A 71131-nucleotide genomic window follows, 5' to 3' on the forward strand; every position below is an offset into this window, starting at 1 on the left:
TTCTGCTGAGGGCAGTTCTTTGGCCTCGTCTTATTTTTCAGCAAACACTGGGAGTCAAAAAGCAAGAGAGGAGTAACCTTGCTTTTGATAACTGGGGTGAGAGTGATGGTAGGGACAGAGGAATAGTTGGTGATGGCGTTGGGTGAGGTTAGTTTCACGGAGCCACAGAGCGTTAGGAGTTGGAAGGGACCTCAAAAGATCATCTAGTCCAACCCCCCTGCCAGAGCAGGGTCACCTCCATTAGGTCACACAAGAACGTGTCCAGCCGGGTTGTTTGCAAGATTATTTTCCATAAATAGGTCACAGAGGAGCAGCGTGGGGAAGGATCAGTAGGAGCCAATGGAGGTGGGGAGCAGGAGGACGGCAGAACTGAGAGCCTGAGAAGGTGGGGTGACGTGGAAGAGCTGCGGGGAGCCCTGGCTGGGCTCGAAAAGCGGAAATGGAGAAGGAAGCTACTATGGAGCTCTCTTTGCATGCTGTGTGCCTTCAGCCAAGAGAAGAAGAAGTAGTTCCTCCTCCCCCCTCGATCTGTAATTTCTGTGCTCTGATTATTACCAAGTGTGGAAGCGTTTGCCTCTGCGCACGTGATGGATGCCAGCGGCACTGGAAAGCTGTCACTGGGGACGGGGAGGGGGGTGGAGGGGGGAGATGAAAAACCTTTTCGTATGCTTCCCAGAGTAGAGTTCAGCAGAGCATTTGAGCTGCTTGTGTTGGAATTACTGCTCTCCTGCTTCGCCTGTCCCTCCGAGTTGGGAGGGTGCCTGTTAACGAGCTGATGGGCGAGTAGTGGGTTTTTGCATGTGAAGTACAGTGATTGTTTCATCTCAGAGGGACTGTGCTCTTTCCAGGTTGGGCAGCTGAAAGAAATGCGTCTGTTGGTAATGAAATCAGACTTTATTTACAAATATTGGCTCCAGAGATTTTTCCAAGTTGGAAATTTCTGTCTCTTCCTATTCTGATCACCGTGAACTTTGCTGGATTCAGAGCAGATGATGTTGGCTCAGGAAAATGTCGATGAAGGGCCACAGTTTAAGTTGCTGAGGCTTTGGTTTTTGGTGGAGATGTGGGAGATAGTGGCAGCAAGAGGGAGGGAGTGAAGGAAGCCACATCTCCTCCAGCCTGTGTTACAGAGAAAGGGAATAGGAAATAATATTCCACAAATATTTCTCCCCTCCCCTGCTTGTGACTGCTGTCACCATGTAGGGTTATTTTTCCCACCCTGAGGTGGGAAATAGAGAAGAGTGGTCAGAGTCCTCCCACTGAAGTCAGCTACAGTTGAATTGGGACCCAAATGATGTTCCAGAAAGCCCAAGGCTGCACTGAGACAGCTCAGCTAAAATGGGGTTTGAAGATGACTCTGGGGAGGTGCTGGACACACGGCTCCACATCCCCAGCTCTGCTGTCATACACAGCAGTGAGAGAGAAGCATCTCTGCATGGACTTGGCGCTGATTTATTCATATCACATCTCGGCCGTGGGCGAGCAGAGCCTTCAGCTTTTAGCCTCCCAAGCACCAGTTACTTTCAAGGACATGCCACAAGTAAGAGACACGGTTAGGGGACACAAGATAATGTTGTTTCCATTTAAAATACTCAGCCTGGGCGTAATAAGGAGAAAAGATAGTCATGATAATAAAGTTGAGTATCATTAGAGTACTAAAAGGGAGTTCTGCTGGAAAAGGCATTACACAGCCCACCGTGCTTTGCATAATCATTTGAAAAGCTGCTCAGGATTTCTTCCTGCTGTTATCCTAAAGAAGTTGGGAATAATCTATAAAACCAGGGCTGTCAATGTGGCTGAGCTGGAGGCTGTGTGCTGCATAGGATTCCCATGCTGGGGTGGGTGCATGGGATGCAGGGGAAGGCCGGGTCAGTATGAACATGGAGTGCAGAGAGTGATGTACAGGGGTGTCTTGTAAAGGTGCTGTTGTCATTCATTTGTAACACATCCAATAATTTTGAGTTTCATGGTTGTAAACTCATCTCTCTAAAACCTCTGCATTGCCCCGTGAAGCACGCAGGGAGTCATCTCTCTTGGTCACCCAGAGCAGAGACAATTTTCAGATCAGCTGAAGCAAAAAGTACCAGGGAATTTATTGAATCAGGTGTCCAGAAAGGTGAGGAAAAGCCTAAGTTGATGTTGGGGAGGTTTTAACTTAAGTAACTTTTGAGTTTTAGGTTACTCCATATTTAAGAAGGAAAGGAAAACCATGAAAACGAGAGGAAGGGTTTGGTAGGGACAATGTATTTCATTTGACCAGAGACAAAAATTTTGTTCCAGTAAGAAAACACTCCCATTAGGATCTGAACTCCTCCTGCACATGCATTTCGTACCTCAGCCAGCACATCTGGCAGTCCCTGAGCTTCACTAAGCACCAGCTCTGCCCACCGCCACCCGGTGTAACTGCACGTGTCTCCTTAACGCGTTTGTGTGCAGTCACTTTTCCTGCTCATCCTTTCATTTCCCAGTTGTGCACCAGCAGCTTTGCTGGAGTCACACTTAATGAAGTAGGGAAGGAGGAAGGAAGGAATGAACGAACCTCCCTCGCCCTAGAAAAAGTGGTGAATGCAGGCAGGGTCAGCGTGCAGAGGTGTCTTTCTTTTAATGATTATTTTCTCATTGGGGGTGTTTTTTTGCTGCTGAGAATTCAAGCAGGACTGGTACCCATATGCAAATATGCAACACTTGTGTTTTCCTGGGATATAAAGAGGATTTAGGGTGTGATGAGCCACCAGCACTGTTCTGAGTGGAATGGCAGACACAGCCCATTAGTTACAGAGAGAGTGGTGAGGTGCTGGAACAGACTGACCAGAGAGGTGATGGATGCCCCGTCCCTGGGGGTGTTCAAGGCCAGGTTGGATGGGGCCCTGGGCAACCTTGTGTAGATCCAGGCCTGGAGGTTGGTGGCCCTGCCTGTGGCGGGGGGTTGGAACTCTCTCATCCCTGGGGTCCCTTCCAACCCAGACCGTTCTATGGTTCCCAAGAGAAGACCACCAAGTTTTTCACCTCTGCACAGGCTCAGCATCTCCCCTTTATTAGCAAATAAGATTTCTTAGAAAAGAAGACCTTGCTTTCTCTTTGGGGGTCCTTGTCAGGGTGACGTTTTCTCAACAAAACAGGGTCCTTTGGAGCCATTTGCAGAATCATTTGCACCAGGGAGGGATGATGCCATGTTGTTCAAGCTGAAGCGTTTCTTCTGGGAAAGAAATGGCATTTTGACAGAATTATCTCAGGGTTTGGAAGCTGAACAAGCTCATGCATGCAGTCACCTGGCACCTTCTCTTGGTGTTTCCAGACCAAGGTTTCTAGGAGTCATCTTAGCTGGTCGCATAGGCACCTGGCAACCTCCACCCCTTGTGTTTTTGGGAAGCTGGAAGTGTCTTTTTGAACAATTTCAGATGAAAACCCTTCATCCTGGAGAAGGCAAAACATGGCTTTTCCAGAAATAGCACATGGATGGGACCCAGTAGCAATTCCCATGTGAGCATCCTTCCTCCCACAGAGGGAATCAGGGCTGCTTTCTGTTGCAGCATCATCCCTGGGAGGTGGTGGTGGCCATCTGAGATGTGGTAACATCTCCAGTTGCTCAAAATCTACCTGCAGTCAAAACCCATTTCTGAGTCATTTCCAAGCTGGAAAGCAATAAAACCCTCACAGTGTAGCCTTCATCTTTCTGGATTTGCCCTGATTGCCCAGAGATAAAAGCATGTGGGTGTTTTCATCCAGTTTACATTGCATTACGGGGTTTGGTTGCTTTTCTGTGGTCAGTCTCAAAACTTGGAGGTTGGTTTCAGAGGTAGAGCTCAGAAAAAAACAGCCTCGAGCAATTAGTTGCAATTATTGATCATTGAGGATGATCCAAAGGGGAGGAGAAGTGAGTGGGCATTGCTTTATAAACACTCTGTGTTCTGTATAAAGAGCTTAGGGTTAACTTTTGGGAGGAGGTAATAAATAGTAAGCTCTAGCAAACCCTGACAGGGATCATCTCTCATTTTTAATACGGAAATAGAGTATTGCATGGCAGTGACTCTGTAGATAATAGGATAAGAATTGACTTCCAAACGAGTTTCTCTGCACAATGCAGAGTGAGAAGATGATAAGAATGCATAAGAAATAAAAATTTAAGGATCTGAGCATTTGTGGTTTGTCATAGACTACAGAAATATATATTTTATCCCTTCAGTTATGCATTAAAGTGTTAATACAGAGCAAAACCCGATCCTGAGGTAGGAAACCCACAGTGGTAACCACAGGGGTGATTTTCATCTCCTGGGCGCTTGCTGTGGGTATGTAAATCTATAGGCATGCTTGTTTGCATTCTAAAGATATTTTGATATATCAAATAATCTGATTTTGTTCCTATTTCTTGGTAAGCGCTTCGCCGGTCGGAAGATGCGTTTCATCCTAAAGGATAATTCTCATCAGAGGCTTGCCATTAATAATGCATTAGGAAGTGTTTGTTTCTGTTGATCATCCATGGGAAAGCAATCTTTATTCCAAACAGAATGGTAAGAGAAGAGTTCCTGAGAGCCAGCCCAGCCTGTATTGTTTCGGAACTAAAATAGCAAATGCAATTAATGTTATTGTAGAAAAAAACCCAAACCACCCAATAGTTGTGTTGAATGTGAACATATGGTGGAGATCTATGGCAGGAGGTGGGCTTCTGAGCCTGCATCTTCTTACCATGCCTCAGTGGCACATAGTCCTGTCGCAGGTGTGTGTCCTGTTAGAGCTCCTTGCTGCCTGGGGTGCTTGCTGGGTGCTGCAAAACAGCCCAAGCTGGGGAGGCACATCCTGAAGCCACTCCTCCAGGCAGTTGTGGTACGTTCGTGGGTGCAGCCAGCACAAAATACACAGAATTGTCACAGAATTTTAGGGGTTGGAAGGCACCCCCAGAGATGATCGAGTCCAACCCCCAATACCTCGGTTTTGAGACCTTTTTTTTAAAGTAAAAGCCATTTATTACAAGTCATCATGATACCTCAGTACTACGTGCAGGGCAGTGGTGAGGAGCAGCGTGGGCTCGTGATGAGCTTTTCCCCAGAGCTGCAAACATGCCCCACCACAGTTTTTTCACACCAGCTTTGCTACTGCTGTCAGGTGCTGGGGAGGAAACTCGGTTTCAGAGGATTAAGACTAAAGCTTTGCCTGCAAACCCAAGCATGTTAATGCCCCCTTTGCTGTGATGTGGGGTAGTGCTGGTCTGTCTCTTCTGCTGTGGCTCTGCTGGTGGCGCCGCTGAGGATGACGTGGCCCAACAAGCAGAGATGGTGTAACCTGGTCCACAACCAGCACGGTTCTCCAAGGGCTTTCCAACCTGCTTTCTCTTGACAAGACGGATGATTTTATATCCCTGCAGTTCTTACCCTACCCCAGCCTATAGAAACATTGATGTTTGCTAATGCTGATAGCACTGAGTTTCACCACTCAGGTTGTGATGTTTCCTGCAGGCTTTCCTGATGTCTGTGCTCACCCTGCCTCCCCCCATCAGCGTATCATCACTTCCATTCTTGATAGTACATCTTTCTATTGCTTTATTTTTGTTATCCTAATTCAAAATGTGGAAACAAAGTCACTGTTACAGACATAGAACCTACATCCTTTAGTATACATAGCTATATTTGAAAATACTAACAGTAATCAGCTGGGAAAAAAATATTACAGCTTCTTTGAAGTTTCATAAGCCGTTTGAGGGGTTGGGTGGTCTCATTTAACAGGTGCTTTGTTAAATACCCACTCCCTGGGGATGTCCAGCATTGCCTACAAAGTTAATGCCGTTAATTATCTCAAACTGAGCACCCAAAGGACTATTTGCTTCTGCAAAAACTGGAATCTTTTCAGTTGCTAGAGATAGAAGCAATCTGAGGTCCCTCCAGGGTTTTTTTGTTGGGTTGTTGGGGTTTTTCCCCCCTCCTCTTTAATCTGCCCAGAGCCATTGCAGACTAATTCGCTGTGGGAACCGCTTGTCTGTACATCGCTCTACGTGTGTGCACGTGTACAAGATAATAGGGAGTGACTGGCTACAATATGTGCATTTAAGCTACTCAGCTGCAAATTACCCAGCATTAAAATCCACTGGGAATCACAAGACTTCCAAATGAGGAAAGCCTGTGTCAGTCGGGGTGCGGAAACGAGTCCTTGTGCAAGAGCGGCTTTCAATGAAGAAGAATGAGTATTGGTCCCTGGGGTACATCAAGACCAGCCTGGTCACTCTATTCCAGCTTTTCCCATCTCTGGAAGCATGTGTTTGCCTTTTGTTACCACGTTTTTATCCCTGACTTCATTATTCCATTGTGTATTTCTATTAGATACCTCTCACTGGCCGGCTACTGAGGGACTCCCCGCTGTGCTGTGACGAATGAAGGCATTTCCAACCATCCACAAGGTATTGTGGGGTGGGAAAGACACATGGACAATGACAAGTTCCATTGTTTTGATGTATTTGTATTCTATTGTGCAGTGACAGGGAACTCTGGCTGGTTTGACCTCAGGTTGAAACAAGTGGAACGCTGTGGGGGACAACAGGAGGGGTTTTGGGAGAGATGGTGGGTTTGTGCTTCTCAGGTGTGGTCTGGTCTGTCAGTATGTGTTTTTCCATGTGAAGTGTGGATTTTAGTAGTGTTGAAAGGACTTAGGAGTCCATCCCATCTCAAAAAATATAAGGCACCTGGAAAATCCACAGGAATAAGTTGAATTCTGCTGGCCATCAAGCTTTTTGCTTCCTAAAACTCAGTTGGGATTGCACTGAAAAATGGTGTTTCTGTACAGTCTTTGAATTTAAAAATGATAGAGTTAGTCTGGAAAAACTGTGGTAGTCTGGAAAAACAGGTGATTAACTTTTTGTCAGTGGCATTATTTACACGCAGGAGAGCTTAACAGGGTGGAGAGGGCTCTCAAAATTTGGGTTGTGTGGGCTGAGTTCCCTCAGAATGTGACTATTTTTGCTTCCAGAGAGTTGATGTTTAAAATGATCACCTTTATTCAGTAGTAGGGTACATCAAAGCATTTTCTAAAGGTTTATTTTATTGTTCCCACATTGAAATGCTCCAGTGATAATTGAGAAGGGCAGGGGGTTCAGCAGGGACTGGGGGAAACAGGGTCTCTGCTTATGCAGATGGACCTGCCTGATGTTCTCCTTCATTTGATGTTGGCCATCCACATGAGAAAACTTCATCCTTTCGTGAGTCCTGAAGCTACCTTGTATGTCAGAAGGAATGACACCTCCCTTGGATAGGAGCAGTTAATGAATGAATGAAGGCAAGACACAACTGCAGGGTCCAGCTACCTGTGGTTTGAGGGTGCTCAGCAGGCAGCTGCCCCCTGTTCCTGCTTGCCCCTTATTCATCTCCATCCTGAGCATCCAGAAAGCTCCTCTGGCAGTTAGGGAAGTATTAAGGAGTTAGTTACCTGGGAAGTCAAACAGGATTTCTCCTCTGTGGCAGAGTCAGAGCATGCTGTGCCAGGCCTGACCTGAAACTAGTGCCTTTCTTAAGAGCTTTTCCATCAGCTTTACTGCCTTCCCAGTCAGGCCACGCTGCTTCATCTCCTGAAGAAAAAAATAAGAGGGTAGTGTTCTCCCTATTTTAAGTTAAAAATAGAGAAATAGAGGTAAATTCTAATGAAATGCATGCTTGCAATCAAGGCACTTTGGGGTTTGTTTTTAATTATTATTTCCCAAAGGAAACTTGTGCTCTGATGGCAGCCAGCGGCAGACGGTCCCCACTGAGAAGCTTAGAACCATCCTTAAAGCGAGCAAAACCCAAATGCAAAACTATTGGTGTTGCTATTCCATATTTAAAAAAAAACCACAACAAAATAAACTAAATATTTTCCTTATTTTTATAGTTATCTGGATGGACAGATCAGTGTCATTCTCTTCAGCATCGGGAAGGCACACAGGTGTGAGCAGCGGGAGAACCACCCTCATTTTTCCCCTCTCACAGAGCATTTCATAGCGATTTATGCTGCCACCGGTCCATACCAGACCTTTGCTTTCTCCTTGAGATTGAGTATCCAGCCCCACTCACATTTATCTGGGATACTGGCTATGCAAGCTGGCTTGACACGTTAATTTAATTTGTGCTCCTCAATTCATACTCTTTCATTTACGATCAAATATCGGGAAAGGTTACAATTAATCAGAGTGCAGGAACAGAAGCCAGTGAAGCTAATGATGTATTACAGCAGTTTGTTTGCTCGGGAGGGGAATAATTGAGGTCCTTGTGCTACAGAAAACTATTATTAGTAAGTAAAAATTCTCAAAGGAAAGCGACCCGTGCCCATCTCCCATTTTGCAATCTGTGTTTATATTAGTTTTCTTAAAAGTTCTTGAAAATCAAGTGGTTTTAATGAGGTTTTTTTAGCTGTATGCCTGTGTTTAGTGGGGGAGTGTGGCTTTTCATCACGGCGTTTCATTGGGGGCTTTGAGTTGGCACTGCTGTCCTCCGCTCTGAGCCTGCAGATGATGCTTGGGGTGCACAGAGGCAATTTCCAGATGCTGATAGCGTGCCTGTCCCAGAGGGGAAAGGGCTCTGTGCTACTGCTTGCTCAGCAAAGCAGCCACAGGGAATCCCTGCAGGAATGGGGGTTGGATCTGATGATCTCTTGAGGTCCCTTCCAACTCCTGTTATTCTGCAAAAAACACCGACTCTGTGTGGTTCACACATCCTAATTGAAAAGGGACTGGTTGCTAGTTGCTTAAAAAGCAGAGGCATTGCTGGGATGAGGTGGGTGATGGACACTGATCCTGTCCTGAGGGAATGTTTACAGCCCTGCAGAAGGTGTGTGTAGGAAATGCCTGTGGGCTTCACAGGGTGGCTCAGACTTCCTTGGGTTAGTGGAGGGGACAAATCTGGCTGACCAAATACTGCAGCAAAACACACATGCGGCTACATAGTTGTGGTACGCCATCATTACAAGCTCTCTTGTTAACTAAAAATACCCATCTCTCTTTGCTGTTCCAGTGACTAGCTTAAGGTTTTCATGTGTTTTGATGTTTGGCAGAATTTCACAGAGTCACAGAGCATTAGGAGTCAGAAGGGACTTCAAAAGCTCATCTAGTCCAACCCCCCTGCCAGAGCAGGGTCACCCAGACTAAATCACACTGGAACGTGTCCAGGCAGGTTTGAATGTCTCCAGAGAAGGAGACTCCACAACCTCTCTGGGCAGACTGTCCCAGGGCTCCGTCACCCTCACAGTGAAAAAGTTCCTCCTTAAATTCATGTGGAACTTCCTCTGCTCCAGTTTGCACCCACTGCCCCTTGTCCCGCTGCCCCTTGTCCTGTCACTGGCCATCGCTGAGACGAACCTGGCTTTGGCCTCCTGACTCACAGCCCTTTGCTTGGCATCAGGCTGTGGGTTATCTAGGGTGGCAAGCGCAGGCACGCTTGGGACACCGTGGTAGGTTTCAAAATTACCTGACCAAATAAAGCCTCTCCATCTTCTCTGGTTTTAACCTCAAGGAATAGCTGCTGGGAAGGGAGATAAAAACTGGCCCTGCCTTTTTCACTGGGAAGAGGGACTGACACTCCGGAGATCAGGCAGAGTGGAGCAAGCTCCTCTTGCTTGGTGGATTGACTGGATCACTTTTATTTAAGGTATGCTAAAAGATATGGAATATGGTTAACTTCAGGGATTGCAGGCATCTTTTCTTCTTTTATTCCAACCTCCTCAAGTTTTACATGCCCTGAGTGCAAAACTTTGAGGCTATTTGTGTAAATCTGGACTTTGCAGTTCATCAGTCTCACTGAGTGTCCCCTAATTTCATGTACAGGGGAGGGAGAGCCCCCAAGACCCCAGGATGGGGCCAATTGGATGAGACTGAACAGAGCAACCAGTCACCTCTGGATGTGAGCTCAGGGGTAGGAGTTGTTGCTGGAAATCCTGCCCTGAGTGCAGATGCCCTCATGGGAGGGTCTGAATGGCCCCCTCCCTCCCCCTCAGTACCCAAAATAATACTGCCACCCTTTCACTCCAGGGTTGGGCTGTAGGGATACTTCTTGCTGGAAAAATACCTTCATTCATGACTGGGAGGCAGCACAGCGATGGTGTGGTAGCTGACAGAGCGGAATTGCTTTGCTGGTCTGTCTCTGACACCTTGCACGGGGAATATCTTGGACACCAGGAATTTCCTCCTCTTATGGGGACCTAATCTTTTGTTGGAGGTCATGTGTGAAACCTGGATGGGTCCAGGAGTCCGTGCCACTGTTACGCTCAGTGACTTCAGTTCTGTGCGTAGAAAGGAGCGAGGTGAAAAGGAGCTGAGCCTGGCATAGCTCTAGCAGGCAGGGTGTGCTGATTAGCATGTAATTCGATTTGTTAGGCGCTACAGTAAACAGCATTAAGTGCAAGATGCTGTAATTGGTGCTGATAGCACCCTCTCAGCGCTACATACTGGTTCCTGCGGCGGCTGGATGGAGCTCTGAGAGGTGACTGTTCAGCGGGCACTGTCAGGGCTGTGCTCCTGCCTGAGGCAGAACCTTGAATAACCATTGGAAAAGGCTTTGGGTGGCTGTATCTACAGAGCACAGGTCACACGTCTCTCCTGATGTCCCTGCTTCTTCCCAGCGGCCCCACTGGGACCAGCGCTCGGCCATCATCGGCAGGACAGGCAGTGCGATAGCCAGGTTTTCCCCACCAATACTGTGTTTTCCTCCAGTGATTGTCACATCCGTGGTTTGTCCATCATGGCCTTGGTTAAGGAAGTCCCTTGTCTTCATTCCCATGCCACAGTTGGACCATGGGATGGAGGAGCCCCTCTTTACTGCAGCCCTGAGCTTCACACACACCCCTCTCATGATGAAGAAGAGAGTAGCTTTTGGTCTTGTGCCTTCGCACTTAGTGACCACTTTGCTTCAGCATAAGGGTGAGTGAAGTCGTCCTACAGAAACACGCCCCTGAAGCCATGTAACGATGCATCCTGTTGGTTCCTTCCCCCAGAACTAGCACACCCTCACTGCTACCAGTAGTAGCTGCTATTAGAACAGGCTCCCCCACCCCCCATCATGGTGAGCATCCCTTTCCACCACGTGCATACATACGTGTGGTCGAAATTAGCCAGACCTTGCTGGCAGAAGCACATGCGAGTAGAGGACAGGCAACCTGCATGTGCTCATCCCCCCCCAAAATAGCAACAAATTAAGAGTACGACACCTCATTTCCTTTCGTTCTGTGGGGGTGAGCTCAGGAGGAGCTGGACAGAGAGGGTGGCATTTGCTGAGGGACCTGGCACAACGGGGAACGCCTCGGAGGCTGTCAGGAGGAATTAAGTTAAGCGTGAGCGCTCTGGCATGGGCAGGATGCTTCAGGCTGCCCCAGATCGCTGCCCTGTGGCCACGTACCTCCCTCTGACTCTGCTAAATGCATTTGCCCCACTGCTCACGGGATGTTTTAACTAATCCTATTAGGAAATTAGGTTTTCTTAATGAGGAACACAAGGGGCTTGGTGTTTGGTGTGACAGAGGGTGGATAGGTGCCCGGATTAACTAGTTCAATAACATGTAAAGGTCTGCCTGGGCCAGACTTCATGTCTGCTTCTAGCTGCAGCAGTGTTAAGGCTGGGCAGGGCAATGTACCAAAGGGCAGTTTCAAAGCAGAAGATGACTCGTCCTGTGGAACGGATCTGCTGTATGTTTCTAAAAAGGCAATGCTCTGTACCCCAGCTGAGGTCCTGTGACTTACCTGATGCGGTCTGGGACTCAAGAGGACTTCAGGCATCCAACAGCTGCATCACAGTAAAAGTCTGGCTGGAAACCCTGCAGATGCTGGCACGATCAGATGGAGAAGTATGGGTCTAGAGCTGATGGTTTAAAATATGACTCCAGAAGATCTCTGATTCGCATCCCAGAGGTGAATAAAACCATCCCAGTGCCATTGATCCGTGCCCGGCTGAGGTTTGTGGAGCCCTGTATAAAACTATGAACATGAGGTACTGCCTGAACTCCCTGAACTGCATCTGTTTGAGCCACAGAAATAAAGAAACACTGACCAGACACCAACCAGGACAGCTTTGGGTTAGGCTGGAAGCACCTCTGCAAGTGCCACAAGGTACCTGATGTGACACCAATGTTAAAAATAAAAAGATCACAGTGTTGGAAGTGGAAAAGGGGTTAGATAGCAAGGTGAGACCGTGAGAGGTTTCAGAATAGGGAGGTGAGGAGCATACCAAAGGTAACAGTGGTGGAGAAGGACTGTCAAAAGGGCAGGACACCTGAGGGAGTTCAGAGAAGAGGAGCGCAAAGCCTGAGGGAGATGTGGAAGATCAAACCTCTGAAGAAACGCCAGCAGGAGCAGATCTGCTCTGTCTAAAGGAGATGCACACAAGGCAGGCATCATCTCTTGCAAACACACGGGGGGACTTTCTTGCTTGGCTGCAGTTTCGGGCAGGTTCTGTGTACAGAGCCTGACTTGAAGTAGCCATGAGGTCAAGGTGGAGGAATGTTTTGAGACAGCAGAAAGCAGGCACAGGACTCTCTAGGACAGGACAGTATTTCATTGAGAAGCAGCAGCACGTCTGTCTCTGCCTGGGACCAGGAATTTCTCCTTGCCTTATGCATCAGGTTTCTGGAACCCTTCAGAGAGGCGATTCTGAATTCACCTAGATGTAACCGTTCAGCTCCGCTTTGTTGTACGGTGGGACCCACCCAGTCTCTTCAGTGATGCACAAGCTAGGAAGGTCATGTTTCCTCCAAAAGCTTCCAGTTCCTTGCTTGCACAGTACTTTCTCTTCTCCGTGCCACCTGCCCAAAGGTCCTTCCTGCTGGACCTTGAAAGGAGCAGGGCTGTTGCTGGAATGAATGCCATTTGAGTCTGGTGACCCAGAGTCAGTGACCTGTGCCCATCAGCCATGGACCCAGGTGCTTTGGGCATGTTGCTCTCACAGCAAGTTGTTTCTCTCCTGAAGGAGAAGTCATGCCACATAAATATGATGATTATAGCAGCTGATCCCTGATGCTGCTGTTAATCAGGACCCTTCCTGAATGCAGATGGTGGCCCTTACACCAGGTCAGAATTATATCTGAGCTCTCCATCCATTTACATTGCTGAAATGATAGGAATAAATCCCCTGTTGCTGTTAGACCTGGATGTGGTGAGGCCAGGCTCTCCTCTGGGGTGGACTCTCTTTTGTCCAAGATCTGGTATATAGATTTAAGATGCAGAGCCATGTGTGCATTTGCTCTCATGGAGTATCAGGCCACTTACACTGTATGCTGTCCTCCGAGCAAAGCCTCGTGCTGCTGCTGGTATTGCTCAGGGCTCTGAGCTTTCATGGGACAAGCAGATAACAGAGAGAGGAAGAGAAAGTAGGACCGGGGCTTCCTCTCCTGGGAATTAGGGATTCAATGTTCCCTCAGTAAGATCGCAGATGATGCTAAGCTGGGAGGAAGTGTCAATCTGACTGAGGGTAGGGAGGCTCTTCAGAGGGATCTGGACAGGCTGGATCCATGGGTTGAGTCCACGGGATGAAGTTTAACAGGACCAAGTGCAGAGTCCTGCACTTGGGGAGTAACATCCCTGTGCAGCGCTACAGGCCTGGGGCAGAGCAGCTGGAAAGCTGCTGGCAGAGAAGGACCTTGGGGTGTTGGGTGACTGTGAACTGAACATGAGCCAGCAGTGTGCCCAGGTGGCCAGGAAGGCTAATGGCACCCTGGCTTGTATCAGACACAGAGTGGCCAACAAGTCCAGGGAGGTGATTGTGCCCCTGTACTCGGCATTGATGAGGCCACATCTCGAGTGCTGTGTCCAGTTCTGGGCTCCTCACCAAAAGGAGGACATTGGGGTCCTCGAGCGAGACCAGAGAACAGCAACCAGGCTGGGGAAGGGGCTGGAGGGAAAATCATATGAGGAGCGGCTGAGGGAGCTGGGGGTGTTCAGCCTGGAGAAGAGGAGGCTGAGAGGAGACCTTATCACTGCTTACAATTACCTGAAAGGAGGTTGTAGAGAGGTGGGCAAAGGTCTCTTCAGACAGGTGACAGGAGACAAGGACAAGGGGAAATGGCACTAAACTGTGCCAGGGCAGGGTCAGATTGGATGTTAGGAAAAAAATTTTTACTGAAAGAGTTGTCAGGGCCTGGAACAGGCTGCCCAGGGAGGGGGGTGAGTCACCATCCCTGGGTGTGTTTAACAGATGGGTAGATGAGGTGCTCAGGGATATGGTTTAGTAGAGGACAGGTATGGCTGGACTTGATGATCTCAAATGTCTTTTCCAACCTAGTGATTCTGTGAATAGGGGCATTTCCTTGTTTCACAATGTATTATGACCATACATATACATATAAATAAATAATATATATATTATGACCATATGTAGATGAGAGACTGGCTTAATTTCTTAAAACCTCTGATCCTGTGAGAAGAGGTGACACAGGTGTGTTCCTTGTAAATGTGTGTGGAATGAAGTATGTGTGGACTAAAGTTCATACATGTATTTGGCTACTAACATCTACTCAAATGGCTGCAGGTCGTAACAAAGAATAAAGATTTTTTTTCTTTTTTTTTTTTTTTCCTTTCTTTCCCCTATTTCCCTATGACTTCTCCAGATTTTTCCACCATGTTTGGGAAGAAGAAGAAAAGACTTGAAATTTCTGGGCCCTCTAACTTTGAGCATCGGGTTCACACTGGCTTTGATCACCGGGAGCAGAAGTTCACGGGGCTACCTCAGCAGTGGCACAGCTTGCTGGCAGACACGGCAAACCGGCCGAAGCCCATGGTGGATCCCTCATGCATCACTCCCATCCAGCTCGCGCCTATGAAGGTAACATCCCAAGTCACCTCTGAATCTCCCAACCTACTTTTAACTGCTTGTTTGCTCAATGAAGTAGTAGGGATAGCGGCTGTCCCCGGAGCCAGGCATGGCTGGGGAGTATGCTGGGAGTGCTGCAAACCCAAATATTTAGTGCTAGGACTGCAAGGAGAGATGGTTGCGTGTAAAAAAGCTCCCAGAAGAGTGTGAGTCATCATGGGTCTTGCAGGGGCCGTGCCTTCACGCTCCTGGGCTGAGGAAGGAAAAGCCCCGAGTCCTGATGGAGGCCCAAAAGGATGCTCCTCTGTAGCGTAGAGCTCCTTGGTAATTAATTTGAGAGTGGTGCTGCAGGCAGAGGTGGTTTAGAACAAGGGAGAGAGGGAAAAGTACACTGAAGGAAAAACAAATTAAATGGCTTGTTCAGCCGGGCAGAGAGCTCAGGGAGGGATCTCAGTGCTGCTGCTGGGAGGGGTAAATGCAGGTGATGAAACCAAGCTCCTCACTGAGGGGGTAAAATGGGGGGAAAACAGCCCCAGGTTGTGGCTTGGGAGGTTCAGGCTGGACAACTAGAGAGGAGAAGGCTGTAGGGGGACCTCATTGCAGCCTTCCAGTCCCTGAAGGGAGCAGAGAAACAGGAAGGTAATCAGCTTTTTAAAAGGGCAGATAATGGCAGGACAAGGGGGAGTGGATTGAAGCGAAAGGAGGGAAGGTTTAGATTAGATATTAGGGGGAAGTTCTTTACAGAGAGTGGTGAGGTGCTGGAACAGGCTGCCCAGAGAGGTGGTGGATGCCCCATCCCTGGAGGTGTTCAAGGCCAGGTTGGATGGGGCCCTGGGCACCCTTGTGTAGATCCAGGCCTGGAGGTCAGTGGCCCTGCCTGTGGCAGGGGGGTTGGAACAGTATGATCCTTGGGGTCCTTTCCAACCCAGACCATTCTGATTCTGTGATTCTAACTGGGTCAAAAACGTGGACGGAGCACACCAGCACGACTCTGGGATACCCATCCTCAGTGGCTGAGGATTCTGGTAGACGAATTTACCCTGATTTAGCAGCATTTCTGGGACCGCAAATCCTAATAGCTCAGTAAATCACACCTATGTGCTGGTGGCAGCCTGTACCCCACCAGCCATGTACATCTTGCTGTCAGGCAGCTGCTATATAAAAGTAGGATTTCATTTTCACGTGGATTTTTTTTCTGCAGCAAGAGAAAATCAGATAATCCCAAGAGCACAGACCCTGTATTTATATTTGATAAGTGCTCTTCGCTAAATTTACATTTACTGCCTGCTCCTGGAGGACACTCATCGCTTGCTGATCAGGATTGCTGGGAGTTGCTATAGGATGAGGGAATAAAACCAAAGGCTTGACTCTTTTTCCTGCAATAAAATATCTTCCTGTGTAATAGAGGCTCAGAATAATAGAAGAAAAGCAGGTAAGCCTTTTCCTTCTGGGAGAGGTGAGCAGCTTTGTTTCACATTCTTCTATTACAGCCTTTGGTGGTGCTTAGTGGAGCCATGCATCCCACCCTGGGATGCACATCCTGGGGACAGGATGCCTGTGCTCTGGTCCCCATGTCAGTGGCTGTGGGGCTAAGCAGGAACAAGCCTGTCTGTAGAGGCACCTGCAGGGAGGGTTTTCCCTGTGAATTTGGAAGCAGATTACTCAAATTGCAGTTAATTGCATGCCATTGCTCTGAAGGGATAATTAGATGAGGAAATGGGGTTAAGACTGAAAGGTTCAAGAAATTGTGCGTTCATCTTCCAGCTCCTTTTCCTGAGACTCCATTGAAATGGGTGCCCCAAAACAGGGCTAGGAAAACCCAGTTTTAATCCTGAGTAAGAGGCAGTGACTGTCACCTGAGGATTTGCTTTTAACTCTATCTATGGCCAGATACTGCTCCACTGCATAGCTATTAATAACTAATGTGCCTTGTTTGGGTACAACTTGTGGAGAAAAACTGAGTTGTGGCTGCTTTAAAACTAAGAATATTTAATGTTGTTCAACTGTTTCGGCACAAACATTTAATGTAGATGAATTTTTATGTGCACTTAACACACCAGCACCTTCAGTTCTGTCAAAAGGTTGTTTAGGCACTGAGGATTTCATAACTTCAGTGGGAACTGAAGATGTACAGATTCACAGAATTGTAGGGGTTGGAAGGGACCTCCAGAGATCATCAGGTCCAACCCCCCTGTCAAAGCAGGTTCACTAGGACAGGTTGTACAGGGAGGCATCCAGATGGGTCTTGAGTATCTCCAGAGAAGGAGATTCCACCCCCCCTTGGGCAGCCTGTCCCAGGGCTCTGTCACCCTCACTGGGAAAAAGTTCTTCCCCATATTGGTGTGGAACTTCCTGTGCTCCAACTTGAGGCTGTTGCCTCTTGTCCTGTCCCCACAGACCACTGAGAAGAGGCTGGCCATTTCCCCCTGTGTCTCACACTTCAGATATTTATAAACATTGATCAGATCCCCTCTTAGGCTTCTTTTCTCAAGGCTGAACAGCCCCAGTTCTTTCAGCCTTTCCTTGTAGGGTAGATGCTCCAGGCCCTCAATCATCTTCACAGCCCTTCTCTGGCCTCTCTCCAGGAGATCCCTGTCCTTTTTATGCCAGGGAGCCCAGAACTGAACACAATACTCTAGATGGACCCTGACCAGGGCAGAGTAGAGGGGACCTACTGGCCACACTCCTCCTGATGCACCCCAGGATCCCATTGGCCTTTTCATCCCCTGGGGCACCCTGCTGGCTCCTGGCCAACCTGTTACGCACCAGCGTATGTAAAATATACCCACTGCTCATGAAGATGGGAACTGACGGTTCTCAGGTGCCAATATTGTTTACAACTTTTTTCTTTCCCACCCAGCAGTTGATAGTTTAATTAATGCACTTGCAAATGCACTGAGGTGTAGCAGAAGACTCATAATTGTGTCCTGAGTCACAGAATTAAGTCAGGCTGAGGCGTTTGGCCAGGGTTAGTCTGTGCCGTAGTTTCTAGCCATATAGCAGCTCCATAACTCCACTATTCTACACTACTAAAGTTACTCTCTCTTTGAGCCTGGATGTATTTAAAATATGGGTAGATGAGGTGCTCAGGGATATGGTTTAGCAGAGAACAGGTATGGTTAGACTTGATGATCTCAAAGGTCTTTTCAAACCTTGTGATTCTGTGATTATTTTGGTGTTGACTGCCTGTATGGCGTGAAGCAGACGTGTCCCTGCTAATAGGTGCTCCTTTGTGACTGGAGAGTAGCACAAGTCATAGAGGTAGATTTTGGGAGCATGATTTCTTTGGGTTTTTTTAGTGGTGTTCGCTGGTTTCTCAGCCTGCAAAGCAGATAGGACCTGACGGTATATAGTACATCCCTTGTGTAAACCAGTAAGTGGTAAATATTCTTGTTGCTCCATCAATATTCAAGGCAGAAACAGCGATGACTAAGAGGCAGCACCCCGGGCTCCCAGATATCCCAGGGGATATCACTGTCCTGCCTCTGTTAGCTGGGATGAAAGGCTTGTCGTGTCTCATGTGCAGGCAGCGGCAGCTTGTCACGGTAATATCAGCATTTGAATCCAAACCTGAGCTGACTGTACAAATCCATTTGAGTACGAGGAGAGACAATAATGGGATTCCCCTTCTCGGTGTGGGTGACCCAGATACCAGCAGAGCATCGTGGATTTCGGATGCTAACATGAATCAGTAAAGCACAGCAGAAAACATAATGAAAAATAGAAAGCAACAGTGATCTTGGTGGGTTTGTGGCATGGAGACACAGGGTGGGGGGTTGAAATAAGGCTGATTTTTCACTGAAAACATCTCTGCCTGAAGAGTGTGAACCGTCTGCATCTTCCTGTACTTAAAATAGCCTTCATGAAGTCTTATATCCTGATGCCAGGCCTCTCAGTCTTGCTTCAGTACTTTGTAGTTGTCCCATGTGTACCTGGAGCTCGTGGTTTGCGTGTTTGCTCTCAGCACACGGTATGCTTGGCCTGTCATCACTGTTATGCTACAAGGAGCTTCAATTCGTTGCCACCCTTTGATTGTTGGAAAGCATCAGAATCAATAACTAAGCAAATGCATTGTCCTTAGGCAGAAAAGCTTGTTTTTCATGGTTTCTTCATTCTGCTCAGAGTATTAGGAAAACAAACACCAGAATCCTTATTTTGGGGATTTTTGCCAAGAGGGCTTCATGTTAGCTTTGTAAAGATGCTCCATTAAGATGCTGGAATGTCTGCTGCTTTTGGTGGGAGCAGGATGGCTCTGAAGACTTGTTAAAATGCCTTCTCGTGTTTCCTGGTGCAGCAAACAGCTGGGCATCCTCACCTCTGTGAAGATAAAAACGCCATTTGTTTCTTAAAAACAAATATGGGGTTACCCTTCAGGTGTCTGTGCTGGTACATGCGTGAAGCTTCCATCACTTTGCTCTTTTTTTGGGGTAAGTCTCACCCACCCACACCGTCAACAAGACCAAGTACCTGACTTGAGGATGGGATGGTCATGGGCTTGTCCTTAAGTATGGCGAGAGGTGGCTGCATTTGATTGGCCAAACATACAGAGGCATCAAGAGGACTGAATTCTTCCTGCTGGGACCTCCGTGTGTCCTTCTCCCCTGAACATGTTGGAATAAATCCAGCCAAGCTTATGTGATGGAACTTCAGGTTTCTTGAATTTTCTTCCCCATTTTCTTCCCTCGAGCACACAGGTTGTAAGGACATAGGAGCTTTCGCTGCCCCGTGGTATCTGACCTGTGCTGAGCATTAGCACAGCTTGAAGGTAGAGAGTGACTGGTGGTCAGCCGGCAAAGGCAGAGCAAGGTCCTCAGCTTGACATCTGTGCTCTATTGTCAGCAATGTAGAAGGAGCATCTTATGTGCTGTGTGAGTTGAGATGCCTTAAAAGTAGAGAAAACATTGTCCTTCCCATCACTTCACCAAAACACCCCTGACCGCCCCACGGCTGCGCTGAGATACGCATTAATTGTGCCGTTAGCCTGCAGCAGCTCGTTTACCCGGGGTCCTGCTGTACCTGGGTGTTGCAGGGCAGAGAATTTTTGTAGGGGACAGACCACAGCACCGCTGGCTTTTCTCTCTTTCCTTCCTCCTGACATTTCAGTGATCTAAGATGTACATTCTGTCATATTAGTTACTAGCTTAGTAACTTCTACGGCTGTATTTCAGCCTCTCTACTACGCAGGGTACCGGTTGTGGCCCTTTCAATAGCTCTGACGTGAAAATCAAAACTCCTGTTTGCTGTGCGTGTTGACAGAAGGAAAAGCAGGTACTTCTCTTCCCCATCCTATTTCTCAAAGTATTTTCAGCTTCTCAAAGTCTTTCCAGCAGTGAAATTCAAGCCTCCTTTAAGGTGTCCTTTTTTCCCCTACGTTGACATGCTGTCTTTGCATAGATGGAGGACACCAAGTGTTTGCAGAAGGCCGTGCACAGAGGTGCTGAGTGGCCAAAGATCAGGAAGAGAGGAGGTGAGCGGGGGCCCTTGTCTGGGTTTGAGTGGTCAGGAATGCCCAGCTCTCTGTAGATAATCCCCAAACTTCCTCTCCTGCATAGAATTGCATCAGGGAGATGGGGGTTTAGAAATGAAGAGCTGGTCAAAGGCTTTGCCTGCAACTTGGGCACAACAAAGGGCTGGTTGCCCTGACCTTTCTTCACAAATGTTTGCCTCTCCTTCTAGGTAGCTCCTCCTTTTTACTCATGCCTCCCATGGGACCTCTTTAGATGGGACGGCTTGAAAGAGGTTGGCTCCCATCCTACCACGATGCTGTGGACCCAGAGCACTGCACTTGCCCAGACAGGACCTGGAAGGCTGCTGACATCTTGTGGGTCTTCCTTGTAACCACATCGTGAAAATTCATGCTTAATAACTCGCGTTTCTTAATTGCATGCTTTGCAGTCGCACGTTGGGCCTGGCGTGTGCTCAGCTGAGAGGAGAGAAGGTAGTCAGGGGGGATGTCCTCAAAAAGGGCAAGAGCCAGGACCTTGCAGGACAGGAACTTCTGTGTGGAAGGAAAATGTGGCTGAGCAGCAGGACAGCAGCCTGGAGGGGCTGTGGGACCTCAGCCTTTGTAAGGGGCAAAATCTGATGGACAGTGCCCTAAGCAGCCTTAGCAGGCTTTATGTCAGCCCTGCTCTGAGACGAGGTTAGGCTGGGTGACCTATGGAGCTCCCTCCCAGCCTTAGTTCTCCTGTGACTGCCTTCATCAATAAGTGATCTCGGTCAGATCTGCGATGGTCGTGTAAGGCAGCCCCACTTTCAGCCTGTTTCGATTGCGAAACAGGAATGCGCTTGGTGCTGCGCAGTGCTGAGGGAACCACAGCGACATGTTTGAGTAGAAGCTTTTTCTTTCCAAGGGATAACACCTCAGTTTTGGGGCTGTTTGGTTTAGCAGGCTTTTAGTGACAGCTCCAGTTAATCTCTGTCCCTCATGTACAGATATAATACAAATATGCCACCTAGTGTCCATGGATGCGTCCGACTGCGACGTTCCCTTGATGTCAGAAGAACCAAGTTGCCCATTCTGTGTAATCTTGCAGGAAATCTCTCACTGTGTGAATAAAAGTCAGCCACAGATTCAAGGAGTGTGCAGCTCAGAATCCTTTTGTAATTTGTATCATGAGGTGGATGCAGTCTCATACGTACAACGTTGCGTGTGGGGGACCTTCTGTTTTATTGTCTGATTTCAGAAAATTACAGGGTTTTACTCAAGTCACAGAATGACTAGGTCAGAAAAGGCCTTTGAGATCATTGAGTCCAACCATTCCTGTCCTCTACTAAACCATATCCCTGAGCACCTCATCTACTTGTCTTTTAAATACATTCAGGGATGATGACTCAACCCCCTCCCTGGGCAGCCTGTTCCAGGTCCTGGCAACTCTTTCAGTAAGGAACTTTTCCTAACATCTAATCTGACCCTGTCCTGGCACAGCTTGAGTCCTTCAGAAGAATTTTGCTGCTGCCTGTGAAGTTGAGTTTGCCAAGAGAGAAAATGCCTAAATAAAGGAACAGGAAGAAACATTTTGGATGAGTAAGTAATTTTATGGAAAATGCAGTTTGACTGTAAAGAGTGTCATCTGGAAGAGGATATGTTCTGAAGATCAGGAATGGTTTGTGACTGCGTTCATCAATAAGTGATTTCAGTCAGGTCTGTGATAATCATGTAAGGCAGCCCCACTTTCAGCCTATTTTGAAAGCGAAACAGGAATGTGCTTAATGCTGCACAGTGCTGAAGGAACCATGGCAACATATTTGAGTAGAAGCTTTTTCTTTCCAAGGGGGTAACACCTCAGTCTTGGGGGCAATGAAAAGATTGAAATACCTTGGTTTCAAACCCCAAGCTGCCTCTGATGTGAAGCATTGTGGGAATCAGCCCAGAGAGGTGAAAAGCTGCCCGAGGACAAAAGGTGTAGGGGGGAGGAGTGATGTTGCTCCAGCAATACTCGTTCCTCTTTCCTCGCACCCTTCTCCGCAGGTCTTCTCCGTGCCACACACATTCAGTGACACTAATACACCTTCATCTCACGTCAGAGGTACGTGAATACGTGCACACATTCCTTTCTTGGGGCATCATGCTGGCAACCTGGAGTCACCATGCAACAAAGCCAAACTTGCCCATGTTTCCAAGGCATTTGGACAATGCCCTTAAAGTGCTTTAACCTGCCCAGCCTTGAATGGGTCAGGCAGTTGGACTAAGGGGTTGTTGTAGGTCCCTTCCAACTGAAATAGTCCTGCCCTGTCCTAAGGAAGCCCCTCTTGGTGTGTTGCTTTTAACTGATGCATTATTAGTTCTTTATGGATTTGAGTTTCTGGCTTTCCGAACAGTAACATTCCAGGCTGACTTGAAACTGTTTTTCTGGAGCCTCATTTGGAGAAGAAAAAGTAGCAGCAGCATCCTTTCAGACTGACTCAAAACACAAAATGTTCCTTAGTTTTTCAGGTCAACTAATGAAACAGAAAATCAGTTCTTGATGTAACTTGTCACTCAGGTGCAGCCAGGAAGGTCTCTTTGCAGCTGAACTGTAGACACCAACATTGGGGTTTACAGGCAGGATGAGATGTAAGTATCACAGAATCACAGAACTGTAGGGGTTGGAAGGGACCTCAAGAGATCATCAGGTCCAACCCCCCTGTCAAAGCAGGTTCCCAGGGACAGGTCACACAGGGAGGCGTTCAGACAGGTCTTGAATATCTCCAGAGAAGGAGACTCCACAGCCCCCTGGGCAGCCTGTCCCAGGGCTCTGTCACCCTCACTGGGAAAAAGTTCTTCAGCATATTGGTGCGGAACTTCCTGTGCTCCAACTTGGTGCCATTGCCCCTTGTCCTGTCCCCACAGACCACTGAGAAGGGTCTGGCCATTTTCCCCCGTGTCCCACACTTCAGATATTTATAAATATTGATCAAATCCCCTCTCAGGCTTCTTTTCTCAAGGCTGAACAGCCACAGTTCACTCAGCCTTTCCTTGTAGAGGAGATGCTCCAGGCCTTTAATCATCTTCGTAGCCTCCTCTGGACTGTCTCCAGGACATCCCTGTCTTTTTCATACCAGGGAGCCCAGAACTGGACACAATACTCCAGATGAGGCCTGACCAGGGCAGAGTAGAGAGGGAGGATCCCCTCCTTTGACCTGCTAGCCACGGTCCTTTTAATGCCCCCAAGGATCCCATTGGCCCTCTTAGCCGCCAGGACTTTCCCTGTTGTTCAGGAATCCTCCCTCATCTGAATACACTTTCTTTGCACAGCAGTTCGCATTGAGGTGACTCGGACTGCTCCCGTGGGAAAGGGTTTATTTTACCTGGGCCTGCAGCAGTAGCAGACAGTAATACAGGTGGCAGATTTCTGTGGTTAACACTAGTTTTCTCAAACAGCATTAGTAAAAGAAAGGGGTCTTTTTTTGAAGCTGTTTGCATTGACATTGAGATTTTAGGCAATAATTCTACTGGAGTAGTATCAGTGTTGGAGGTGAGCCTTAGTTTTGTTAATGGAAACTCACAGGGGCAAGCAGAGCTTTGTGGATATGCCAAGCAAAGGCTGAAGGTAAATGTGGAGCTCTCAGTCTACACCTGCTGAGGAGGCCTTGCCTGCTCTCGAGCTGGGGAAACAGGGATCTGCAAGGAAGAGGGGCCAACTCTCAGTGTCACCAGTTCCGAAATTGAGCCTGGCCTCCCCTGGGAACAGCGGGCTGGGAATACTCTCCAGGTAGCATGGTTATAACCCGAAATGAGTCAGGAATTAGATCCTGAACAAGGACACTCGTAATCGGGTTCTTTTTTTAACAGGGAAGTAAGTCCCTGAAGACAAATTTATAGGAAGCTGTTCCAGTAACTCCTCTCACTTGCTTGCCCTGATAAGCGAGCCATGCTTCCAGGCTCCAGCTCCATCACACGGGTGTTCTTCCTTTCCCATTTGTTTAGCCAAGGTTTTTGCATCCCAAACTTCCCCTGCACTGACCCACAAGTTTTCTGAGGGCAACAGCAGGATTTTGGGCAGGTGGAGGTAGAATCCTTCCGGTTGCTGTACTGTGGCTGTGATCCCCCAGAGCAAAGCATGGAAAATAAATGGTACAGCGTAAGCTCTCCCCAGGAAACATCTGGAAAGGTTGGATGTGTTTCACCAAACTTCAGGCAGTCCAGGCAGTTCTCACTTGGCTCAGCTGAGAAAGCTGATGGAGTAAAACACCCCAGGAGGTTTCTTACTTCCATGGACCAGCCAAACCCCTGATAGTGCTGGCTGAAATCCTTTGGCTATAAAGTTGGCGTTGATACCAGCAAACTTCATCGGTGCCGGCAGCAGGAGACACTAGATGGCAGCAAGAAATCTCTGGAAATTCATCTTCCTGCATGTCAAAAGCAGGCATGAGGAATCTGCCTGGGCATCCCCATGGCATTTGGTCGAGGAAGATGTTTTAGCCCCCTTGGTAGCATGCCTGTGGAGGGGATTTCTGGGGGAGGTTGATCGCACAGCGTTCAGCGCTCCACGGCGGCACCGCAGCAGCGTGTGCTACTCCTGTTCCACTGCGCCAGCCCTGCAGTGACAGTGGTCGCTGGGTGAGTACATGGCCAGTGCATCCCCACAAGGTAGCTGTTCTTAGGGCTGCTGCCCAATTTGCTTTGGTCCATTCTAGTATGGGAGAAACATACTGGTTGTATTCTGATCAAAGGATATTCTATATTCTAACCAAACAGCCAAGCTTATTGAATCCCAGCAGAGGTTAGCTCAAAAAGAGCAGGATTGGGGGAAAATAACATTGCTGAGTAGCTCACTTACCTGTGGAGCCAAAGCTCCAAATGTAAATGTGTTTTTTCTCCTATCTCCTGCTCTGACATGATTAGATCTGGGCTTTGGTGGCTCTGTAGGAATTGGAAAGCGTTTTCCTGCTCTTCCTTTCTTGTCTTTCCCTTCACGCAGGATCCAATTACACTAGACAAGTGCTGTGTGTTACGGGGGAGCAACGCTGGCTTGCCCGCAGAGACTCTAATGCCTTTTCCTCTGTGGGATGCACTGTGCAGGCTGGAAAAACAAAAGGGCATTTCAAATACAGGTCTTTGGAGAGAAAAGAGCGAACAGAAGTGTTCAAGATGAGCATTTCTGCTTTGTAACTGCCATGGTCAGATCCCATAGGCTTTAGTTAGCTACTGTCATCACACAAGATGATTGTGATGACAATCACAAGAGATTGGACTTTACTAAACATTGTGGGTTTGTAGTGTGAACCAGACAGTGATTGCTGTTTATATCCTCGTTTGCATTTAATAATGTGCCAAGATTTACGCTTCCCAGTGAAGTAGCTCCTTGCAGGAGCATTGGGATATGCAGGTATAGAAAAGTGGTGTAAACACACTGACTTTCCTGAGCCACCTCGGGAAGATACTCTGGGGGAGGAGATGGGATCTGACTCCCATCCCACAACCTGAACCCGAGGTGGGAGATCAGCTCCATTTCCCTCTTACCAGCACATCCCTTCTCCTTCCCAACTTCCCATGCTGCGTGAGGTGGGGGGAGGGGAGGGGGTTGGAGGAAGGGAAAGGAGGAGAGCAGCACTTTTATCGAGCAGATTAATTTATTAAGCATGTCAGGACCAATCTGCCACCAGGGACAGAGCGCACTCGGTGGCAGCACAGGCCGGCAAATCGAATCAAATCAAGATTACCCTAGAAATGTTTCAGCAGTTTCTTTATAAATGAGATGCCGTGGTCCTGTGCCAGGCATCAGCCCTGCAAGTCACTCTGCCTTGCTTTGTTCCTGGCAAGAAGGTGTTTGATTTCACAGAATCATAGGGGTTGGAAGGGACCTCCAGAGATCACTGTGTCCAACCCCCCTGCCAAAGCAGGTTCCATAGGACAGGTTGCACAGGGAGGCTTCCAGGTGGGTCTTGATTTGCGCTTGTCATTTCCATTGGCTCAGGAAGCCCCTCGTGTCTTTTCCTCTCATCCGCCTGGCTGACCTAACGATTAGGTTTCTGGGGGGGGGCACTCTTTGCCCCCTGTCCATGTTTGAAGTTGCAGGCTGCCCTGCAGGATTCAGTACCACTTCCATAGGGCATCCCTAGTGCCGTGCTTCCCATTTAACAGCTGCCAATGAAGAGGGAAGCCATTTTCCCTGGGAGAAAGCACGCTGCAGTTCCCAAACGCAGTTCCCAAATCATTGTGTGATTTTGCACTGCTAATACAGATTTGCTGGTTCTCTGACATTGGAGTGAGGATTCAGAAGGTGCGGGAGCCCATAATCCGGAGGGACATCGACCAGATTAAGGAGCACCCCTCACATACGTGTGTCCAGGAGCACAGTGTTTTAGTGAAGTCCTTTAAAATGTTCTCACTGGTTTTAAGGCTGTGGGACTGTGGCATTTTTTGGCGCTGCACCAGCTTCAGTGTGATTTCTCCTGCTGTGCCTTGATGGTCCCTCCCCTGGCAGCATGGCCAGCACACTGCACACATCATCCCATCCTTCAACAACGCATTAATCCCAAAACCCCAGGGCTGTGATTGCAGTGGCCGTCTCGACCCCCAGCAGCACTTCGCTGGGCTCTTGGGAGACAAGCTCCATTGATCTGCGAAACGCTGTCTGCGCAGCGCTTGGGACCAAGGCAACTCATCAGGGTCTTCTTCCAGTCCCTGCCTCTGCCTGATGATTTATGAAGTGGGAAGGTAACTCACAACCCTGCGCCGCGGCTTGCAGAGCACAAGGAGCTTCTTGAGCTGTCCTCCGTATGCTCTGAAGCAGAAACGTGGACTTTGTCTTCAAGCATCTGCCGTACGTAAAGCCTCCTTCACTGCAGTAAATCACAGCAAAGCAGTAGCATGGTTGAAATTGTTTCTTCTAAATTATCAGGCTGTCAAAATCCTCATTTTAATTAAAAGCAGGGCGATGGCTGCAACCGCAGCGGGGTGTCCCAAGAGCCTCTGCCCTCCAAAGCAAGTGCCCCACTGCCAGAGCTGTCAGAGGAAGGCAGTTAGTTCCCTAGCATAAAACTTGATGGTTCTGGAATTTACTTCAGTATTTCAGAAAGCTCGATCAAACCCACAGCCAGAAATGTTTTTGGTGCCGGGATCATTAATTGGGTTAATGCTCCATCGACCTTGTGTTTGTTAATGGGCATGTTCAGGGCATGAGGGGAACCTCAGCCGGGGAAGTGGCATCTGAGCTACGGATGCTGGTGATGCTGTGAAGCAATTCGTGCCTCAAAGGGCATTCTCCATGGCGGCGGTTGGTACCCCGGTACCAGAGTGGTCGTTACATTAAACATATGGAGATCGAAGCTGAAATGATGGGGCGCTGGCTTTTATACCACCTGCCGTACTCCCGGGGCTCCTCTCCCTGTGGAAACCCCACACCAGCACCTTTCTATCCCTACAGTAACATCTGCAGTGGTGTCACACACCTTGGATGTAGAAAGGATTTAGTATTTTATTTCCAAGTGGATCAACCCTGGGAAGACTCACATGATGCCATGCCCTGCCTGCTCCCCATGCCAATCCCACATGGATGTAAATACCCACTCAGTGCCACAGAAGCAGGATCAGTGGACATCTCTGCACAGGCACCACATGGAGACCCACAGTTCCTTTTACACTGAGGTATCTGGGAACATGCTGGCCGAATGCCTGTTTAATTCTTGTGATTTCTTGTGCCTTTGTTGAGAAAAGCAGGTTGTATTTTCCTTACAGCTCCCTAGATAAACACCCAGTCTAGGTTTTAAGTATTAGATGTAAAGACACGTGACAGATACAATGTTAGGGGTGGTGATGATTGTCTTGTGACTACAGAGAGGGCATCAGAATACTCTGCAGCCCTCTGGGGCAAACCCACGTTTCCGAGGTACCGGTTAAAAGATGTTTTATTGCTTAACTGCCCTTAGTTCTGCCGCTTTTATTGTGACACAAACCTATTCAAGTCACGCGCAGCCCTGCTGCAGCAAGCTTTGGTCCCAGAGCTGGGACACCACAAGTTTCCAGTCTCCCCCTGCCTTGGTGTTAGAAGACTGAAACACAGAGTCGTGTTTCTCAGAGGGAAGGGTTTGTGCTGTCTGGCCCCAACATCCCCAGCTTTGTGCTGTGGGTTTTTGCTGCCCCTGAAGCCAGCCCAGTTGGAAATCTCTTGGGTGCCACTGCTGCAGGGTTCCCCCGTAACCATCACAGGATGCTGTGTGGTAAGGAAACCACACCGGCAGTTGCTGCCCCACAGCAGTGCCTCACTGAATCCCAGTGGATTTCCTTTAAAACTTCTTGGGGGGTAAGAAAGGAAATCCCACCAGTGCAGAGGCACTGGCTGACGATGTAGCTTTGAGGGGCAATAAAGAAAGAAGGTACCTGGTCCCGCTGGTGTTCCTCAACGGGGCTGGCCGCAGGCTTTCCGAGCTAGTGATCTTCTTCTGCCAGGAAATGTTGATTTGATCAAATAGTAAAGTGTGACAGTAATGGACAGACTTTATACAAAATGTAGCCAAAAAACCTACAGCCTTCAGTGTGGCTTGATTCAGCTTTTTGGGTTATTTGGGTCCACTTTGTGCTGAAACGATTGCAGTCAGCCTTGGCAAGGAGGGCAGATGAAAACCCTGCAGTTAATATTTTAAGGAATTTCATCCTGTGGGACATTCTGCTTTTGCTTTCCATTTTGGGGTTATAGAAAATTTCCGCAGTTCTGTGAAATGGAAATCCCACAGGTCTGAGGTTTCTCTGTTCCTCTCCCTGTGAAGTGCTCAGTAACTCTCCAGTAACACACACACCGACTGTCTCACCCTGCAACTTCTGAGTTACGCTTTGCTCTTGTTTCTTGTGTTGCTGAGAGATCCATGTGGTCTTAGTGTGGAGTTTCTCATACCTGGTGTGTATTGAGTAGACCCAGAGTAATTATTTTTGGTGGGTTTCCTCATCTCTAATAGTGTTTCAAGCACCATGTGACCACTGAGTTTGTTCATTTGAAAAATTAAGAGAAAAAACCCTACCAGAACATCAATATTTCAGTGGAATTTTAAACCTAAAAGTTTTGATAAAGTTAACGTGCCTTAAAGTGTTGAAAGAATGGGATTATAAGGATATGTTGCTTTTGTTGTTACGGCAACCAACTTTTAAAGCTGCTCCTACGGGTGACAAATGACACAGTGCTGGTTTGGTTAGCCTTTTTTTTTGTTGTTTTTTTATAGTTTTCCATTGTTTTGCTTTTGAAGAATTTGGAGCAGCTGGCACTAAACTAAACTGGTATTGTTAAACATCTTATGCTTCTCTTAAACCTTTAGCTGGAACTTTATTTTGATCAACTGAGGGATGCATGTATTTTTCAGGCTGAGTAAATATAATTTCTACATCATCGATGTGGAGAAGGACCTCGGGGTCCTGGTGGATGACAAGGATGGCCATGAGCCAGCAGTGTGCCCAAGGGCCAAGAAGGCCAATGGGACCCTGGGGGGCATTAAAAAGAGTGTGGCCAGCAGGTCGAAGGAGGTGATCCTCCCCCTCTACTCTGCCCTGGTCAGGCCCCACCTGGAGTATTGTGTCCAATTCTGGGCTCCCTGGTATAAAAAAGACAGGGATCTCCTGGAGAGAGTCCAGAGAAGAGCTACAAAGATGATTAAGGGCCTGGAGCATCTCCCCTAGAAGGAAAGGCTGAAAGAACTGGGGCTGTTCAGCCTGGAGAAAAGAAGCCTGAGAGGGGATCTGATCAATGTTCATAAAGATCTGAAGTGTGAGACACGGGGAAATGGCCAACCTCTTCTCAGTGGTCTGTGGGGACAGGACAAGGGGCGATGGCCTCAAGTTGGAGCACAGGAAGTTCCGCACCAATATGCTGAAGAACTTTTTCCCAGTGAGGGTGACAGAGCCCTGGGACAGGCTGCCCAGGGGGGTGTGGAGTCTCCTTCTCTGGAGATATTCAAGATCCATCTGGTTGCCTCCCTGTGTGACCTGTCCCTGGGAACCTGCTTTGGCAGGGGGGTTGGACTTGATCCCTTCCAATCCCTGGTGATTCTGTGACGCAGATCACCATCCTCTACATTTCTCGATGAACAACGTGTGGCCGCGCTGGTGTCTTCCCAGCTCCTGCCCTGTGCTTTGCCCATTATCGGGTTAATTAACGCGGTGATACACACGATAGCTCCGCTCTCTCTGCACCGTCTCTCTGCTGTGTGGGTGAGGCCAGGGATACCGATGTGCGCTCAGAAGTGTGGCCATGGCATGGACCGGCGTTATTTCATGGAGCTCTGTGTAGCTGGTGTGCTGCAGCAGGAACCCCATTGCTGCAGCTCATCTGACCTCTTTGGTCCAGGTCCTAGGGACAAGTCCTACCAAAAGATGCTCAGCCCCGTGCATCCGCAGTGCTTTTGTCAGGTAGCAAGCAAGAGATGTTTTTGTACAGGTGGGTGCATGGGAAGGAGTCTCTGGGACCTGAACCTCCTCCAAAGGAGAAATCGTGAGAATTATTTGTGTGTTCCATTCTGTTTCGTTCTCTTGGATGGTGGTAGGGAGAGAAGGGCTCAGCCCTGGAGTAACGCAGCCATCAAACAGCCCAGCATGATGCTCCCCCGCAAGCTCAGCATCCCTTGTCCAATATTAAGGACACCAGAGTGATTTGGAGGGCTTCCCACAGAAGAGGTAAACCAGCCCCTCTGAGGGGTGATGTTTGTGAATTGGTGTTACCCACGGTGGCCCATGGAAAACACAGTGTTACCTGCATCGAGGCATCAGTTTGGGCATCAGTTGCCTCTTCTGTCATGACATAAAAAGAACCCCACATGGTATGCTGCTGTCAGCATCCATGGGGAGGTGAACAACGTGTCAAATGATAGTGCATAGATGGACTGAAACCTGATTTTTTATATGCAGTGATATTGAGTCAGCTCTGGTAATGAGCTTCTCACCCAGCTGAGGCATCCAGCACTAGTGCAGTTTGCAGAACTCCTTCCCCCAGGAGGGATCTGTGGGCTACCAGAAACAATTAGTATCTTTTTTTTATTGTTTTTATGGGGAGAATGAGACTATTCAGCGTTGGGAAGGAATTCATAACAGAAATTATATAAATTCTGAGGCTTCCAAGTGTAGACCGAGCTCTAAATTACAGGCTTCAGGAAGAAATGTTCTGACATACTTTCCTGTCTGTTGTGTATTCCTTGTGACTAACTCTGAGTAATAGCTGTTTTGTAGACAGGTTGTAGATCAAAACTGGAGCAGATCCCATAGGACGCTACTGGAGGGTGCAGAGTGATAAATGACATCTCTTCCCATCCAGCACCGTTTCTCACCACCTATCTGATGAGTTTCTTCAGCAAAAGGCATGTTTCCAGGGTAATGCTGTAATGGGGAAGCACAATAAACTTCCCTCTTGGCTTTTGTATTACAGGGGGAGATTGGTTGGTTTAGTTGGTGTGGATTGTGGGTGCCAGCCCATCCGTCTGTCTGTCTGTAGCTGCTCATTGCCTCCTGAGGTCAGGAGGCAGCTGCCCAAGTGCAGGCTTGGTTTTGATTCGCACAATTCGTAGTGTCTCTCCTTCTGACACAGGATGAAGTTGGGTGGTCCCACAGCTAGAAAGTGGGGTTTGGTGTGACCCAGGTCTCAGAGTAGCAAACACAGAATCACAGAGTTACAAGGTATTTTGTGCTCTTTGAGGACTACGGTCTGAAATTTCACAGCCTCTTCTCCTGGAAAGTGTAGATGAAGCACAGACCCCTCGCGCCCCTTTGCTGCAGCTGGAAAACTGCTGCTGCCTGACACAGCTGGAGTTTTCCATCTGATGCAATGGCAAGGACCAGTTTTTCTCCCCAAGGTAGTGCTGTTTGCCTTGGCCCATGCTGAGGAGTTGGGGTGCAGTGTCACGAGCACAGCTTTGAATACCTTGAATGTCTCACAACACGAGAAGATAAATGACTTTGGAGCACAGAAGTTCCACACCAATACGTGGAAGAACTTTTTCACAGTGAGGGTGACAGAGCCCTAGGACAGGTTGCCCAGGGGGCTGTGGAGTCTCCTTCTCTGGAAATATTCAATACCCATCTGGATGCCTTCCGGTGTGACCTGTCCCAGGGAACCTGCTTTGGCAGGGGGGTTGGATCTGATGATCTCTGGAAGTCCCTTCCAACCCCTACAGTTCTGTGATTACTAACACATCCATCACTTACATTCTGATTACTTTGACCAGCCGTGCTTTATGCCCTTTTTCCTTAGAAAAAATAGGATTTTCAGACATGCACAGGTTGTGCTTTGAGTTTATGCATAATGCAAATGAGGGGGTAAGGTAGCTAGAAGTGAAATGAGAGGTGAGATTGGCTGTTTACAAGGCAACCCTTCTTTACAAGACTTCTTTTTTTAATGCTGCACATCACAGAGATTTCAAATTTTAAATCCTTACGGACTTCTGCAAGCACGGCCCTGGGAGGACAAAGGATGATATATACTTAACGAGGCTGTAAGGTATAGTAGTTTTAAAGACAATAAGCACAAGGTCGTATTAGGGCAAAACAGTTAATTACCCACTTCATTATTGTCAAGGTTAATACGGTGTCTGAGCGTAGAAGCTGTTTTTCATCTCCTTTTGGAAACAAGACAAGACAGCATTTCTTACAGACAGATCCATTATAGCTTATCACCGGAGGACAGACCGCTACAGAAACACCATGAAGGATGTCTCCTGTCACCGGGCTCCAGAGCAAATGCCAAACTTGTCCGGAGAGGAACGGCAACGGAACGAGAGCTCCAGCTTCAGAGCCCCGCACTTTAATCCGCAGAGATTGCGCCCCATTGATTTTAATGTATGACGGTAACGGCAGCGTAAAATTCCCCAGCGCTCCTTCATCTCCTGGAATATTGATCCCTCCTAAATTGCACCATGGGCTGAAAAACGTCCTTTAATAAACATGGGGTATCGACCGCAGCAGATCCCCGTCTTTCCGCGGTGAAGCCGGTGAAAGCTGCACTGCGGTAGGGCTCCGTCGCTGGTTCTCGTGCGTGCCAGGGTGTCGCGTGGGCTCCCGTTATGTGACCTCAGCAGAAACAAAGGCTTCATAAATCTCAGCCCATCCACCTTTGCGGGTGATGCTTTGCTTTCAACCATCTACTTTACCTGCAGTGACTTCAAAAATTCTATAAGTAGGAGTTCTGAGACCAGTAAGTGATTAAAAAAATTTTTTTTTTAAAAAAAACTATGTAAATTCAGACAAGAAAAATGAAATTCCCTCTTTATGTGGAAACACAAGTTGTTTTTTCAGTTTCATGAGCTGTTTTTGGTTCATAAAGCCTTTAATACTGCAAAAACAAGCCCAGCGCCTATGAAACTAATTACCAGGAGAACTGTGCTTGTGTCACCGTTGATGTCGCCTTTCTCTATTACATCTTCTTACCATGTTTTTGTGTTGCCATTTAAGTTAAATCTAGGCTTTTCCTTCTCTTGTGATTCCTGCTGTTGTATTTCAGTCCCCGGAGGTTTCGCGCTGCTCGCTGATGCAGCGCAGAGCCCGGCGATGCAGTAACCGGAGCCTACGTTCTCTAACCAAGTCTCCCCACATCAGCAGTTTCTGGTCAAGTCATACCTCTGAACTTGGGTTCATTATGCTTTGGGATTTGGGAATCTTGGGCCATGATTACAGCAGTTTTTAGTCTCCAGCTTCTTTTTAGATATACTGTGTTTCACAGGGAACCTGGGGGTACTGGCGCTTGGCACATGCTTTTGTTGTAGGAAGAAACTTCAGGACAGGTGAACATGGCCCAACGTGTGCTTCATTCTTTATAAACCTATTCTTGGGGTTTACTTTTTTAATTTTTTATGCTCTCTGGGCATCCTTACAGAGTCACTGCACTTATTCCTGTTACAGAAAAATGCCTGCTTTGAGATTTTGATTTGGTTTTTAAGCCTGGTGAATGATGCTGACCTGTCTCTGCCCCCCAGGGAGGCATCTGCTGTATTCTGGATTTGTGTATAAACATCTTAAATTCTTCTGAAATAGGAAGATACTCAATAACATCGTGCATTTCTGAGGGTCCCAGTGAAGTACTCCCTAAATCATCTGATCCACGGACACTTCTGTTCCTCTGATGGGAATAACGTTGCATGTTTCCTGGGAAGAAAACCAAGCTCGCACAGGGTGATGTAGCCAGAGGGGCATCTCACCACCACACATGTCCTTATGCATAAAAAGCCAACGGGAGTTTTTTACTAATAATAAATAATTACAATAATTAGTTGTTATTAATAGTAACAAAGCACTGACTATTCTGTAGAAGATGTGCCCCTGGGGTGGGTAAGTTTTATCCTCTCTTTGCACTGGCCTTTTTAATTTACTTGTAGAGAGCCTGGAGCTAATTGAACTCAGAGCCATCACCCTTGCAAGTCATCGTGTGCCAGGGCTGGGAGGAGACAAAAGGGGTTTAGACCTTAATCCCCCTAAATTCACCCGTGGGGTGAACTCTGAGGTCCCAGAGATAACTGAGATTGCTTCATCAGAGTTGGGCTTTTGTGGCAAATGCTTCTTTTAATTTTTTTTTTAATGATTTTTTAGGGGAAACTGGAGTTTCCTGCAAGATGATTTTGTTATTAGTAGTTTTTATAAATCCTCATAATCAAAAATGTGGCTTCTAAGCACACCCTCGCCTGCAGAAGATCCCCAAACTGCAGGATTTTGTCACTTATGAATTTACCGACGCACAAGCCCTCAACTACATTCTTCTAAAGCATCCTTCTGACGTGGGCTTAGGTACTTGTATGCGCTCCTTCCACACACACACCCAAACACCACAGGCATCTGTATGATAAAATCTTGCTTCCAGAGAGCATCTGCTTGGAGGAGCAGTGGGAGAACCCCTCTTTCCCATATCTGAAGAGGCGCTGCCTCTAGCTCCAGGGTCCTTTTGTGTGAGCAAAAGGCCGGATGCTCCAGGAAGCCTCTGTTGTGAAAGCCAGTCCCACAGGGAGTTTAAATTGGCATTTTGCTCCTTGGCATGCGTTTGCACCCGGGAAACAAGGTGGCAGGGGGGTATTTCGGTTTCCTTTTCAATTATAAGCATTTCATTGTCCAATGTTGCTGGTTTACTATGTGATAATTAAATATGAATGATCACTCAGTCGTCCTGACAAAGAGGCTGTGGCCGAATAAAACCAATTCCTGTTGCCTTGCTGAGTGGCTCTGGAGGCAAAAGGAGTGGTCTGTTTGCTGTCCCTTGTTTTTGCTGTCCTATTGTCTCGGGATCGCTGGCTTCAAACTAGCAAAGTAGGTGAGTAACGATGAACATAAACCAGAGCAGGGATTAGTGTGAGGTCGGGACTGCTTTGCTTGAATCCCAGAGTTGCCTTGTACTCAGTAACAGGGATGTACATTGCACTTAATTTTGGAGGGAAGTGGTTCACCTTATTAGTGATGAAATGCATATTTTGACGAGTTTTGAGCCCCTGTGTGCTTTCAAGCACCACGCCTGGAGCGGAGACTCTGCTGTCAGCATTGAGGGCTGTTGGCCAGGCTGGAGACTGCGATCGGCATCCATCGTGCCATGGTTGGTGTCCAGTGTGCTGCTGCTGCCATGGGATACGCCACATCTGATGTCCAATACACCACAGTCAGTGTCTGGTATGGTACAGGTGGTGGCTGTGGTACAGTTGGTGTCCTTCTGGCACACAGGGTGGGCAAGCTGCAGCTCACAAAAGGACATCTTCTTGGGGCAACCACTGCGACTCTTTAAAAACTCATCAAGTTAAATAAGATACAGTGGCAGAGAGCCGAAGTGAATCAGCAAAGCAAATGTGTTTTCAGTAGAGCTGTGCTGATTTGTGGCTCTGGCTTTTAATCTGTCCATCTTGTTCTTGTTGGGGCGTTTATATCCTACCCCATGGGAGTCAACTGCTGAGAAATGGATGCAGCCATGTGTTATGTCTTCAGATGGTACTAGCTAAAACAAAAGTAAGTCTTTCTTAAAAGAGAGTTGTAACCAAGCACTGCTCGCCTCTCATCCCACCAGGAACACCAGTGTTTCGGGGAAAAAGGAGTAGGAATGGATAGGCAGTGGGTTGTGGGCAGTCAGAGGGAGCAAGCTGATGTCTGTGCCTGCTCCTACACACTCATCATCCAGGGCTGGGTGTACTTTGAAGTATTAGGACACAAGTAGGATCGCTACTGCTGCCCCACGTGGCATCTGTGATGTGGGTGGCCCAGAGCTGTGATTTTGCATGGTGGTTTGCTGGATGCTGTGTAGTTCAAGAAGGAGGTGTAGTTAAGTATTCTTTCCCACCCCCTCTTCCCCAAGTGTCTCTAACACTGAGTTAACCAAGAGGCAATCCTTGATGGCAATTCTGCTACCCAGGAACATACAATTTTGTAAAAGTAACCCAGACCCTTTGCCTAGTAAACTAGGTGCTCCTTTCCATTCCAATGCTTTGCTAAAGTGACGTGTCAGAGTGACTGCTGAAGGATTTCCGTTAGGCTTACCGCATAAATCGGGCAGCTTGGCCTGATGTAGGCAAGTGAAGAACAGCAAAGGAGAAATAAGCAGTGATTTTAAATGTGCCTGTGTTGGCTGCTGAGCACACGCCTCTTAAACCAGGCTTTTTAAGGGCATCTTGGGGTTGCATGCTAACTCTCAGCTTATGATGTACACTGAGTTTAACCCCTCCTTGTATATTATTTCTCCATGTCCTGTTGTAAGTGTTTATAGTGACTTTTTCTTTCCTAGCAGTGGGTATTTGGAGGTACGTGACTGAAGAACATAACCCATCCCCTACGGGGACCTCTGGGTGAATCATATACCTTTCTTCTCTTGGTCAGATCATAAATGAAAATCAGTATTTAATCAAAGCAATTTTTTATTCCCAGACTATTGTTAGAGGAAATAAGCCTCGAAAGGATACTTCAATCAACGGCCTGCTGGAAGAGTTTGACAGTATCTCGGTGACACGCTCCAATTCCCTGCGGAAGGAAAGTCCTCCCACCCACCACCAAGGAAACGCCAACCACGTGCCAAGGCACCAGGAGGAAAATGGTTACATCACATATTCCCAGTACTCCAGCGAGTCAGACACTGCGCCAGACTATGTCGTGGAGAAATATCGTGACAAGAGTCTGTATGGGGAGGAGTTAGACAGGTACTACAAGGGGAGCTATGCTGCCAAGCAGAATGGGCACATGATGCAGGTGGCTTCCCGAGACATGTATTATTCGGAAGTGACGCCCCTGCAGTCAGACCTCTCCAGGTTCCTCCCAGAATACCATGGGCACTTGGAGACAAAGCCCAAACCGCTGGAATACGGTGGCCTAAAGCTGGAGTATCAGCGAATCCCCAGCGGATCCTCCCTGGACTATAGAGATCCCTTTCCTTACGTCCCATCCCGATCATCGGTGCAGAGCGAGTGCCCCAAGGAGCGGCTAGAGTACAGCGACGGCGACTGGGGACATGGCCTGGGCAAGGAGGACTATGACAAGAGGCCAAAGTCATCCTATGTGGACCCGGCGAGCCCTCAGCCAGCGATGAGGCAGAGGTCCAGGTCGGGCTCTGGGCTGCAGGAGCCAGCCATGCCCTACGCAGCGAGCGCTTTTAAAGCACACCATCAAGGACACTCCTACAGCTCCTACACCTACCCCCGCTTGTCTGAAACTGCATCAGGCATCCCAAAGGTAACGTGACATCCTTGGTGGCAGTGCTGCCAGGACAGGGATCAGCCTTTCCAGAAGGGGAGTGCAAAATTTAAGCTCATAGTAACAGTAAAGGGCAAGGAGCCATGCTGGGGCACGTGATGCCAAATGTGGCCAGTAACAACCTGCGTGGCTGCTTCTTAGTGGGTGTGAAAACTCACCCACTTAGCTCAGGTATCTGAAAATGGATCACGATTCAGTGATGTAACTTCAGAGACAATTAACAGGCACCAGTGGGTTTAAAGTATTTATTAAAAGGGAGGCATGAAGACGCCCAGCTCCCAGGGGTTTTACTTGTAACCCTGAGTTCTTTGGCAGCTTTTGTGGCATTAGCTTGTGCACCCGTGCCACGCTCTGCAGGGGGTGAGAAGCTGCTCTGGTTTGTGTCTCAGATGCTTTTCATATTTGAATTGTTACCATGCAAGGCTGAAACCTCGGTGTCTTAACACACTTTGCTGATGATGACAGTAGGGGTTTACCCCTCTCCACTTTGTTTTTGAGCAGCGAAATGAAGTCAAAGCAGCTTCCCTCACCCAGACATTTTAGATGTGGTTTATAAAGAAGTATTCTGGTGCAAGAAAGCATTTTAACCAGGATATCTACAAGCTGCTCCTCCACACAGGTCTATGGCTCACTGTGCCTTTTCTAAGTCAAGTGAGGAGCATAACCCATACCAGCTGCCTGGGATAGTTACCTGTAAGTGTTTGTTCAGTTAAGAGAATAGTAATGCCTTTCTTTGCGCCCAGCTATGATGGTGACCTGCTTAAACATCTCATATTCGGCAAGAGGTGGGTTTTTTCTATGGTTTAGATTGCATTGAACAGTACCGAGTTCCCCTGGCAACCGGCACCGAGATGATAGCTCCTGTTTCCAGGGCTGGAACAGTCTTGGGTTGCAGTGACTTACCAGACACGCTGAGGTAGGCAGCTTGTCGGGTCGTGAGGTCCGCTCTGCTCTTTAATGATGATTTCAACCCTGTTTCTTAGTGTAGACTCAGAAGTCCCAGGTCTCTGCAAATCCACTGCAGCCCTATGCTGCAGGAATGCCTGTGTCTTCTGGCCCAGGTTGTGGCTGCTCTGCTGGTTCTGGGGTGCAGAGTTACAACCGGTACCCTGTGGTAAGGGGAGAGTGATGGAGCGATGTGCTGTTATTCCACATGGCATTAAAACACAGAGCTGTGCTTTGGAGTTGGAGGTTGCCTCCCTTTGTGACCTGTCCTAAGGAACCTGCTTTGGCAGAGGGGTTGGACTCGATGATCTCTGGAGGTCCCTTCCAACCCCTACGATTCTGTGAAATTCTGTGATAAATTGAGGGCGGGTTGGGGGGGATGTAGAGAAGATACCGTGTCCCTTTGATGCCTTTCCTGGGCTCGGGCTGTGTGTGAGGGGAGGATGTGGATAGTGGAATGGCACCAGGATATGTGAGGAGAGCCTGGGATGGGCTCTCTGCTGTTTTCTCCATTGAAAGCCATCATTTTGTCAGAGTTAAGAAAGGAGAAGGACAAATCCAGGAATTCATAGACTCTTGCACCTGTCTCTGCCAGTTTTACAGCGTTCAGTAGGGCAGAAGAGAGAGGTATATTTTATGGGACTCAAAGTACTCCAGACACGTTGAAAAATACCCCATTAAAATGCACTAACAACTTTTATTTAAAAAAAAAGAGGCCTTGGTGTACCAAAACTTGATGATTCACTGTTAAATGCAGCAGCTTCAATTCCCAAACCCGGCCACAGTGCCTGGAAGTGAATAGCAGAAGACTGAATTGCTGAAGAGTCTTCTATTCAAGGAGGCATTAGTAAGATAATGGTTCATCAAATGGGCTTGCTAAATGAGAATCGGGTCTTGAATCAGATATTTTACAAATGAGATTGGCTTTATAGTATAATTAAAAGGAGGGAAAAAGTAAGCAGTGAAGAAAAGTCTGCAGGCAGGACCATAGGGCTGCAAAAAGCCTTTAACAGAAGCAAATGTGTTTCAGGGTTACTCACAGGGGATAGATGTCAGATAAACCTCTCCCAGTTTCATCATCAGTGATTTCGGTGGTATTGCAGCAGAAGACTTATGCAGTGGGGCCATGGAGACAGAGTAAGAACTCAAGTTTGGGTCTCCATCCCATCCACTCCCATGTTACTCACCTGCTCTCCCATTCCCACAGAAGGGCTTCCCTGAGGCTCTGTGGGGTTGCAGCATGTGTTACCCTCCAAACACAGGGGTTGCATCCCGCTTGGTTCAGTGGAGCCGCCTTGATGCTGTCACACAATACCAACCCCATCTGCTCTGCTTATTCTGCACAGGTTTTGTCCAATATTTGGACATGCTGTACCGTGTGTTTTACTTTTAGCCTCCTCCTTTCTGCAGCAGATCCTATTATTCCAAAGCTCTTTTCCCTGTCATTTTTCAGTCACGGCTCCCTGTGACCCTCTCCTGCCCCTCCCTCACTGGGCTGTGATTTCCCCTCTTGCCTCCTCTTGCTCACACCACTGTAACACAGAGAACGTCTCTAGCCGCTGCTCAGTGCCGGTGTTTTCCTGCCGGGCATCTTGCAGGCACTTGGTGCAGGGAGGACATTTCCAGCCTGGTGAAGGCAGAGCTGAGCTGTTACTATCTGAAACCCTCTCCTCTCCCCCCATTTTCTCATTCATGTGCTGGCAGCTGAAATCCTGGAGATTTCCATCAGCAAAGCACTGGAGTAACCTTTCTCCTCGCAATGACTGTTCACCTCTTCCCTCTGCAAACTGATACCTAATCAACCCCAGATCTGTTTTACCTTTACTGAAAGGCAAAACACTCCCTCAGGAGGGTCCAGGCAGCGGCAGAACATATGGGGATGCCCGCCTGGATGGAAGCATCCGGGCGGGTACACACCCCTGACAAACAAACAAGCCTTCCCACCGTGTGTGATACCAACTGGGCATCCCAGTTGTCTGCAGTGGATATTGAAATGAGTTAAAACATGGCGGTTACATCCACCTTTTAACGGTGAGAAGAGCCGACTGCTGACGTGGCCTCGTGCGGATGCGGGTGATGCTGCGAGCCGGTGAAGCGAGAGAGCCGGCAGCGGTGGGGTATTGCCTCGCGCCGTGATGGATGTGGTGTCAGAGCTTCAGCTGCTCCTTTGACCTGGGCTTGAATGAGCACAGGACTGGTTTCCCCTCTCCTTTGTAGTATTTGAGGAATTTCCTTTCAGTAGGTAATTGCATTTGGTGGCAGAAGTAGAATTATTAGTGGAATAAAGCGTGTTCGCTTTGGCCGTGATGTGGAGCACTGCGACAGGACGCAGCCTTGGAGGAGAGGCTCAGCTGATTTACTCATCCTAGCTCCTGATTTGTTTGTGAGATTTTGTGGGATTCGGGATAGGAGCAATTTTAAAGTGTACTGCAACACTAACCTCCAAAAGCTTTCACAAATTCTTAGTGAGCACACCGAACCCCTGAATTTTCACTGTAAAATTTCACTGAGGAATTTACTTTTGCCCATGAGTTAAGCTTAGGATGTGCTCAGGACTATCAGGCATGGGTGAAGCCTCAAATAATTCATCAGCTTGGATTTATCTTGCTTGAATTTCTAGAGAAGCCTTTCCTCATCCTGGTAGTTAAAAGAAAATGGTGTGTTTACAGCCGAAGCAGTAATTTATGCGTCCCTACGTACACAGATATATAGGACAGGGCAAGATTGAGCTCCCCTCCCTCCACCAAACTGTCTGAGCGCCTCTCCGTGTTAATTAGTTTGGCAGATGTAACGTCCTTTGCGAAATTCCTGGTGTCCCTGGACCCCCTTCTATTTCATGGCTACCCCTGCCCGGCAGCGGGAGGGAAGTCGTGGCTGTAACCGTGTGGATGTTCTGCTCAGACAGACCCAGCATCCCAGGATGTGATCGCGCAAGGCTGCCGGGCGCTCGCCGGGTGCTCCGTGCGGCTGGTGCCTGTCAGCCCGCGAGTCGCAGGCGGTTCTCAGGGAGAACCTTTGCGCAGCCCCCCTCCCCCCAGAGGCATTCCCTCGCCCCTGCTAAGCCTCGCGTGAAAACGCAGCGCCGGGAACACCCGGCTCACGCGTGAGATGGGCAGGAGCTGATAATACCTCTCTCTGAGGCTTCTCTCCCCGCAGCTAGAAACTCCTCCTCGCCGTGCAGCCACCTACAGTGATAAATTGATGCTGCGGCAGAGGGGAGGGGAGGGGGGGGGGGTGGGGATCGTTCTCTGTCGTGGGTTTTTTTTTTTTGCAGTCTTAGCATAAAACGGTCAAATGATGTTCCACCGCAGAATTCAATTTCACAGTTCAGTTGGGTCCTTGATTACACTGCCAAATTCAGATTAATGTGCATTTAACTAACATGGATCAGGGACTCCTGGCCAGCAGCCAGCGGTAATAGTAGCAACCCTGAGCGGTGGTGGAGAGTTTGCTGCACTGTCCAACCCCCCCCGCCCGTGTGCCGCCGCTGCCGCTGAAATTGATTGATTAAATGAACTCGTTGCCATAATTATTTGTAATTGTGCTACATCGTGAGCCCGTGTCCAACCACCCCCCTGCCCCAGGGTGCTGCACGTGTCATCAGGAGTCACGCGTGTCGTGCTGTAAACGCGGAGGCACGTGGTTTGGTTTGGGGGATGGGGGGGGATTTTTGTCCTACAGCCTTTGTTGTCCTGGTTGGGTTGAGGTTTTTTTTAGTCTGGATAGAAGCAAACTATTTTGGTTATGATGATCAGAGGGCTGGAGCAGCTACGAGGAGAGGGAGCTGGGCTTGTTCAGCCTGGAGAAGAGAAGGCTGCGGGGGGGGACCTCATTGCAGCCTTCCAGTCCCTGAAGGGAGCAGAGAAACAGGAGGGGAATCAGCTTTTTAAAAGGGTACACAATGGCAGGACAAGGGGAAATGGATTGAAGCTGAAGGAATGAAGGTTTAAATTGGATATTAGGGCAAAGTTCTTTACAGAGAGAGTGGTGAGGTGCTGGAACAGGCTGCCCAGAGAGGTGGTGGATGCCCCATCCCTGGAGGTGTTCAAGGCCAGGTTGGATGGGGCCCTGGGCAACCTTGTGTAGATCCAGGCCTGGAGGTCAGTGGCCCTGCCTGTGGCAGGGGGGTTGGAACTCTGTGATACTTGGGGTCCCTTCCAACCCAGGCCATTCTGTGATTCTATGATTCTATGATTTTGTTTGTGAATGCAAAGTATTTAACCTGCTTGTGGTGCAAGAAGCTTAGAAAAAGCTTGGGAAACAGAAAGAAAGGAAGAAAGGATCCAGCAAATGAACACGGCCTCCCATTGGGATAATTTCCTCCACAATTGTCTCTGGTTTCAGATGAAAATTAGTGGTTTTGTGACACTGCAGTTAAGTAGCATGTCACTCTGGAAAACCATTTAAGAAACGGTAAATTGAATTAGGCTCCTGGCCGTGCTCACGCCTGCAGTCACTCGGGCAGCGGCCCGGAGCCGGGCGAGGCAGGAGGTAATGGGAATCTCACAGGGATCTTGCCACCTCTGCAAGAAGAGGTTGGGTCATTCTGTGAAAGGCTGGAGAAGGACATAGGGAAGGATGGGGGGCTAAGAATCAAACCCCAGAACCTGGCATTTGCAGAGAGTGAAACAAACTCTGCAGACAACACAGCCCCGGAGAGCTGCAGGTTACCAAAGGGACCAGCTCCTGGAGGGAATGGCCCAGAGAGCCTGCAAGGCTGGCCATGCTCACGTATCTGCAGATACAGGGCAGATGCTCTTCTCAGAGTGCTGTTTTCTTGAAACAAAGGCCATTGTGTCTACAAGCAGGTACCTGGGCAGAAAACTGGGCCTGAGATGCATGGGAGATCTCGTCATCTTCCCTGGCCTCATTTTATTGCTGTTGGGAGCACAGCAGCCCAACAGCCTAAAAAATCTCTTTTCAGTGACAGGGCAGCGGTGTTAGGTGGAGAAGAACAGGTACAGAGGGAGCACGTTGCGTTGTCGGCTGCTGAGGGCCTCAGGGGGTGCCAAAAATGAACTGAGTGGATGGACAGCAAGAAGGCTGTTCAGTCCCGTGTGCGCCCGCGTTCACCCCTCTGCTCTTGCATTGCAGGTGGATTATGATCGAGCGCAGCTGGTTGTTAGCCCACCGCTCTCTGGGTCCGACACCTACCCCCGGGGCCCCGTAAAGCTACCTCAAAGTCAGAGCAAAGTCAGCTATTCAAGCAGCAGCTACCAGTACCCTCTGGTCTACCACAAAGCGTCCCACTACCACCAGCCATCTCTCCAGCCCAGCTCTCCCTATATTTCCACCGCCTCCTACCCCAGCTCGCCAAGCATCACGTCAAGTGCTTATCCTCCCCCCAGCTGGGGATCCTCCTCAGACCAGCAGCCTTCCAGGGTGTCCCACGAACAGTTCAGAGCTGCCCTGCAGCTTGTGGTCAGCCCCGGAGACCCCCGGGAGTACTTGGACAACTTCATCAAGATCGGGGAAGGCTCCACGGGGATTGTCTGCATCGCCACTGAGAAGCACACAGGCAAGCAGGTTGCCGTGAAGAAGATGGATCTCAGGAAGCAGCAGCGAAGGGAGCTGCTCTTCAATGAGGTATGTTGCTTTTGCCTGGTGGGATGGGTTTTGCAGGCAGTAGGCCCGACAGGAGACGTGGGCCAAATGGCAGCCTCAGGAGCCAAATGACTCTCCTTCTAAAAGAGGTGGCTAGTCCCACACACATCTATGCCCGATAAGTAGCGTACAACCAGACCAGTTCCAAACGAGCTACATCTCCTCCTGCCTTTAAACCTGTGGTGTGGTGGGAAGTCACAGTAAGCAGCTGAGATACCTGTCAGCTGGTCTGTGCAGCCTGTCAGGTGCACAGGTGTAGCCTGGCTGCCTTCTCCTGTCAGTTTGCTGGTGTAATTGATTCTTCCGAGATGGAGGATCCAAACCCAGTCAGACTATGTGAGAAGCATGTGCACTGGATTCTGGCATACACCTCTTTTGTTTCCTCCCTCCTTCCTCTCCTGACCATTAGCTTTCTGAATGGTTACTGAGAAAATTGCTGACAGTCCCTTATTTCAGAGAACCATCCATGTTCGTGCTCACCTCTCCTTTCCTGAGTGGTTGCACAGAATCACAGAATCACAGAACTGTAGGGGTTGGAAGGGACCTCCGGAGATCATCGGGTCCAACCCCCCTGCCAAAGCAGCTCCCTAGGACAGGTCGCACTGGTTGGCGTCCAGACAGGTCTTAAATATCTCCAGAGAAGGAGATTCCACACCCCCCTGGGCAGCCTGTCCCAGGGCTCTGTCACCCTCACTGCGAAAAAGTTGTGCATGTATGTGTGGAATCATAGACTGGTCTGGGTTGGAAGGGACCCCAGGGATCAGAGAGTTCCATAGGCAGGGCCACCAACCTCCAGGCATGATCTAGACAAGGTTGCCCAGGGCCCCCTTGAACACTTCCAGGGACGAGGCATCCACCACCTCTCTGGGCAGCCCGTTCCATCCCCTCACTACTCTCTGTAAAGAACTTTCCCCTAATATCTAATCTAACCCTTCCCTCCTTCAGCTTCACTCCATCCCTCTTATCCTGCCATTATCTCCCCTGCCAGCTCAGAGCCCACAGCTGCTTATGGAAGATGGTTTAAGTTCAAATTTAAGAGCACTGGGTTTCATTTGCCTTTATTTTTTACCCCACTTTGATGCCCAGACTTCCGTCTGCAGTTCCGTTTCTCCTGTTTCTCTTCCCTGTTCTCTTAAAGAAGTTAGTGATGCATGTTGGCTGCTTCCTTTTCAAGCTCACTTGTGAATATGCTGATGAACAGCAAAAGCACCACGTGTCCCTGGGGAAGCCTCTTGTGTACATTAACCCCTCAATGCAATCCTTTGTTTCCTGTATTTTAACGCTCAGAGGGTCTTCCCTCAGCACATACCGGACTGGTTTCTTTAACACCTTTAAAAAACTGACTTTTTAGAGATTAAAATGCTCGTTTTTGAACAAGCTTCACAAGGTTCTCCTTTGGCTGTTTTGGCTTTGCTTTGCCTCTGCTGGAAGGCTGTGCTGAATTGTGTTGTGGCAGCTCTAACAGAGCGTCTCTTGAATGGGAACATCTTGAAGCGGGTCCCACACACTGCGCAGGACCAAGCTGCTTCCCTGACACGCTCCAGTCACTCGTGTCCTGTGAAAATTCCTTCTCAGCAGTGCTGGAATTCCTCTGGCTACACACAGACAATGAAGCCTTCCCTTGCTGTTGCTGGCCGTGCTGGTTTCCGTTCTCATGTTTCTTGTCTGATGTTCTTTCCTTTCTTCTCCCTCAATACCATGTGGACGTGGTCACTGCCTTGGCTGGACTACCCTTACTGCGGTCCCAATTCTCTATGGTCCCTTTTACATGTGGGATTTGAGTCACCTCACGAGCATCCCTTGTGAACCAACAGTGTGCCCAGGTGGCCAGGAAGGCCAACGTCATCCTGTCTTGTATCAGACAGTGTGGCCAGCAGGTCTGGGGAGGTGACTGTGCCCCTGTACTCAGCATTGGTGAGGCTGCACCTTGAGTGCTGGGTCCAGTTCTGGGCTCCTTACTACAAGAAGGACATTGAGGTCCTCAAGCATGTCCAGAGAAGGGCAACCAGTCTGGGGAAGGGGCTGGAGGGCAAATCGTATGAGGAACAGCTGAGGGAGCTGGGAGTGTTTGGCCTGGAGAAGAGGAGGCTGAGTGGAGACCTTATCACCACCTACAACTGCCTGACAGGAGGTTGTAGAGAGGTGGGCGATGGTCTCTTCAGCCAGGTGACAGGAGATAGGACAAGGGGAAATGGCACTAAGCTGCACCAGGACAGGGTCAGATTAGATGTTAGGAAAAAATTCTTCCCTGAAAGAGTTGTGGGGATGTAGAACAGGCTGCCCAGGGAGGGGGTTGAGTCACCATCCCTGGGTGTGTTTAACAGACGGGTTGATGAGGTACTCAGGGATATGGTTTAGTATAGGACAGGAACGGTTGGATTTGATGGTCTTTTCCAGCCTTGTGATTCTGTGATTCCATATTCCCAGCTTTCCTTTGACACTCTGTGCAAAGCTCTGTTTGCTGCATGGTGAGGAAGACTCTGATGGGTTGAACTATTGATCGGGTCAAAAGAAACCAACCTCTGTGGTACTGACAGCAACCAGCTGTCAAAAAGCAATGAACTAAAGGGCCCTGCTCCTGCAGTCTGAGCAAAACCCCAATTACCTACTGCTTATAAGTGAGCAACTAAAGATTCTCCCTTCTTCTTAATGCAATTACAGTGACTGTTATTTTTATGTAAATATATTGATTTTTGTTTATGCCTTGGCACAAGGATTGGGGAGGAGGTGATTCCCAGCAGAACCTCTGCTAAGCACGGGAAGGAAACTACACTGGAGAAGAAGGTCAGAGCACGTGTCAGCAGATGCTCGTAGCAATTCACAGAGTGCCTTTTCCTTCCTCACAGGTTGTAATCATGAGAGATTACCACCATGAGAACGTGGTTGACATGTACAACAGTTACCTTGTCGGCGATGAGCTGTGGGTTGTGATGGAGTTTCTGGAGGGCGGCGCTTTGACAGACATAGTGACTCACACGAGGTGGGTCGGGTGTGCGGCAGCGTAAATCCCACGGCAGGAGGGAGGGAGGGAGGGAGGGAGGGAGGGAGGGAGGGAGGGAGGGAGGGAGGGAGGGAGGGAGGGAGGGAGGGAGGGAGGGAGGGAGGGAGGGAGGGAGGGAGGGAAGGAAAGGAGGGAGTTGCTGCAGCTTTCCTTCATGGATGCCTCTGGAGCGAGCCCTCGGGATCTCACCTCGTGCTGAGGAAGCTGGGTACCTCCCAGTACATATATAACATACATGTATATTTTTATATAGGTATTTATTGCTGTATGTTTGTGTATCCATACAAAATACATACATACAGGCATAAGAATCCATACATACAGTGTGCGCCCGTGAAAAATAATGTATGCATAAGGTAGGTGCTCACTTTGCCAGCCCAAATAAGCCACTGCAGGTGAGTTCCTGCCAGTATGGATATTTTCTTTTAAATAGAAGGGAAAGGGCCTATCTGGCAGGTCTTGCTGGCAGACAGGGGTTCACCAGTGCTTTAGGGAATTCAGCAGTGACACGACTTCTACCCGGTAACATGGGTTGTAAGGGTGATGTCTCTGCGTGCTCATACCCCACGGAACCGTGCTGTCAGAAACCTTAACTGCAAAGCCAGCCAAAGATGTATGTGTGGGAAACATACTCTTATATCAGAATATTTGTGCTGAGGGTAGAGCTGGCTCCTGTGTTTCCTGTGCCCCTGAACAAGGCTGATCCCCAGCACATGAGCTGTCGTGTGCAGAACCGCTCTGCCTCTTCTGAGTGGACGCATGAGGCTTTTTTACAGCCCTCTTACACATCTGCTCTTTGTTCATCTTTTCCTGAGAAACAGGATAAAATGAGATGGGGAAGAGGAAATCTCTTGAATTAGGGAAAATAAAATAAAATAAATCCCACACCATTCCAGTGGGGGTGCACAAGAAGGAAAGCAAATTAGAAAAGTTATCATCTCTTGTAGTTTAATGATGCCTTTAGGTCCCACCAAAAGCAGAGTCATAACATGGGTATTTTGGTTTCTTAGTGTTGCCTTAGCTGATGTGCTGAGATAAATCACAATATCCAGAACCAGAAAAGCTCTATCTCAGACGTTTCTGACAGGACTTTACAGATGCTCCCAGGACTTCTTAAAACCTGTCATCTTTTTTTAAAAAAAAATAAACCTCAAAATAGTCTTTCCTTAATCTTCTAAGTGTTGGGATTTTTTTTGCATTGCATGACCTTCCCTCAAAGATTTTGCCAGAATACTGCAAACAGCACACAGAGTTACAGTGGGAATCTCCAGGGGTACTTTTCTGCTTGCCTAATAGAGATGCTGGGGTCATCCAGCAACGGGGCAGCAGGGTCAGGGTATGCCACCCATCCCAGCTTTGCTGTCGCAGGGTGGCTGAAGGCTTCTCCCAGGATGGGTGTTGGTGCATGCACACAAGTGAAGACTCCAGCTGTTTCTTTTTCTGCTGCAATCCCCTGAATGTCTTTTGGAGAAGGCCTAAAAGCACAGGAAGTGCTCTTGATGAGAATTGTCTTCACAATTAAGGGTGTTTTTTTCTCCTATTTATTCCTTGCCTGTTTCCATCCCAGGAGCGATTTTCCCTCCTTGCCAAGCAGTACATTTACTGTAGATGAGGGGTTCCCAGTATTTCCCTGGGGGAAACGGCTCACCATGACACACCACATCATGTAGTGCACTCTGCTGAAGGGAGACTTACCCAGACCTGGTTGCAGAGTTGGCCCTCACCCTTGCAGAGTTGGCTCTCAGCCCTCATCCCCCTTTTTTGACAGACAAATGACCAAAGAGTCACCTCACCGAGCCATTGCCGAAAAGATCTCCTGGCCACCTGTATCCTGCTGGGAAGGGGTACTCATGCCTCTCCACCCCAGCTCCCCTTTCCTGCTGCCCCCGTTAATCCTTAGCTCATTTTTTCCACTTTGCTGTTTCAGGATGAACGAGGAGCAGATCGCGACCGTCTGCCTGTCCGTCCTGAGAGCCCTGTCCTACCTGCACAACCAAGGCGTCATCCACCGCGACATCAAAAGCGACTCCATCCTTCTCACAAGCGATGGGAGGGTGAGCACCCAACATTTCCCCTCCCAGTTTGTGGGGTGGGCTTGAAAACAGCTATGCACGATCAGAGTGAAACCAAGGGGTAGGACCTGTGAGTAACTTGCTAGAGAGCTGAATCAAAAAACCACAGGCCAGACCTGGCCGGTGAGGGACATTTGCGCTGCATGCTGAGTCCCCAGGGGGAAATCAGAGCTATCAAAAGGGAGTGGAAGAAGAAACTATGGCACATGGTTGAGTGGGGACCTCCTTTTTGGCTGCACTACTCTTACTCTGATGCCTCTCAAAAATATTTTCCACTTACTACATTTAGTTATCCTTTAGTCTGTGGGCTTTTGCGCATTTGTTTTCTTTCCCCAAGCTAGTTGAGAGGCTAACATCAATCTGTATGAGTAGCAAATACTCCGTGGTACTGCTGAAACCCTCCCCTGAAGGTCAGAGCAGCTTTTACTGTTGGTACACTTACAGGATGTTTCCTGATACCTGTCCCATCCTTCCACTGATTAGGAGTCTGGCTAAACTTGGTGCACCTGAAGGATTAGGTGGAGGGAAACCAGTTGCTCCAAAGATTCTAAACCTTCTTGAGTTAGGTGCTAGTTTGGGTCTCACCTTGTGACCCCATTGGCACAGTCGGAGTAGAAGCACTCATGGCCCCACGAGCAGCTCCAAGGGCTGCTCTGCAGGTGCTACACACCCGTCTAAAGCAAGACTCAGGGGTTGGTTGGGCTGAGCTCAGGGTCACCTGGTCACTCTGAAGCCAAACCTAGGTCTTCTCCTTCAGGAGGTGAAACTCTCAGCTTCCCAGGCCTGGCATGATCCCCTCATCAAAGCCTCCTCTTTCTAACTCGATTCCCACCTCAGCAAGGGAGAGGAGGGACTTTGGCCCTGCAGCGGTCACAGGCTGCTCCTGTTGTTAATCCCGTCGGGGGAAGAAAATTCCACGTGTGTGGGAGTCTCTGAGTTGTGATTTCAATCCATGTTGCCGAAATAGCATCTGATCCACTCTCAGGATCTGCATACAGTGCCTCATTATACTCATTACTCCAGCACTTATTATCTGCATTGCAGATTTCTTCATGGCTGTGTTGTGCAATTATCTTTTTTTAGAAAATTGTCTTCTTTTTTGTACTCGAATGAGCAATAGATATGCAAAACCTCTTGTACTCCTACAAAAGAAGATTGGGCTCTGCTTCCAAAATATGCATTATTTCTTCCATTCTTCATCCTGTAAACTGGAAAATACATTTAGTGCAGAGAACTTGGCTATTACTGGCTTTGTTTTAGAAATACCAACAATCATTTCTTAATTCTGTTAAAAATAATACCCTCAGCTTCAAAAAACCAGGAATGTCTGTACTGAATCCAAAAGAAAACAAATCAGTGCTGATAATAAAGTACTGATCTGCACGCTTCCCACTCCAGTTGTCCTGGGGCTGTTTGGGCTCACCTCCTGTCCTCAGTAAGGGATCAGATATGCAGCTTGTGGACCTCGGCCATGGGTCAGTGTTGCAGTGGGTAGCTGGGCGTTAAGGGGGGGGGGTTAGGCCAGTGTCCAGGAAAACTCATAGGGTAGCTCCTGAGCCTCCAAATAAATACTTGGGGTGGGATGGAGAACAGCTTTAAGTAACTAGCTGTTTCTGGAAGGGGTGATACCACCGCCACTCAGACCAGCTTGTTTTGGTTGGGGGATGGAGGAGTTTTCACCTTGGCATTGTAAAGCAAGAAGGAGGGGGAGGCGCTAATTTTCCATAATTTTTCTTGTTAAAAAAAAACCCCAAACCTGGCATTAAAGTCTGAGCAGGCACATGATGCAGTGAGAGCTGCTCTCCGGAGTGCTTGTGTATCCCGTTAGTTCTATTTCAGGTCACTGCCACAGCTGCTCAAGGACAGCACCACAGTACTGCCTTTGATTCCTGAGTTCCCAAGCAAACGGAGCTTTTGCTCTACAGTCATTTCGGAAGAGTCTTGTACCCGTCCCTGCCTTCCCCAGATGAGCTCCCCTTCTGCACAGATTCTTCACTGATGGTCCACAGTGTGAGGTCTTTAAAAATGTTTGGCAGGGGTCTTGCTCTCTGTGAGTGCCAGGACACTCTGCGGTAAAACGGGGTGAATGCCACTTGTTCCACCTGTTTTCTGGCAAACTCCATCGTGTACGTGGTACAAATCATAGGAGTGGCATGTAGCACTTGAAACATGTACATTGCTGAGTGCCAGTTTACATACATGGACCACAGACACGGGGTTAAACATGTGCTACAGCAGATCCATGATAAACCACCATCACTTCAGGATATTTTTGCTTTCCTTGTCTCTTTTAACTGTTGCGTGGTGTGTATCACCTCTGCCGCTTCTGCTGGCGGAGGGGCAGTGAGCCATGGGGGCGATCTTGACACCTCACCTACATCTTTCCCTCACCGTCCTTTTACTGAGCTGCCGAATTGCCACCTCCAGCCCTGCTTCTGAAACTGTGTTGCTCTCATGTCCCCAGGTAACATTGCAGCTCCATCCCTGTGCCCCAGCTGCAACATCCCGGAGGCACCCGTGTCTTGGAAGGATTTGCCTTGTCATTCAAGAGGATATATATATATATATATTTAATCTTTTTCTTTGTTTTCCAGATCAAATTGTCTGACTTTGGGTTCTGCGCCCAAGTGTCAAAGGAGGTTCCCAGGAGGAAGTCACTGGTTGGGACGCCGTACTGGATGGCTCCGGAGGTGATATCCCGCCTGCCCTACGGCACCGAGGTGAGTGCGGCGGGGCACCTCACACCCACACGGACCCAGAGGGGCTCCTTCCCTCTGCGTGGTGCCTTGGTCACCCCACAGAGCCCCATGAGAAGTGTACAGCTCAAACCTATTTACACAGACACACTCAACAGCCGCAGTGATGTTTGTCCCAGAGCGCTACACCATGCCTTGATTTAAAGCTTTCCCCAAGAAGCATGGTTAAAGAACAACCAAGCACTGCAGTGCCTTTACATATCTTAGCCTAGGGTGCTGTACAAAAGGAAACAGGAATCGTTTCTGCATCGTGAAAGGCCCTTTGATGACCTTTACATCAAGCCTGAAGGCTGGAGCTGCAGTTACACCTGCATATGCCAGACCAGCAGCCAAGTCGCACGCCCGTACAGCACAGCCAGGTCCCATCAGTATTTTCACAGACCTGGAAGCAGAGATCCACTCTGCTTTCACCCAGCTAAAGCCTGAGCAAACCTTCCTCCAGAAGAGCCCAGCGAAGGCGCCGGCATGGCCATGTGAGTTCCCTGGCATAGGAGCCAGCTGGCTGGGCTGGGTTACCACCCTCTGTGTCTGCAGCCACTCCTTCCTTGCATTCGGGCTCTCATTAGTTGGGGGCTAAGTGGGGGGGGGGGGGGGGGGAGGGGGGAACACACAGACTATTTTAAGCACTGCCAAATGGTCCGAGAAAGGCAATTCACGTGGTTTTCCTGGAGCCCTTCAGAGGAGACCAGAGCGAGTCTGTAGGTGAAGGCCCAGCTGCAGTGCTGTTCCCAGTCCCTTGGGAGGCTCTGAGTCACGGCACTTCTGCGCTGCCAGCCTGGGAAGAGCAATCCCCGCTCCCGCGCTCAGCCGTGACAGTGACTCACGCCTCCGCAGAGATGCGGCTGCTGCTTTTCTCCTCTACGTGGTGCGGGGAGTCATCTTCTGCCTGATAGTGCCTATAGTAACAGCTGCAGGGAGCAAACCTGCAAGCCAGAGACGGACACAATTATATATATATATATATATATATATATGCATATATTTTTTTTTCACAAACATATGTCTGTATATATATATTTACACACATGTATGCATACATATCATACATATCATCCATCTCTCTGAATAACACAGAGGAGGGGAAATGAGCTGAGGCCAAAGCCAGGCTATGTTCTGTCGCCATACAGTGCAGCAGGGACTTGCCTGGTGCAGGGAGAGCGCCTGCCCAAGCGCGAACAGCGCAGGCACCAGCATTCACCCAGGACATGCAGCATTGTAGGAGACATCTCAGGGATAATAACAGTGGCTATTATTAGCCCGTTAATGACACTGAAGGGATTATAAAGTGGCTGGACTTAACGGCTACATTAGGTTTCCCCACCAGAAGGGAAAGGGAAACAAAATTAAAAAAAGAGGATTTAAGCTGAAGGATAGGGTTGGCAGAAGAGCAAAAGCAGCATTAACTGGCCCTGGCTGTGTTGGGAGTGGCACATGATGGGAACTACAGTTATCGGAGGATTTGGGCTCTGGAGCAGAATCACTTCCCAAAGACCTGTAGAGTGCAGTACTCCGGCTATGGGCCGAGGTGTCATGTGTGCTTGCATTTGTCTTGGAGGTCTCAAGTGGAGTTCCTGTAGTCTTTAGATTTCAGGGGCAAGAGAGTAACTGGGCTCACAGCTGCTGAAGTGTACACTGTGCCTCCGCAGCCGTGCAGAGGCAGCCTGGGGTGGTTATTCGGTGGGTGCAAAGCAGTGCAGCTGCAGTGCAGGAGGGCGCAGCCAGCCTCTCAAACGAGTGTGCCTCAGCACCAGACACCACCTAAACCTGGCCCAGACACAGGTTTATAATCATTTCCAGTTTTATTTCTTCAGTGCACTTACTGCTCAGAATTAAAAACTGTTGGCTGGCTAAAAGTGGCGGATGTGTGGTGATGGCTCACCAGACCGTTGGCACAGCCAGTGGGTACAGCAGCATGAGCCAGCCCCAGTGTTTGCATGAACCCATGTGTTGAGCTTGGTACCCCCCTCCATGCATTCCAGAGGTGTTTACAAAGGGATGGTGTGTTGCAGGTGGATATCTGGTCCCTGGGCATCATGGTGATAGAGATGATAGACGGTGAACCTCCCTACTTCAACGAGCCGCCGCTGCAGGCCATGCGCCGGATCCGGGATAACTTACCGCCTCGCGTGAAGGACATGCACAAGGTCAGACCTTCTGTAGGTGATGAGGGTGTTGTACACAGATGTTTAATAAACCCGTGGCCATACACTTCCATGCTCACAGGATAAATTGCATCTTTAAGGCCCCACCTTGAGCAGCACGTCCTGCACAGGACCCATGGGGAGGGCAGGAGGCCACAGCCATTGGGAAACCAGTCCTGGCTTTGGTTTTGCAGTGAGTGATGGAGAAGGGAACTGGGCAGAGCCTTGTGCTCCCTGCACTTCCTGGCCTGCTTGAGGACACAAGCAAGCGGCCATGCCTATGTTCCTGCTTTTCTCCCCTACCACATGCAGAGCTACACACAGTCTGTGCCCACTGAGAGCCAAATAGTTTCAGGATTAAGGGCACATAGAAGGCACTCAGCCCTTCAGCTCCATACCTCTGTAGCTGTAGGTATCAAGCGCATCCTTGATCTTCCCAGGAAAAGCAGTGTGTGCAGACCCAGCATAGGCTGGAAGCAGGTGTCTTGGTTTGTCCCTAACACCAGTGCGATGTTTCAGGTCTCCTCGGTCCTCAGGGGCTTCTTGGACTCGATGCTGGTGCGGGAGCCCTCGCAGAGAGCCACGGCACAGGAACTCTTGAGACACCCATTTCTCAAACTGGCTGGGCCCCCTTCCTGCATCGTGCCCCTCATGAGGCAGCACAGGCACCGCTGAAGCCGGCGACTTTTCGGGAGGAGGTTGGTGCAGAGACTGGATAACGGCCACACAGGAATCCCAGCGGTTGTGAGGGAACCGTGGGCAGAGACGAGCAAAACCTTGTGGAGGAAAACCAGCCCCTGCAGAGATCACGGGGTACACAAAAACCCAAGGAGCTGCTCTCTGGGGTTGAGAGGGACAGGGGAGCCATCCCGACCACCAGCCATGTGGCTGCGTTCCACTGTGGACCCATCGCTCCCCAGCGCTGTTGTCTTCTCGGCCATTCAGGCAGAAGGTTGGAGAGATAATGAGCAGAGGACAGCACAACCCAAGTGAACGCCGGACTACAGCACTTCTATTTCAGAAGAACACTTTTCTGACACAAAAATAAAAGAAAAAAGCACTTTTTATCTCAGCCAGAGCAGCGCAATGTATTTTGCAACGAGTTTGTAATTCCCTGTACATAGGTTTTGATAATTTGCAGTACTTCGTCACGTAACCGTTGTCTTAGTTGAAGTAAGAAGTGTAACTTAGCAAGAGTTTGAGCAGATGAAGTTTCCTACTTTTTTAACCCTTTTGAAAACAAACAAACAAACAAAACCCCAAACCCAACCTTTTAGGAAGTTAGGTTTTTCCAGATTTTTCCATTGGGGTGAGGAGAGCGCTCGTTCCGCCGTCGCGGTGGCCTGAAGAGCCAATGGTACCTGATGGCTGTGGGAGCATCGGCGGTCTGCCTTAGGGTGCTCATTCTCTCAGTGCTCCCAGCAGAGCTGCTGCTGAATGTTAGTGGGTGTCAGGGTCTCTCCCTCCCCGTTTCCCCAGAGGTGGGAAGCGAACGCATCAGGCGTACCTTTGCTCCAGGGGCATCTTCTCAAGGTGGTGGTGGTCCCTGTGCTTCCCACCACCACAGGGCAATCTCTGTTATTTCTCTCATGCTCTGGAAGCAGGAAGAGATGGTGGGGACTCTGTCCGCCTGCCCATTGGGGTCTCCTCCTCCAGAGCTCAAACAGACCGTTGTGATGCATTACGAGACGTTTGCCATATAGAAGAAGTCGTGCTGCTGTCTAGACCTTTTTGAATGTTGCAACAGTTGACTACTACGGTACAATTTTGTGTTACTTGTTGGATGACTTTGCATGTTAACTGTAGGCCTAAATAGATTTGCCTTTAAAATTTTTAGAAGTGCTTCATAATGATTTCAATGAGAAATTAATTTTATTTATTATTAGTTCTTTTTAATTATGTATAGTATGAAAGCCATGTTTTTCAAGGGGTTTTTTGGGTTATTGGTTTTTTTTTTTCCTTACTGACCTCATTTTACAGTCTCACTAAGAAACACAGAGCAAATTTTGTGAAAACAGTTTCTTTCTTACTATGGAATTTCCTAGTGACTAAATTAATTGTTATTTATTGTAATAAATTATAACCAAACATCTAAACCTGGCAGGAGGTGGTTCTTAAAGCTCTTCCTCCAGGACAAAAGAGTTGCCAATAGTTCCTTCAGTTAAATTTAAAGACTATTTGAAGGGAGAGAAAGAACTAAAAAAGAGCAAAAGAGGAGATAAGTTTGAACAAACGTTCTTACTTCTGTGTGTCTTACTCCCTGCTCCTTTCTCTTCTTAACCCTGTTTGCACATTTTTACAAAAGATGCTGAAGAAAGTGGCTCCCACCTCCCCGCTGCCAACACGCGCCCGGTACCCACCCGCAGGCACCTGGCAGAGCAGCGCCCATGGCGGTCTGCGGCAGGTCTGTTGGGTGGTCGTGACAACTCAGGAAACTAAAAAGGCTGCACTGGTTAAAAACACAAGGCAATGACACCCAGGGGAAACTGGAACAGTAGCCAGAACAACTAAACTTTTTTAACCACCTTTGAATAAAAAACAAGGGGTCGGTTTTTTGGGGGGTGGGGGGGTTGTTCATCACTATTCAGCACATTTTAGGCTGTGCAAGTGAAGAATTTTCTGCAACTTTTCTTATCATTAGATACTTTAACCAGTATTCATCGAGTTTACTGAACGTTTTGTTGATTTCAGAGGAGGGGTTTTTTGGTGACCGCCAGCTGCTGGCGAGGCAAATGCACATGCAAGTTAAATAAATTCATTAATGAATGCTTTCGTTCTCAGCGTGGTTTCATCCCCCACCCCATGCCTTGTTTCTGTTTTTCTTTATTTTACTTAGGCACCCTGTACAGGACTAAGCAGGGACCAAAAACCCCAAGTGTTCCTTGGGCTCCTAGTCTATCACATGAGCGATCGATTCAGCGAGATACTTGCACACACACACCTCTATACATAAATACATACGTGGTGATGTTTACAGTGTCAGTGGCTGTGACAGCGTTGGAAGGCAGCAGTTCAGCCCTGCTCCCCTGGGCCTCGTCACAGCCACAACCTGCCTCCTGGGTGGGGATGCACTCATGGGGTTTGAGCTCTCTATATAAACATTAATAAAGTCACCCCTCAGTCTCCTCCAAGCTAAAGAGGCCTAGGTCTTTCAGCCTGGCCTCATAAGGAAGGTGTTCCACTCCCTTAATTGTCTTGTTGGCCCTGTGCTGGACTCTTTCAAGGAATTCATCTGTCCTGTGCCAGCTTCCCCCTCTTGCACAGACTGAAACTCCCACAGCAGAATCATTGGTATGGCTTGTCAGGCTGAAGCAGATGATGGACCCATGTCAACCCACAGTACCGTGAGTTAGCCATTCTGAGAGTCCCCATTATCCCCCCGCCTGCCCCCCCCCCAAAAACCACACACACACACAAACTTAAGTTAGACAAACACATGTCTCTACACACAGGAAAACCCCTTCTGTGGCTACACACACGTCGGCAACATCTGGCATGAAAGAACCACCCAGACATCCCACTGCAGTCACAAGAGTACAGAAACCTTTGAGGAGCCATGAGCACACCCATGCAGCTCCACATATGAAGTACTCCAGAAAGCCTACATCTGTTCAAACACTTGCACCTTTCTTTCCCTGCGCCCCGCCCCACCACCCCCCCCCCCCCCCCCCCCCAAATAATCCCCTTCTCCCCATTGTCCTAAATTTTTGGCACAACCATTCAGCTCTCACACCTACTGAAACCATTCTGCCTAGAACCTGCAGTAACATCATCATTCAGCTAACGAGTCTACAAATTATTTGCTCTCCCAAGCAGCTTCAGACAGGGGAGGGAGGGCCAGGAGCATATGACTTTTGGTTGCTGACATCAAGTAGATGCTTCAAACCACATCAGCCACCACTCAGAAAAGAAAGCTTGGCTTTGGCTGGTTCAACCATAGAACTTCAAAGAAAGCCCGAGTCAGGCCAAAAAAAAAAAAAACCAAACAAACCCCAAACAAACCAAAAAAACTCAACAGAAAAGCCCCCCAGGCAAAAAATGTGGCCTTTACCTTGGGCTCCACAGTTGCCTGAGCCATGTTCACCACCCTCCCTGCAAATTTCTTCCTTGGGTAATTTCTGTAGGAGCTGCTCTGGTTTCATCTCCTGTCACCCAAAGGTTCTCAAGGCCTTATGCTGGTCCCTGTGGTGTCCACGTGGCAAAAGGTGGTGTCCCCATCACTATCACCTTGCAGGCTGTGCGGTCTTCCCCTTCTTGGGCATCTCAACAACCACAAAAATATACATTTATCTATACACACTTATTTGTTATTTTTAGATACCAGATGTTGGGAGCATCCGTTCACCCACAAGATGTCTTCATCTGCTGCACTGATTGAGGCTGAGCTCCACATGTAGCCAGTTACTCCAATGTGTCTATGCCCACCTGTCACTAAGGACTGCTGGCTTTCTCTGAGGTCACCAGTTCTAGAAGTATTCAGCAATACTCACACTTTTAGTAGCAGAGGACAGGGCAGTTGGTGGCTATGTAACTCCCTTCCTTAGCAATATGTCAATATTTTATAATTAAAGTTGTGATCATAAGTATTTTGCAAGTCATTAACAGCTGCTATAGTCAGGGCTTAATTATTACAGGTCCTTATAAAGGTAAGTCCTTACAGATTGGTATGCTTGGTATTTATCCACCTTCTGCTAGTGTGTTCATAAACACCTATAAAACGAAGGGCTGGAGTCTGCAGGTAGCTCATGATGCGCTGTCAACGAGCGAAACCTGAATATGCCCTGAAATGGCAATGAAAGGGCTTCCATCCTCGGATTCTGCTGCAGCTGGATGGGCAGGAGGGAAGGTGGATGGACTTTTTACCCTCTCCCATAAATAATTTTCAAAAATAGGCTTGGAAAGCTTAAATCAATGGAAAAAAAAACCACCCAGTAAATGGCACTAGTTATTAGATTCAAAGAGGGTTTTTTTCAGCCTTCTTAAATATTTTTTTAAATTTAAACAAGACACACCAGTCTGGAGCACAGCACAAACTGTCACTGAGCTGAAATTTTTGTTTCTTCCCAAAAAAGCAAGGAAAGCCATTTCAGTCCAAGAAGAAATTGTTTTCTATCTTAGTTCCCAAAACCCCCAAGACATTAATTGCTGTATTCATACAACCCTGTTCCTGACAGCTTACACACACTGTCAACCTGAAGGTGATGCTGAGCGCTCACCTGACACACAAAGCAGAAGGTATATAGGCACAGGGCTACCAAGAGCTGCATCAGCTTTTGGGGGTTGGCCTCTTGTCCGATGGCTGCTGACATCACTTCAACACACTGACTGATGCTCGAGCAGCGGGATCAGCCAAGGATGGTGTCCTAAGAGTGGTGAAGACAACGTTTTCCTTGGGCTGCTGTGTCCAAGGACAGTCCTGTGACTGTCCTTAGAGGATCACTGCAAGTTGCAAAGTCAACTATAACTCAACCGTAACTCAACCGTATTTTGCCATCTCAAATACCCATAGATGTTTGAGAGAATCTCCCTGATACAACTCTTGCTGACTCTCTGAAGATGAGGAAGCAACAACATGACCTACAAGGGGCTAAAACCCACCAGCAGCTTTACTTGACCATGACACAAACAACTCCAGCTCCTCCAAAACCCGTCCTGGAGACATGTTCAGTCAGCAGCTCCATCCACCAGCCACTGCCTCTCCCTGACACTATGGCACCTCAGCCAAGCCCCAGGCTTTGGTGCCTTCAAACAGTTTCATGTAACCCCTGAACAGCAGCTTCTAAAGGGACTCTCACCTTAACTGTAGCCCTTCACATGCTGCAGGGGCACAGAGTGGTGGTTTCACATCACCTCCAGTTTGGAGAATTCTCTCACCTTTGACCAGCTATGGAAGATCTTTCCTGCCTCTAAGCCTGCTCTGCAAAACATGCATGATTTCTGCAGGATAAAAGAAGCTGGAGTGTAAATGGGATTGCTACTGATGGTTCGGGGGAGGAGCTGGCGCATGAAGCAAAACCAGGAGGCCAAGAGGAAGGAGCATAAAGACTTCTCTGGGTTGTGTATTTTGGAAAGCTCTGCAGCTGCCCTGCCTCTGCCACCAGCTATGCACTCAGCCTCAGGGCAAAGCTGGATGCAGCCAGGCATCATGGAAAGTAGTTGAGACATGCAAGTCCACTACTGGTATGGTCATCCCTTCACTGGGTTAAAAACTGGGGGTGGGGGAGGATCACAAATCAAACCAGTTATAAAATGCTGCCATGTGCATTTCCTTATGTCTGTACAGCTCCTGAAGGCAAGTGGAACAGAAGTCACCTGTTCAAAATGTTAATATCCAAATGGATACACAACAAGCTCAAGCTTTGCAAGGAGGAAAACAAATTTAAATTAAAAAAAAAAAAGAAAAGAAAAAATAGAGAGACAGGTGCTGATGAATGTGAAAAGAGAAAGGGGGAAAAAGAGCCCTAGTGGGTTCTTCTAGAAAAACACGCAGTACAGAGGAAAACCAGGATCCTCTTCCTTGTTTCCAGCCACAAAGTCCTTCTCTTTGACCATTTTTCACAATATCACAACTCTCATATCTCTGGTTACACTCAATGGAACCAGCAGAAATGGCTCCTCCTGACACCAATGACCTTCAGCTCATCAGGAAGAAAAGGCCTGGGGTGGGGAGCCAGTCTCTTATTGACTGAGGTGTCTCCAATTTGGTGCAATTTCCATCCTATCCTGTCTCTGTGTCCTGCCCCACCACTGCTCACACAACTGTGCCATCCCAGTGGCTTGTTCCTACAGCCACCTTCCCAAAACACACCATGAAGATGACAAACGACAACAGAGGGGTCCCTTTAGCATCCGTAGTCCAGTTGTTGGCTTCCTTTCTATTTTTATTTTGGTTTTTTGGATGTCAAATACAGGAGCAGATGCTCCAGGCTGATGGGAGCTGGCTGGGAGAGCCTTTCTGGCTGGAGAGCAGGCAAGAACAAGACAGGACAAAGCTGATAACTATGACCCCTCTCTATTAAGCATGAACCTTTAATCCTTTTATTCATCCTCCTGCTACCTCTGGCTTGTTCTGGCTGTCTCTAAAAGAACATTTCCTTTTTCTATTTCTTTTTTTCTTTTAAATAATCAGCAGTGCAGTGGCACTTGGTCAGCCAAAAGGCCACCCAGGACACTTTCAGTGGAGTTTTAAAAGAAAAGGGCAAAGCCAGAAGCATCATTAGTGCTGTAATTCTGCTTCTTACATCCACGTGAGAAACAAAAAAGGCAAACATGACATAGAACTGAGACCAGTAGTAAGACAGGACTAAAGGAATGTTCTTGCTGCATCTATCTTTGTTTTCACCTTTAATAAAATAACTCAGTGTGAGAGGAAGCTGCAGCATTCAAAAGCAGTTATGTTGTTCTACTTTTCAACATGGAAAGTACTGTTTGTCCATACCCTGCTTTAAACTGACGGGGGGGCAATTTGTATGAGTCCCTGTTTGGATCAAATCAGTTCAAGAGCAGCGAAGTATTTTCCATACCCTAAACTAACACAAGGTCTGGACTAACTCTTGGTGCAGTAACACCAGAGCCAAGAGCAGTCAGAGGTTTCAGCAGGACTGGAATGAAAAGTGCCATTCCCCACAAAACACATCAGAAGAGAAACAGCTGAGAGATTAGAAGGATATCAGAAATAGCTGACAAATCACAGGATGCTGAACCACCACCATGTCTCCATCAGACCCCTCTGCACCAAACACCACGAGAAGTCCTACCTTTAACATCCATCCAGATGATGTATTTGTGCACCGATTCCATTAGACACCACAGAGTTCACAAAAAGCACTCTAGCATTTCAAAACCAGGCAACAAATCGTGCATCATATATGTACATGTTTTAATTCATTTAAAAATGGTCTACACTTAAGGATAGATTCCAAGGGTTTCCTTGTTATTTTTTTTTTTCCATTACATTAGATTACACCTGAATAATCTGCATAGTAACTTTAGCATCTCTGGTTTCTGGTTTTTGTTTTGTTTCATTGTGAAAATACCGGTTGCAGGTAGCAATGTAACATCTCAACAACAATCACAATACGTGCAGGATGTCCAGCCAGAAGCATTTCTCAGTTGACTTGCAGTAGCATGGCACTTTATAATTGGTGTATTGATACTCTTTTTTTTTTTATTATTATTTTTATTTTCATTTTAAAGTTTAGTTCAGATGTGGCTCAAGAAGCAAAAACAAACTTTCCTCACTCAGCCTCAAGCATGGGGTCAGCTCCTCAACTGGCTGTGATCTGCTGTGCTGGAGTTCCTCCAGTTTATACCAGCTTGAGGGTCTGGTCTTTTTATTTGATCTTATTTTTCCCTCCCCAAAACACACCTGGTATTGCCTTCACACTTTCTTCAACATGAGGGCAAACTTCAGGAATGTGGTTTGAGTCCCTTCATTACAGGACCTTAATGAAGTCTGTGCACTGGCTCTGGCCCCCCAGCCCTGCTCCCTGCACTGACGTGGATGGAGAGGGCTGAAAGCTGCCACAAGCAGCACATCAGGGAGGTAAAAGTCCCTTAGAGGTGGGAGAAAAAGGAAGAATAATTACCAAAAAAAAAAAAACCCACCCCAAACCAACCCTAATTTTGCCCCCAGTGTTAAACTTTAACATGTGAAGCATTTCTGTTTCCAGCTGATGGGCCCAGCTGCTCAAGAAGGTATTCACACCACCTACTGCGAGTCCCAGCCATGTCTCTATATTAAACCCTAACGTGTGTGTCTCCATGAAATACCCATGCTGTGGTGGTGTGAATACCATCTTGTGCCCCCCTTAAATTTACCTCATCCTTAGAAAAAAGTGCTTTTGCTTTTTCTACCTGAAAATCATTCGGGCTGCTCGATCCTGTTGCCTATCCCATATGTTTGTACTGAGATCTGTCCCGAGGAATTTGCACTTGGTTGGCTGTCAGCTTGTGGTGGATATGATAAACACAGAGGGTTATCACGATAACCAAGCCCAGTATCAGGCCCAAAATCAGAGGCAGGGTTTCTTCTAACTGCTCCCTCTGGTCCACCGGGCACTTGTGTTCTGCAGAAAAGGAAAAAGAGAGAGAAGGAGAACTGAATGGGACACTGCAAATCTGAACGCTCCCTGGAGTCACAGCTCTATGCCAGGGGTCCCTGCATGGCAAAAACAGATGCAGCAGCAAGGAGAGGCAACAACTGGCACTGGAGCACCAGGGAGAAAATCAGTCACTTCGGAGGGAAGTGATATCCCAGCCATGACATGGGGTTTGGAGAGAGAAGTACGTTCCATCAAGCCAGCCGATGCAGTAGGATAAAAGGTTTTCATGCCCAGGAGCTCCTCTGCAGGCCTCTGCCACACCAGCACAGCGACAGACTTGTTGGGGGTGTGACAGCAGAAGGACCAAATGGCATCCCGAGCCCTCAGACTCAGTAAATCTCTAATTCTGCATCGGGAGTTTTACCCTGCTTGTTGTTACAGGGTATTCCCCCTCCATTTGCAAGTCCAAGGGCTGGAGCACCCGTCCTACAAAGAGAGGCTGAGAGAGCGGGGCTGGTTCAGCCTGGAGAAGGGAAGGCTGCTTCTGGGGAGAGCTCTGAGCCTCTTCCAGCCCCTGAAGGGACCTACAAGAAAGCTGGGAAAGACTGTTCCTGAGGGCACACAGCCACAGGATGAGGGGTGATGGCTTAAACTTGAAAAGGGGAGATTTAGGTTGGATGATAGGAAAACAATGGAGCTCTCAGCAACCTGATCTAGTGAAGAAGTCCCTGCTCACTGCAGGGGACTTGGACTAGATGATCTCTAAAGGTCCCTTCCAACCTTACACACTATGATTCTGTGATAAAATAACAGCCACAGCTACAAAGGGAAAGCACGTTTCCATTTAGCTTGCAAAGACACCAAGGTTAGGAAACACAGGCAATCCCGCTGTAGCTCCCTTACACTTCCAGAGTCTACCACAGACCTGACTGACAGGATCATGATTTACTTTGCTCCCCACAGGACTGTTGCTGATCCGTGCTGATGGACAGGCAGAGCTGATGCTGCTGAGATGCAGCTGCCAGAACAAAAAGAAGAAAAATGCCAACTCTGGGGGAGAAAAAAACTAAACCATAAATGTTACAGAGTTATGGAGTACAGGAGGGCCAGTGCTGTGGCCCCTGGATCATCACCTTCACAGTTCTAGGGATGTGCTGAAAGCAATGAAAACAGCAATTACTTAAAAGAAATATGATTTTAAAAAGGCTGCATGTCAGATGAACAAACACAAAGGGCACCGCTAATTTCTCCCATCGCTGAAGACCGTCCAGATGGGTTCCCCAGGCAGCTGATTGCAAGATGCAGAGATCTGCTATAACCACAAACGGGCAAACGCTCTGCAAATCAAAGGGCATGTGGTAAAGAGCAGGAAAAACCCAGAGCCAGAGACAACCACCCCCCCACCCCCTCCCCCCCCAGGCCCAAGCAGGAGGTGACAGCAGGGACACATCCCCAGTGGTGCCAGCACCTCCAGGACCTCCAGGAGCGGAGCCCTCCTCCCAGCATCAGGCTCCCAGGGATGCCATCAGGAAACATTTTGAGCTGTAAATGAAGCGAAACAAAACCAGGAGAGTGAAATGCAGTCTAACAACAACAACAAACCCTGTTCTTTTTGTTCTGGTTGCTCACTGTTTCACCAGAGGAGTGATTAATCACCAGGGCTGTGGTACAGGCGATTCAGCAGTTGCTGCAATGCAGGGGTTTTGTTTGTTTGTATTAAGGAGAAAGGGGGGAAAAAGAGGAATCCTGATTATTATTTAGCTCCCCAAATTGGCTTTCTAGAGCTTTATGGAATTCTTCCCGGTTTAGGATCCTAATGCCTTGGCCAGACTCACAGAGCCAAGGCAGAGACACAGTGGCGGGTTGGCATGCCCAGACCCCAGGCTGAGGGAAAAGCCAAGCACAGGGTGGTCAGGATGCTCCGACCTCACTACCCACCGGCCAGCACCAAGCAGCATCCCTCCCGTGGGGGAAGGATCCGTGCTAGAGGAGCTCCCGTGCCCTCACCGCACGGCTGCAGCAGCCAGACAGGCCGGGACGTGACGATACGCCAATTTGTCCAGCCGCTGCAATCTCTTCCCACTGGCTCTAATTTTCACTTTGAAAGTGGTTCAGCTTAAAGCCTACAGAGAATCTGAAGATGCCTGCTGTAAGCCTGGCTGAGGGCAGTCACCTGCGCTCCGGCGTGGCAGGTTTGCCCACACTCCTTCCCTGCAACACGACGCACACGGTGTTTGGCGCAGAACGGGGTGGACACCAGGGTCTGCAGCCCGAAGAAGGAAAAGCTAAAAGCACCAGTGCTGTGAAGCAGACCTGCTCTAACACACCTGCAATATTTGTAATACTTGAGCTTTTGACAAACCAAACTGGCTGCAGAGGACTTGGCCAAAACTCCGGCGTCCACAGAAAACCTGGGCTGTATTGAAGTGTCTGAGTCACAGCTCAAAAAGGAGTCGGTTCTTGCAAGCAGCCAGGGAAGAGAGTTCTTTATCCTGACACTTTTTAAAGAGGATTAAAAGGAAAAGAAAGGAAAAAAAGCACTCAGAAAAGAAAGAAAAAATAAAAATTAAAGCACAACCCAGAGTCTCCAGCAGCAGAGCTACAAACCAAGCATGGTGCCCTCCCCAGCAGCACCCTGCTGCACTTCCCCTGGCAGAAAGCACCCTGCCCTGGCAACAAGGTCAGCCTGGCAGCTAATCACCACATTCTCCTCCACAGATCCATCTGTTTTCTCCTTTGGGAGCCCACCACCATCACCCAGGTTCTTCAGAGAGCGTAGGGAAAATGGGGCTGTGGGTGACCCAGCACGGAGGCACAGGAAAGTGCTAAGCACACACATCATCTGCAGTGGAACTAAGGCTCTCCAGATGCTGACTCCTAGGAGGATGAATGCTGTATTTGAACATTAATAAAATGTTAAAACACATCATTTTATAACATCTAAAAATATTCTCACATTTATAACAATGTGCTGTAATGTTTATACAGCATTTTTCACCCCGAGAGTTCAGAGCATAGGCACTGAGGTCCACAGCACTGTAAGGAGGTAGGTAACAGGTACCATTCCTGGTCCATCAGCAAAGGCAAATGCCAAGGGAGAGCAGGAAGGGAGAAGGATTTGCATAAAGTCCAGGACAGACACAAATTCAGGCACTTAACCCCATTGAGCACAGAGCAGGAAGGTAAGCTGGTTGATGTATGACAAATGACACCCCCCCCTCCAGCCCCCCATCACACTGGGAGCTGCTGGGTATTTTAAATCAATGGGCTTCTGTGGCAAAACAGCACTTCCACACAAATTTTGTTTCAGGTGACAGGAACCTCAGCATTTGCCCAAATCCTGGGTTTTACCCTCAGTCCAGGAAAGCAAAAAAGCACCTGGCAGATTTTAACTATGTGAAAAGTTCCAGTGACACCAGGAGTTTTGCCGCATCCCGAAGCTGGCGGGGTCGGCTCTGCCAGAAAGGTGCCACCCCACAGCCCCAGTCCCAGCCCTGTCAAACAAAGCTGGTGGGGTGGCTACAAGAGAGGCTTTTAGGTGCATCCCTCATTGTTCTTTTTGTGCTGTGCTTCCTCAACACTGCGCAGCATCCCGGCTCACGTACCACCACGGTTTCTATGGTGAGTGCTTGTCCAGTTTCAGTATTAGGCTACAAAACCACCCAACGGGACCATTTTCTCCTTTCAGCATCCTTCTGCAGAACAAAATAGCAGGGCAAAATAAAAATAAATCAGCGGCTTCCCACTGTCACAACAGCCAGGCTGAGCAATGGGGCTGCTCAAAGCCCAGTCGTATCGGGCATGAGAGGATCGTTGAGATTTTGAGATGGGTGTTTATAAGGGATTAGATTTTTTTAAAAAATAGAGAAAAAGACAAAAAAAAGACTGGATGCTTTTTTAATTGTGGCCACGCACCCTGCAAAGAGTGCCAAGGACCCCTCAGAAACCGTGGTCCTTGTCTGGGGTGGCTCAAAGGGAGATGAGAGCTCACAGGATCCCAGTCTCTAATTCTCAGCTATTCTATTTCTTTTAGTATTTTGCATTATATTGTTTAAAATCAAAATTGATGACAACTTCTGTGGGGCTCTTTCACCAATTTAAATGTTCTCCTTGCACCTTCTCGATCGAGCCCTCTTTTTAATCATCTTTTAAGCTGAAAAATGTACACACCTTTAAATAAAAAATTAAAACTTCACAAGCTCTCAATGAAAAGATTTTTCTGCTGCTTCCATATTGAAAAAGGTAAATACATGTATATATGTATATTTATATATATATATATATATATATGTGTATGTATTTGTGAGGGTTGGAAGCAGTGCTTAAAAAAAAAGAAAAAATATATTCTAACCATGAATTTAAGCAGTTAAAAAAAAAGGGGGGGTATCCAATCCTTCCCTATGAGCTTTTAAATCTATTTCAGACAGGCCAGTGTCAGGGCTAACAAAAAACCCCACCTTTCCGCCCATTTTTTTGCAGTAAGGATGCCCCGACCCTCCTGCATCTCAGCGATTCTTCTGCTCGAGCAGTTCTCTTGCTCTATTCTAAAATATTTTAAAATGTTCTGTAGCTTGTTCATAATTAATAGGAATTTTACCTAATGGGAAATTAATGAGCCAAAAAGGAGAAGGCTAATTACTGTAATTTAAGATTGGCAGTGATTCTCAGACCCCACAAAGGATCATGTTTTGCCACGCATGTGCCGAGGACACGCTGGGCTGCGGGGCTGGTGGGGACGTGCCGCTGGGAGAAGCCGCAGAGCCCAGTGTGGAGCTTCACTGATAAATCACCTCTCCGAGGTTTCTGACCATGTCCAGGCACTCTTTCCTATTTAACGTCCAGTGGAATTCAACCAAAAGAAGTGTCATTGATTAACAAAAGCAACAGCAACAAAAAAAACCCAACTCAGAAAGCTTGACAAAGAAAGAAACCTAATTTCCCTCAGAAGGAACAATTCCCCACCCGTTTAGAGCCTGACAAACCAATTGGGGTCTCTTGGTGTCCTGGAGGAAAAAAAAAACACCGAACTACAATAACAAAGAGGAGGGGAGCAAAAGGGAAGCAAAGGTTCTGCCTGATATGAGTGATGTTTCATGAAAGAGGCAGGTAGATCCCTTTGGCAATGAACCCTGAGTTTGGTTGTTTTAACTGTGGGCTCTCCGACTTGACCAGTTTGGTATCACAGCGACACTGCAGCTAAAAGAGATTTGCATGTTTTTAAATATGCTTTTTCTGACACTCCCAGATCTGCCCAGCAAAACCCTGAGTGCAGGAAGCCTGGATCTGGTGAAGGGAGAGAAGAAAGATAAAAAAATAAAATTCTTGTGCCAACAGCAGGATAAAACCTACTCTGTGCTACAGCAGCCTTGCCATGAGTAATTCAGCCACACAGAGCTCTGCTAGAGCCAGTGTACATAATAGCATGTATTTACTACATCAGTTAGAGGAATGTGAGTCACGAGCATAAGCGCTCGGCTCCGTAGTCAGTGCTGGGGGGTTTTCTTTTTATTGTGTTCTAAAATATTTCCCACATGCAAAATAATAAAGCCCCATGTTGTTAATGCTAGGCTTGAAAATAACACCACCATTTTCTAGCTCATTATTAAAAGATTTGGCTAGCACCAATTTTATTTGCATCTTGTTACAATAACGGAGTTAACTAATTTGCTAAGACAGCGCTATAAAAGGGGACTGGTTTCAAAGACCTAATTCAGCTGAGGATGTTTTACACTCCCTCATTCACCCTGATGGCAGAGAGAAGTCAGGGAGGAGGAGCACCACAGGTTCCTCAGCATAAAAGAAGGCAAAACCTGCAGGAATTGTGCCCCACAGCAGCGCCGCTGCCGACCCACAGTTACGGCCCTTTGATATGAACAGCATGTGCCAACTCACATTGTCTTTTATCCACAATCAACGTTAAAGAAACCTAAGAAGAGGAACAGCATCCCATGTGTTGGGCACTCAAGGCACCTCATGAAGTCCCTGTCACACTTCCTTCACCCTTGCAGTGAACCTTAACCAAACCCAAGCCAGCGACGCACATCACAAGTATTTCCAGCCACCACAGCCCCAAGCTTTCCTCGCTGTCCAGCAGCCTTAAAAAGCCCCTGGAGCTGTACTGAAGCACCTCCCATGTCGCAGAGGTGACCCCTAAAGCATTTCAAGACTTCCCAGGGCCAGTTCTGGGGGTTCCTTACAGAAGCCACTGTGTGTGCAATGATAGCACATGTTTTAACCAAATAGCAGCTGGGTTGAATTTGTAAAAGCTTTGGGGGACCACAGAGGCAAGGAGCAGGTTGGAAGGACTGCAGGGAGCACTTAGAACCCGCTGGAGGAACGGGAAGGTGCTCTGAGATAGTTGGAACCCAAATTCCTTCAGTACATTGTGCCACCCTCAAAGGCGGTGGCAGCATCAGCATCTCAGTGATGCAGGATGTACCTCCTCCCTCTACCTTACCTTCACTGAAGACAAAATCCGCAGTGATGTCAAAGGGCTGGATGCGCACTTCCGACAGCAAGAGCTGCACAGACTTCTGGTGGTCGTTGGAGATGAGGGAGATGGTCTGCTGTGCCTGGCACTCGTAGGACTTCCCAGCTGGGGTGACCAGGGCAGAGAGCCGGTGCGAGTTGGCTGTATGCTTCCCAGCTGGCCAAGGGGCAGAAACAGCACAAGTCAGGTCCCATCTCGGGGGGACCGATGTGACTTTATGAACAAAGCTAATGAGCTGAACACGAGGGTAGACAGGCGGTGTGCAATGCAGCGGCTGCACGCTCCACTGCTCTTAAAGCAGCATTTTCTGCTGGGGTGGGACCGTGCTTTTCAGTGTGACACCCACACACAGCCAGGGCAATGCCCTCATTAGGGTTGCCTGCAGAAATGAATGGCTGCAGCTATGGACGGCACGAAGGGGAGAACTGGCTTTGCCGCTGGCAGATAAGCTTAGGTCACAGAACTTAAGTCCATAAAGTCAGAGGAATGGTTTCTATTGATGTATATACACAGGCTTCAGCCTCGGACCATGCTCTTATTTCCTACATTCGAGAAACAGCAATTCCTGCGGCCGCACTTGGGCTCTCAGTTCAGGTGGGAAGGAGCAATGCCATTCAGTGACCTCACCGCAAAGCAAAACAGGCCATAACGGTTCCTGAAAACACAACGTGACCGTTGCACCCAAGTACAGATGATGAGAAAGTATTTCCCCATCGCATCAAGCTTGTTTTATAAATGAAGGCTGAATGCGGCTGAGCAAGGTGGAATGAGGGATGCCTTCCACCTCCCGCTCTTCTGCAGCCCTTTGTTCCCCTCCAGCAGCACAGAAAGGCAATCAGCATCTCGCCCTTGTGGAGGGTGATGAGGCATGGCCACCACTGTGTTTTGGGGATGCAAACAGTAGAAACACCAGCGGGCAAAATAGCTCCACGTCCAGTGTGTCTTATGCCACAAACTCCTAATGCATCATTCGCTGGAGTGTGAAAATCTTGTGAAAGAACAACTTGCAAATGACAGTATTTTAATTTTCACCACAACTAATTTCTGAGCAGAAATTAAAGAAAAACAAAATGAAAGCCAAAAGAATGAAACCCCAGCGAGAAGAAAGAAGACTGTTGGGTGTGGAGGCACATAGGGGTATGGATATAGACGTTGATCTCAACATTATCGTAGGAAAGCAGTGGTTTCAAAACTATTCAACCATCATCACATCCAAGGAGATAATTAACCTTAAAAAAACATC

The 71131-nt window shown here is 48.2% G+C and overlaps 2 protein-coding genes across 2 annotated transcripts in view; one reads left to right on the forward strand and one right to left on the reverse strand.

Annotated features, from left to right (window-relative positions):
- Positions 1-14548: 14548 nt before the first annotated feature.
- Positions 14549-55029, forward strand: PAK5 (p21 (RAC1) activated kinase 5; the record flags this gene model as incomplete). The annotated part of the gene is made up of 8 exons (XM_084261914.1): positions 14549-14752; positions 37017-37814; positions 43875-44366; positions 47231-47364; positions 49313-49439; positions 52052-52177; positions 54223-54357; positions 54874-55029. The coding sequence occupies 8 exons, from the start codon at positions 14549-14551 to the stop codon at positions 55027-55029; spliced, it is 2172 nt and encodes a 723-aa protein (XP_084118040.1).
- Positions 55030-63240: 8211 nt separating this feature from the next.
- Positions 63241-71131, reverse strand: part of LAMP5 (lysosomal associated membrane protein family member 5) — a gene marked incomplete at its 5' end in the record, with an annotated part of 9405 nt that continues 1514 nt past the window's right edge. The window contains 2 exons of the mRNA XM_084261960.1: positions 63241-63422; positions 69856-70044. Of these exons, the coding sequence (XP_084118086.1) occupies positions 63244-63422; positions 69856-70044 (368 nt within the window). The 3' untranslated portion in view covers positions 63241-63243. The remainder of the gene's footprint in view (positions 63423-69855; positions 70045-71131) is intronic.

The sequence above is a fragment of the Gallinula chloropus genome, assembly GCF_964237585.1.
Source record: "Gallinula chloropus genome assembly, chromosome: 3".
NCBI lineage: Eukaryota > Metazoa > Chordata > Aves > Gruiformes > Rallidae > Gallinula > Gallinula chloropus.